The 64,688-nt window shown below is 36.1% G+C and overlaps 6 protein-coding genes across 9 annotated transcripts; 2 read left to right on the plus strand and 4 right to left on the minus strand.

Moving 5' to 3' along the window:
- The first annotated feature begins 3,474 nt into the window (after positions 1-3,474).
- Positions 3,475-20,996, plus strand: LOC141648408 (wax ester synthase/diacylglycerol acyltransferase 2-like). Of its 2 annotated transcripts, none has more exons than XM_074457060.1 (6): positions 3,475-4,311; positions 16,185-16,281; positions 17,281-17,348; positions 17,569-17,781; positions 20,050-20,187; positions 20,535-20,996. In XM_074457060.1, exons 1-6 carry the CDS (start codon positions 3,547-3,549, stop codon positions 20,712-20,714), a joined length of 1,461 nt encoding a protein of 486 aa, XP_074313161.1. In that variant the 5' UTR covers positions 3,475-3,546; the 3' UTR covers positions 20,715-20,996. The 2 variants fall into 2 exon arrangements, with proteins under 2 accessions (XP_074313161.1, XP_074313162.1); XM_074457061.1 differs by having other exon boundaries at positions 3,479-4,311; positions 16,209-16,281.
- A 5,171-nt stretch (positions 20,997-26,167) lies between these two features.
- On the minus strand, positions 26,168-28,981 carry LOC141646448 (aspartic proteinase nepenthesin-2-like). The gene is made up of 2 exons (XM_074454333.1): positions 28,327-28,981; positions 26,168-26,897 (listed from the first exon to the last, which is right to left on the minus strand). The coding sequence occupies exons 1-2, from the start codon at positions 28,901-28,903 to the stop codon at positions 26,182-26,184; spliced, it is 1,293 nt and encodes a 430-aa protein (XP_074310434.1). The 5' UTR covers positions 28,904-28,981; the 3' UTR covers positions 26,168-26,181.
- Positions 28,982-29,730: 749 nt separating this feature from the next.
- On the minus strand, positions 29,731-34,493 carry LOC141648409 (uncharacterized). 2 transcript variants are annotated; one of them, XM_074457063.1, is made up of 5 exons: positions 34,425-34,493; positions 33,842-33,973; positions 33,356-33,491; positions 31,014-32,637; positions 29,731-30,450 (listed from the first exon to the last, which is right to left on the minus strand). In XM_074457063.1, exons 2-5 carry the CDS (start codon positions 33,941-33,943, stop codon positions 30,015-30,017), a joined length of 2,298 nt encoding a protein of 765 aa, XP_074313164.1. In that variant the 5' UTR covers positions 33,944-33,973; positions 34,425-34,493; the 3' UTR covers positions 29,731-30,014. The 2 variants fall into 2 exon arrangements, with proteins under 2 accessions (XP_074313164.1, XP_074313163.1); XM_074457062.1 differs by lacking the exon at positions 34,425-34,493 and having other exon boundaries at positions 33,842-34,365.
- Positions 34,494-35,549: 1,056 nt separating this feature from the next.
- LOC141648411 (polyadenylate-binding protein 2-like) lies at positions 35,550-42,688 on the minus strand. The gene is made up of 9 exons (XM_074457064.1): positions 41,927-42,688; positions 39,730-39,848; positions 38,932-39,588; positions 38,586-38,663; positions 38,406-38,495; positions 38,014-38,151; positions 37,162-37,338; positions 36,440-36,643; positions 35,550-35,906 (listed from the first exon to the last, which is right to left on the minus strand). Exons 1-9 carry the CDS (start codon positions 42,168-42,170, stop codon positions 35,658-35,660), a joined length of 1,956 nt encoding a protein of 651 aa, XP_074313165.1. The 5' UTR covers positions 42,171-42,688; the 3' UTR covers positions 35,550-35,657.
- A 4,238-nt stretch (positions 42,689-46,926) lies between these two features.
- LOC141648413 (phenylalanine--tRNA ligase, chloroplastic/mitochondrial-like) lies at positions 46,927-54,858 on the plus strand. 2 transcript variants are annotated; one of them, XM_074457068.1, is made up of 11 exons: positions 46,927-47,151; positions 48,208-48,398; positions 48,798-49,004; positions 49,094-49,211; positions 49,559-49,635; positions 50,379-50,558; positions 50,668-50,712; positions 50,984-51,088; positions 51,518-51,631; positions 51,785-51,846; positions 54,364-54,858. In XM_074457068.1, the coding sequence occupies exons 1-10, from the start codon at positions 46,968-46,970 to the stop codon at positions 51,833-51,835; spliced, it is 1,272 nt and encodes a 423-aa protein (XP_074313169.1). In that variant the 5' UTR covers positions 46,927-46,967; the 3' UTR covers positions 51,836-51,846; positions 54,364-54,858. The 2 variants fall into 2 exon arrangements, with proteins under 2 accessions (XP_074313169.1, XP_074313168.1); XM_074457067.1 differs by lacking the exon at positions 54,364-54,858 and having other exon boundaries at positions 51,785-51,976.
- LOC141648412 (uncharacterized protein At4g06744-like) lies at positions 52,200-53,881 on the minus strand. Its single transcript, XM_074457065.1, has one exon. The coding sequence runs from the start codon at positions 53,832-53,834 to the stop codon at positions 52,374-52,376; it is 1,461 nt and encodes a 486-aa protein (XP_074313166.1). The 5' UTR covers positions 53,835-53,881; the 3' UTR covers positions 52,200-52,373.
- Positions 54,859-64,688: the final 9,830 nt, after the last annotated feature.

A 64,688-nucleotide genomic window follows, 5' to 3' on the forward strand; every position in this document is an offset into this window, starting at 1 on the left:
CATCTCCCTCCTCTATCACTCCATAGTTTCATACCTTAAAGAAGTTAGCCTAAACCCCTACCATGGGAATGTCGGGATTCGCGGAGCAAGGATGTCGTGGGTGGGGATTGTTTATGTCGTCACCAATGTGCAAGGTTAGGTAAGTTTCTGCCTTGTGCCCTTTTGAATGATTCTTTGAGTATAGTCGTGTAATAGGACATGGTTATCATTGTTAGGGTGCTTATTGGAGTCGTGTCTTATTTCTTTGTAGTTGGAAGTCTTTCATGCTTTGCGATGAGGTAGGGTCTCCCTACTCAGTCTACTGTTAATTGATTTGAGATTATGATTGTATTGTAATTTGTGTCTATCTACTGATCATCGGAGTATGGGTGTTGGGGTGATGATGTCGTTGTGGTGTGACAGTTGTGTCATGTGATTGTGATTGTGGTGGATCCACTTGCGGGAGTGGCTTCACACCCTAGTTCGCCCTCCGTGGAACCCGCCACGGGAGGGGATGTGCACATTAAGGGACAGGGAATGTTAGTCGCTCGATGATGAGCTGGACTAGGTGGGAATGGACTGCGGTCACCCACCGGCGGCGAGGGCTACCTGTTGCGATGGGTAGCCTGGCAGGGCTACACCCTACGTGGTGTAGTCGATTATGATACGATGTGGTAAGGTTGAGATGGTGGATGATCAGCTGTTTACTTTATTGTCTTGTCTTATACTTGATTAGTCAGTACTGACCCCGGGTTGTTTTGTGATATCTGCGGTGATCCATTCGGGGATGGTGAGCAGTTGGTTTAGCAGGTATTGTTGATTACTGCTGCTGGGATTGGAGGGATCGAGTCATCACGCCACTGGTCTAAAGATATAGAATCACAAGTGTTGTAATTGAACTTTATTTTAGGGACCTTGAATAGAATGGTATTGTAATAGATATTCTAATGATACAATATTGTTCTTGTATTGTCTAATTTGATCTACCTCCTCGGGAAACCGAGATGGTGACACCGTCATATACTGGAATGGTCCTTGGTAAGGCGTTCTGGTGTGCGGGGGTGTTACACATACCTCCTTTGTCCAGCAAATTGTTACAACTACATATACTGATATACATGAAAAACTGTAAAACGATAAATAAAATAAAATTTTAATCTTTTCTAAAACGACAAATAAAATGAAATGTCAGAAGTATATATCTAAGTTGAAACGATAATAATATATTCATACCTGGGATGTATTCTTCTATTGATATCAATATATTCTTACCTTTCACCAAAAAAAGTTAAAACGATAATAATAAGGAAGAATGTTTTATGAAAAAAAAAGGCGTGTCAATTATAAAGGGATTTAATACTTTCTCAAGTGTATAATGATGATATATAATTTGTTTGTAAATTATAATCATATTGCAGGTTGCAGGCTTATTTTATTATAATCTTTTTTGTAATACAAGCTTTTTAATATCAAATATTGCCGGTCCATCCAAGTTAATTTTGATTGGTGGCAACCCGGTAACTTCGATTAGAGTTACATCTTCCAGCCAACCTCATGTAAGTCTTCATTTTCTTCGACTAATTTGACGTTGATTCATTCAAGGCAGGTCAATTTTACCAGGTCTAATCGCGAGCTTATACAAGTATGTGATTTGTATGGTATAGGCATTAACAATGCACATGGTTGGATATCAAGGATGGGGAAATAATTTGCAAATTCAAGTAGCCAAAGTTGTGATTCATGACCCAAATATGTTGACCAAATGCTTTGAAAATGCTTTGCTAAAGGAAGCTGCACAACATTATTGTGACCATGTCACTACTAGGCCTAAACCAAATTAGTTTCAACCATAAAAAATGGTCTAAGTAATAAATATTAAAATTAAAATATATATGGACTATAATCATCTACGTTGAATAAATGATTTGTTAATTAACTTATTTAGCGAAGTTGGTAAAGAATGTAATAAATCGAAGATCAATAAAAGGGTAAAATATACCCACTAACATGATTACATGAATTATTCAACGTTAAGACTTCCAAAAAAAAAAAAAAAAAAACTAATTAAACTATTACTCCCTTTGTCCCGGTCATTTATTGTCCTTTTCCATATTGGGGTGTCTCAGTCAATTGTTGTTCTTTCTATTTTAAGAATGAACTTGATGAGTAATTTGATCATTTACACTCAATTTGTCTCACTTGTCATTTAGTAATTGGCCTCTTTCTCTTTCCTTGATTTTTGTGCCAAAACCAAAGGACAGCAAATGACCGGGACGGAGTGAGTACTTACTTAGGCGAGAATAATGTCCTATTTCAATACTAATATTCTTTCTTAAGGTGTAATCGTAAGACGTACTCGTATATTCTTGTTAAGGGTTAACTGATTTTACATTAGAAGCATACTAGTGGGCGAACCGTCACTAGCACGATACCCTAACTATAAGACTTAAGAAATTAACAAAAAAAAAACCTAACTAAACAACTACTTACTTAGGCGAGGTTAATTTCTTATTTCAATACTGAATATATTATTTCTTAAGATATAAGATAATGTATATTCTTTCCAAGGTTTTTAACTGATTCTGCATTAGAATTTAGAAGCGTATTAGTGGTCGATCCCTTCTCATGCACTACCACGATACCCTTGGTAATTTAGTGTGAAATTCTTATCATTTCAAATTGTTGAGGCCGACCTGTCTATTTTCACTTGTCATTTTTCTATGAATTATCAATTTATTATTCTGCCATCCTTTTGGATGGGAGTTGTGATTCAAGTATCTCATTAATATAAGAAAGTAAATGAGGAGGTAATTTAGGTAAAATAGTGGAAATAAAGAACAAGTCCTAGTATTGATGGGATATTAAGAAAGGAAACCATAATTTACACAAATATTTATATTTGTTTTACAAATTAAATTGGTTAGTAGGTTACACATGGTTATTATCCAATATCCACCCTTTATTTGGTTATAAGTTGACATTCACTACCTTATTAAACTTGTATTGTATCTCCATCCGAATTTTATTGTCCTTAGTTTTAGTCAAACGGATCGATTTATCCCACATTAGAAAAATCGAATTTTATTAATATCAAGTTGGTTAAGCATAGTCTTCCTCATTGAAGGCAGCATTAATACAACAACATTTGAGAGCCTAATTAATAGATAAATAGGATTATTACCTCCAGTGTACCATAAATATTGTACAATCAAGGTATAAGAATCCGAGTTTATATGTATTTTTTTTGAGCTAATTCAAAGTTCATGTTTTTAATGTGTAAATGGATGAATTCAGTACTTTCTAATAAAGCTTATATTATTTAACATAAAACTCGGATACTTTATCACAAAGCTCAAATTTTACACCGTACAACATATACAACTGGTTGTATAATCCATAAATTGTAATTAATATTATAACTCGTAGGGCCGCCAAGACTTCACAACCGTAAGAGTACGTGCGTACGTAACCATGCATGTCACATTATATTTAACTTAAGAATTTAAAGAGCTTTATCATATTAACTGCATTATTCACACACAAAAATTAGAGATACTATACACAATTATGGAGGAAGAAGAACCAGTTACACCTATGGGTCGTCTATCCTATCAACCGGGATATAATAACAACGTAATTCTTTGTGCCATAGGGTTTAAGAACCCTATTGACATAGATGCCTTAAAGCTTGAAATCTCAAATTCCATTATGATCAAAATTCCCCGGTTTTCAAGCATACTGAGTGTGGATCCACGTGACGGTTCAAGGCACTGGAAGAAAGTCCAAGTTAACCTGGACGATCACATCATTAATTATAGAGACAGATCAAATTCAGATTCAGATTCCGATACGTCTCTGCAGAGCAATGATAATGACAATCATCATCCTATGTCGGATGATGATGTCATCAACACGTATTTGGCTGACATGGCCGTCTCATCACCCATGAGGATGGACAAACCATTGTGGGAACTACACATCATGCATGCACAAAAGTGCATCATCATGAAAGTTCACCATGCTATAGGTGATGGCATCTCATTAATGTCATTGCTTTGGACCATGGGTAGATCACCAAGAGATGTGAATAATAATGAGCATAATCGTGTATACCAGGTTAACCACCCTTTTAAAGGAGTGTGGAAAAGCTTAGTGTGTATTTGGTATACATTGGTGTTTGGTTTATTGTTTATTGTAAGGTCTTTGTGGGTTAAAGATAAATGCAAGGTGATTAGTGGGTGTAAAGGGGTGGAGCTTTGGCCTAGGAAGGTAGTTACCGCAAAGTTTAAGATTAGTGACATGAAGTTTATAAGAAAGGCCATCCCAAATGCGGTACGAATACTATACTTCCTCTTGTAAGTTTTATAGTCTAAAATTAACATGTTCTAGTCTCATAATGAACATGTATAAACTGAATGCGGAAGCGATAAAAGAGATCGATTACTTACCTCCAGCCATTGTTTGAAATAATTGATCCATCTTAAAGAATAACCCAAATTATAAATCCCCAGATCTGACTTGATTTCCAAACCCTCAGCCTCACAATTTAGATGGTGTATTTTCTTAATGAGGTAGGATTGGTGAACCTTAATCAGAATAAATATGTTCCCCTTATATAGACTCTTGCCATCAAAGAGTCAACTGAACAGTTTCCTAAATTGTGAGTGGTAACTTATGGGAGATAATAGCGGAAACAGAATCCTAGGTAAATTCCACCATATAATGGACCAACTTAATTTCCATAAAGTAACTTAATTAAATATTAATATAATACTTATTTGATTTATGAAAATATCTTACATTCTCCCACTTGGTCCATTTAACAAGAGACACAACATATGGATCATGGCGACGAATTCTCTTAGAGCAAGAATTAATCTTCCATGTATCACAATATATCAAGTCACTCACACCACACACATTTAACTTAATGAGTAAACCCCACGTTTACTCGAGATTCAAACAAAATGATATTTCTCAACATTACTTTATAAATATGCGCATATAAATCCAAAAGAGAAAATATCCAACTTAATAAAAGTTTCTTACAAAAACTTAATGAATGTACTACATAATGGAACGAAGTCCCATTCTCACTATATAATCCTTGAAAGTCTTAATTGGCATGCCTTTAGTCAAGGGATCTGCAATCATCAACTCTGTGCTAATGTGTTCAATGATCACTTTCTTTTCCTGAACACGCTCTTTTATGGCTAGATACTTTATGTCGATGTGTTTACTTCGACTTCCACTTTTATTATTCTTAGCCATAAACACAGCAGCTGAATTATCACAATACATTCTTAGCGGCCTACAAGTAGAGTCAATAACTCTAAGCCCGGATATGAAACTTTTCAACCAAACACCATGTGAGGTAGCCTCAAAACAAGATACGAACTCAGCCTCCATAGTAGAAGTAGCCGTCAAGGTTTGCTTCACACTCCTCCATGACACAGCTCCATCAGCTAGCATAAACACATATCCTGATGTGGATTTATGTGAGTCTATGCAACCAGCGTAGTCGGAGTCGGAATAACCTACTACTTCAAGATTATCAGTCCGTCTAAACATAAGCATGTAATCCTTAGTACCTTGAAGGTATCTCAACACTTTCTTTGCAGCCTTCCAGTGATCAAGTCCTGGGTTACTCTGATATCTTCCTAACACTCCAACCGCATATGCAATGTCGGGTCTAGTACAGACCTGAGCATACATAATGCTCCCAACAGCTGAAGCATATGGAATATTCTTCATTTGTTCTTTTTCAATGTCATTCCTAGGGCACTGGTCTAAGCAGAACCGGTCACCTTTCACAATTGGTACTACACTCGGTGAACAATATTTCATTCTGAATCTTTCAAGTACTTTATTGATATCGGCCTTTTGAGACAACCCCAAAATGCCTCGAGATCTATCTCTATGGATCTTAATGCCAATGACATAAGATGCCTCACTCATATCCTTCATATCAAAATTACTTGAAAAGAATTGTTTCACCTCATGTAGCAACCCTTTATCATTGGTTGCAAGCAAAATATCATCCACATACAACACTAGAAACAAACTTTACTCCCACTGACCTTAAGATATATACATTCATCCATTATATTTTCTTCGAAACCGAATGAAGAAATAACTTCATGCAATTTCTTATACCATTGGCGGAAAGCTTGTTTTAAACCGTATATGGATTTATTTAGCTTACAAACCAAATGCTCATCATCTTTAGAGAAGAATCCTTCAGGTTGTTTCATATAAACCTCTTCCTCTAAATCACCATTAAGAAATGCTGTTTTCACATCCATTTGATGTAACTCGTAATCAAAATGAGCTACTAACGCCATGATAATTCGAAAAGAATCTTTCTTTGATACAGGAGAAAAAGTCTATGTGTAGTCAATTCCTTCCCTTTGAGTGAATCCTTTAGCAACGAGTCTTGCCTTATGTCTCTCGATGTTGCCAAGTGAATCTCTTTTAGTCTTATAGACTCACTTGCACTCAATGGGTTTTAAACCATCAGGCAATACAACGAGATCCCAAACTCCATTAGATGCCATATAATTCATCTCGTCATTCATAGCATTCATTCATAAGTTTGAATCTGTAGCACTTTTTTTTTTTTTTTTTTGGGAAAGGTAAGTATATATATTAAGATCTCCAACCTTACAAATTTGAGCTAGCTATAAAACACTAGCTACTGACATCTCAATCCAAGCCTATTTAACCACTCTTCAGTACTCCTATGACAGACAACAATGTTACTAACTCTCATTCTCATGATCAATGTCTCCTTCACCTGTTTTATAAGGCCAACAGGGAGAGGGATTACAGACTTCAACCTACAACAGTTTCTAGCTTGCCAGATCAGGTACATCAACTGGGCCAAAGCAGCAGCCACGATTTGCTTCTTTAGAAGAGACCTATATCTCGATAGCTATCCACCGATCAATGACATTGTGATAGGGAATGCATACTGCAGCCAATCTTCAAAGCAATCTAAGACGATTAATCGCTAAAAGGACATCGAAAAATAGGTGATTAAGATCCTCCTCAAAGCATCCTCGCATAAAAAACATCTATTGCCTTTGAATAATGCTCATTCTCACCAGCCTATCCCGAGTCGCAGACGATTCTCGAGCGCCAACCAGATATAAAAATCGATGTTTAGGCAAAGCATTACCCTGTTATTGACCCAGGGAAACCATGCTACCTCACCTTTGCCTCTGCAGCCACCAACTATAGCCCAACTTTGCGAGTAATCGGCCCCACTGTTTCTCCAAGACTCATCAAAAATCCAAGACTCGCAATTGATTCTTTACCCGACAAATGCGTCTCCAAGCCCAACTAGTGTTGACAGTAGGAACATAATCACGCCACGAGCAGTTTTTATGTGAACAGTGTGAACCCACTTCACCCAGAGATGGTCAGTCTTCAATTCAACCCACCAGACATATTTTCCCAGTACTGCTACATTCCACAAATGCAAATTCTTCAATCCCAAGCCCCCTTTCCTCTTAGGTTGACAAATAGTCTTCCAAGATACTAAAGCAGGAGACTCCTTGGCATTCTGGCCATGCCATAGAAAGGATCTACATATTGCCTCAATATTTGATATCACCATCTTTGGCAAAATAAAAATCCTAGCCCAATACATATGAAGAGTACTCAACACTGATTTGATTAGGATGAGTCTTCCAGAGTAAGAGAGTTGCTTAGCCCCTAGTCCGGTTATCCTCTCGGTGACCCTATCCACCAAACACCGACAATCAAGTATCCCCAATCGTTTTGGAACAATTTTAACTCCAAGATATTTAAAAGGAAGCCCCCCTTTTCTCATGCCAGAAGCCTCCACAATGCCTTGGACAATTGCCTCACTCACCCCATTCTTTGTAAAAACTTGACTTGCCATTATTCATCTTTAAACCAGAGGAAGAAGAGAAAATCTCAAAAGCCCTGAGCAAAAGCTTGACAGACTGCAAATCTCCTCTACTAAACATTAGCAAATCATCAGCAAAACACAAGTGATTGAGCTTCATTTTTGCACATAATGGATGATATTTAAAGCTCTTACACTTGTCCAGCATTCCCAATAGTCTACTAAGATATTCAAGACAAATGGTAAAAAGTAAGGGGGAGAGAGGATCCCCCTGCCTTAACCCTCTTTGACCTTGGAAATAACCAAACACCTCCCCATTCAGTGCCAAGGAATAGGAAGGAGAAGAAACACACTCCATTATGAGAGCAATACTACAAGAAGGAAAGTTTAAAGCACTTAACATTTCCTGCAAAAAACTCCACTCAATGGAATCGTAGGCTTTTTGCAAATCAATCTTCATCATAATTCTGGGAGAGCATACTTTCCTCTTGTACAACTTAATAAGATCTTGACAAATAAGAATATTACCAACTATGTCTCTATTCTTAACAAAAGCTCCCTGGGAAGGGTGAATTATCTCAGGCAAAATTGGGCTCAATCTGTTGCAAATGATTTTAGTCAAACATTTATACAATGTATTGCAACAGGCAATGGGCCTGAATTGCAGAACACTATCAGGCAGCTCAGTTTTAGGTATAAGAGTGAGGATGGTGTTATTAACTTCTTTCAAGACCTTCCCAGTCTGGAAAGCACTCCTAATAGCAGCACAAACATCCTTCCCCACAATATGCCAAGCATCCTTGAAGAACTGGCTACTAAACCCATCAGGTCCAGGGGCTTTATCTCCAGGAATGGAAAACATTGCAGTCTTAATTTCCTCATCTAAGAGAGGTCTAGTGAGGCTCTCTCTGTGAGCATCAGTCAAAAGCTTACCATTCTGCACTACCTTCTTATGAATGGGTTTCACAGGCAGGGAAGTACCTAAGAGATGCTTATAATACTTCTCAAATGCAGCCTGTATATCCTCAGGATTAGTACACAACTGGCCCTCCATATCCTGGACCTGGTAAACCCTATTCCTCATTCTTCTTTTCTTGATACTAGAATGGAAAAAAGAAGTATTCTCATCCCCATCCTTGATCCAACTTTCCTTAGCTTTCTGAACTAAGTAACTAGTTCTAGCTTTGAGAAGTGTCCTCAGATCAGAAGCACATTCTTTCTCAGCTCTACACAGGTTATCATTCAGAGGGTCTTGAGAGAGCTGCTGCTGGAAATGCTGAAGAGCAAGTTCAGTGACATGAGTGAGGTTCTCAATGTCATTGAACTGTCCTCTATTCAAACTCTTGAAAGCAGCCTTCATTCTCCTTAACTTCCTCACAACTCTAAACATAGGAGTTCCCCACACCTCCTCATTCCAACTAGAACTTACAAGATCGCCAAAATCCTCAGATAAAGCCCACATATTAAAATATTTAAAGTTACTCCTCCTCTTAACAGGTTCCTCAACAAATTTGATAAGACAAGGGCAATGGTCATAAAGACCTTCAGGGAGAAAAGTAGCCACAGCTTCAGGAAATTGCTGAAACCATTTGTCATTGATCAAAACCCTATCAATACGACTATACACCTTGGTCCTATCCTCATGTTTATTATTCCAGGTGTAGTACGACCCAGAACTTTTCAAATCCCTGCGGTGACGGTCATCTAGCATTTTTCTCATAGGGGCCATCTCACCCAAGACACCTCTCGAGCCACCAATTCTGTCATTAGTTTGAGTGATGCTATTGAAATCACCACAAACCAACCAAGACCCATCAAGTAAACCAGCATAGCTTCTCAAAACATTCCAGAGAGACTCACGTTCCTGAAGTTTGTTAAGGCCATAGACCATGGTTAGCCAAAACTGGACTTTCCTAACTTTATCATGAACCTTGGAATGAATACACTTTGGCGATTATATCCGAATATCCACCGAAAGATTTTAGGATCCCACAATAACCATACTCTTCCCCCTTTGTGATAACTATTATTGGTGCAAATAGACCAATCTTCACACATATTATTCCTAGCACTCAGCCAACTACTACTTTTTATTTTGGTTTCTAATAATCCAAATAGCCTAATATTATTCTGGTGAAGGAACCACCTTATTTCTTTCTGTTTATTATAGCTATTCAGACCCCGTACATTCCAAAACCCCACCTTATCCATAGTCGTATGAAGGTCGGGAGTTAACAATTTCCTACTCTCATTTCTAGCTTTCTCAGAGGGGGTAAGTGCATCCATAAAGCTCGGTCCCCTAGGAGTGAAAACCCTAGGTTCCCCATTATCATGCCTAAGCATCTTGTCGATGAATCTTCTTGGGAAGGAAGGACCCCCTCACCGCATTCACTTCAGTGCCAGTAACGTCCCACACCCACAAAGCGGGGGTAATTCACGGAGTTTCGGGAGTAACCACCGAATCGGCTGGGATAGGAACAACTACCGGAGTAGCAGGTTTAGGGACGATCTTTGGTTTAGGAGCAACCACTTTAGGTGGACCTTGATGTTTCTTAGGTTTCCAAGCCTTTTTTGGTGCCCCTTCACTCTTCCTACAATGCTCAGCAAGGTGTCCCATTCCCTTACAATTATCACAGACAACGGTAGAATCATAGGCAACAGTCACCCTCTCGAATTTTACCCAATTCATCCATAAACTCAAGTTCAAGAGAGGGAACTGCTTTGTCCTATTTGGACCTCTATCATTATCCCTGGCATACCCCAAGAACATACGGTCTTTGAGTAGCATCATCACAACGTATCATCTTGCCAACTAATCCACTTATCTTCCTGAGACTCGTATTTCCCGCAATTTAATATCAAGCCCATGAAGTTTCATCCGGATAGGAATTGATTTCACATTATGCTTAATCAATTCAGCATCAGGACTCCACTCCTTCACAATGACAGGCTTGTTATCAAAAATCAGGTGACCATTGTTTACAACCTCCATCTGTTTGTCTTTAGATTTGAAGCGAACTAAGAAGATACCATTAGGTAAGAACGAAATTCGATCAACACCATAAGATTGCCACACACGCTTAATAAAACCCGAAATAACACTGCTAGGAGGATTCGCACCTAGAATATAACAAAATACAGCCGAAGACCAGTAGTTGATCTCACCTTCCACATCTTCAGTCGTTAACCTTAGACGCGGAGCCGTCGCACGATGTCGGATTCATGAATCTCCTCCTCCTCCTCGCTCATCTTTGTCCTCCAAAATCACATCCAATTCGAGTCAATCTGGAATGATTTTAAGATTGATTTTACGAGCAGGATACGATACCTTCGCTTTCCCTTTGCTTGTACTAGCAACAGATGTATCAACAGAACCATTTTTTTGTGATTTTGATTTACTATGTGACGTATTATTATTAGATGATGAACTATTACTATTATTAATGTTATTTGATTTAGGACTATTATACTTAGGGTTCTTTAATTTTGCCATTGCATTAATTAAAATCCCTAATTAGATTTTAGAGGTTTTCATCTCTCTAAAATCTCTCTCATCCCTGAATCTGTAGCACTTACGGCTTGTGAAAACGACATAGGATCATTATCAGCTTCAACATTATAATCCAATTCTTGTAGATATACTTCATAATCATCAGGAATAGACGATCTCCTTTCACGAATAGATCTTCTTAATGGAACTTGTTCATCCTCATGGTGAACCTCTTCCTCATTATGATCTACCATATTTTGATCGACATTTTGTGGAATTTCTATCACTGGCTGTGTAACACTCGATTGAACTTGAGGAGTGTGAATGACAACCAATCTGTCACTTGAATCAGAGGGTGGAACTTCATGATGATCCCTCTCCAGGACAATGTCCTGAATTAGGTCACTCCCACTGATCAAGTCATTCTCAAGAAATTTAGCATTTCGTGATTCCACAATCCTTGTACTATGAGATGGACAATAAAACCTATAACCCTTAGACTTTTCGGCATATCCAATGAAATACCCACTAATAGTCCTTGGATCAAGTTTCTTTTCTTGTGGATTATACACTCTCACTTCCGACGGGCATCCCCAAATGCGTATATGTCTCAAACTCGGTTTCCATCCCTTAAATAATTCAAAAGGTGTCTTAGACACAACCTTGGAAGGGACCCGATTTAATATATACGCTGCCGTCTTAAGAGCATCAACCCACAAAAATGAAGGAAGTTTAACATTACTTCTCATACAACGCACCATCTCAATTAATGTCCTATTTCTTCTTTCTGCTACACCATTCTGATCTGGAGAACCAGACATAGTGTATTGTGCAACAATCCCATGCTCTTGAAGAAATTTAGCAAATGGACCAGGTGCTTGTCCGTTCTCAGTGTATCTACCATAGTATTCACCACCTCTATCAGATCTCACAATCTTAATGCGCTTACCGCATAGGTTCTCTACTTCAGCCTTAAACAATTTAAAGGCATCAAAAGCTTCATTCTTAGAACGAAGTAAGTAAAGATACATATAATGTGAGTAATCATCAATAAAGGTGATAAAATATTTTGGATCATTAGCGTTCATGTCCGGACAACAAATATCCGTATGTATGATTTCTAATAGGCTAGAACTTCTATTTGCACCTTTCTTAGACATGTTAGTTTGCTTACCCTTAATGCAACTAACACAAGTATCAAAATTAGTAAAGTCTAAAGTATCAAGTACTCCATCTTTTACTAATCTTTTTACCCTCTCAATGGAGATATGTCCCAATCTCCGGTGCCACAAAATAGAGGAATTCGCATTCATAATACAACGTTTTAAACCATCATTGACATGCATAGAATTATGAGTAATATTATTTTGCAGTTTAAGATGATAAAAATTATCAGACAAAATACCATAACCAATAATTTTAATTTCGAGAATACCTTTGAATCCAGTCTGAAAAATTAAAGGTAAAACCCAAAGGTACAAGTCTTGATACTGAAATCAAATTTCTAGAGAAATTCGGAACATAAAATGCCTTTTCCAAATGCAAAATAAAACCACTACTTAATATTAAACTGCATGTCCCAATAGCCTCCACATGTGAACTAATCTGGTTTCCTGAATAGATTGAAAGTTCACTGCCCACTGGTTTCCATAGGTTTGTCATACCCTGCAAGGTATTCGAAACATGGTTTGTAGTTCCAGAATCAATCCACCATGTATTATGATTAACATTAACCATATTAGATTCATAACAAACAAACGCATGAAAATTACCCCTTTTTTTAGCCAAGCCTTAAACTTAATGCAGTCTATCTTCATGTGTCCCTTCTTTTTACAGAAGAAACACGTAGACTCCTTCTTAATGGCTGGCTCAGCTAAAATCTTTCACTTTCCCTTATCTTTAGTGTGACCCTTTTGCTGCTTTGAAGAACAAGCAACAGTAAGGTTCACCTTTTCACCTTCCTCCATTAACAATCTGCCATCCTCTTGAGCACACATGGCCATAAGTTCATTAATTGATCATTTATCCTTATATGTGTTGTAAGAGATCTTAAAAGGAGCATATTTTGGAGGAAGAGTGCATAAAATGAAGTGCACAAGGAAAGTGTTAGACATGGTAACTTCCAAAGTCTTAAGTTGGGCTGCAATATCCCTCATGCGCATGATATAATCACGCACACCTTTAGTCTCGGTGAGCCTCAAAGATGAAAACTTCATTATTAAGGTACTAGCAAGAGCTTTATCAGAAGTCGCAAACTGCTCATCGATGGCCTTAATTAGATCTTTAACTTTAGTATGCTGATCGACAGAACCATGAATGCTAGCACACATTCTGGTCTTTATGAACATAATGGAGAGACGATTAGATTTCTCCCACTTTTCATAAAGATCAATTGCTTCTTTAGTGCTTTATTTAGTTACTTTAGGTGGTTCGTCTTTCCGAATAGCATAATCAATATCTAACCATCCCAACTGCAGTAGCATTCTCTCTTTCCAGACCTTATAGTTATCACCATTCAATTCAGGAATGTCAAATTTGACATCAGTAGAACTCCCAGGTAAAATTGCTGCAAATATAATAAATAACATGCTTATTACCAAAATTGAGACTTTAAACTTAATCGTGCTTTACCAATGTAAATCATGCTCAAATATGTATCTAGAGACATAAAACTTGCATGTGGGCTAAAGTTCTACTCAATTAGATACATAAAAAATTGAACTTCATGACAATACTATCAAACCATATACATCTCTTAACTCCTGTGGGTAGATTAAGAAACAAGATTCAATATATCATCCTAATTAGTCATACAAATACATACAACAAGATTCCTGTGGGTAAGTCTCATTATATTACATACAACGAATCACAAATAATGTCTAGTTTCCACACGTGATTTCAAAATAAAATTTTAATTAATTAGAGATGCTGTGGCTATTCTCTAACTAATAAAATTTTGAATCACTTGACATTAAAAAAATATTTTAATCTATATACTCAACTCTATGTATATAGAAAAACAAAAAATATGACCAGCATAAAACTTAATTGGTCTAATTCAAGTGAAAACGAATCCCAACTGATATAATTATGCTCATAATCAAAAACTATCAAAAACTGAAAAGTAACCTTAAAGTTACGAAAGTAGTCGCTCATTCGGGCATACAATAAGATAGTTTATTTGTTCGTTAAGTGCATACTACTACGAGAGATACATAAACTAAAAAACAAATTTACCCACTAAAAGTAGATAACCAAAGTAGCAGGTGATAGTATCAATAATAATTGATGCACCTTAGTTATGCATGACAAGATATACGAATTGAAGCCAGGAGGGATAGGTGAACAAAGGAGCAGCAATATAAATTGTCAATTGTAAGGCAAAATTTATCTCCTCAAATCAAGATAATAGAAGCCAAAACCGGCCCATAGATGTGAAATTAGAACACAAATTTTCCAAAAATCATGCATATGACGAACGATATAAGCATAAAATTCAAATTCATAGGATATGATCGAAGACGGTCGCAAAATTAATTTCAAGCAAGACAGAGGCGATTACTCGCTTTGATACCAACTGTAAGTTTTATAGTCTAAAATTAACATGTTCTAGTCTCATAATGAACATGTATAAACTGAATGCAGAAGCGATAAAAGAGATCGATTACTTACCTCCAGCCATTGCTTGAAATAATTGATCCGTCTTAAAGAATAACCCAAATTATAAATCCCCAGATCTGACTTGATTTCCAAACCCTCAGCCTCACAATTTAGATGGTGTATTTTCTTAATGAGGTAGGATTAGTGAACCTTAATCAGAATAAATATGTTCCCCTTATATAGACTCTTGCCATCAAAGAGTCAACTGAACAGTTTCCTAAATTGTGAGTGGTAACTTATGGGATATAATAGCGGAAACAGAATCCTAGGTAAATTCCACCATATAATGGACCAACTTAATTTCCATAAAATAACTTAATTAAATATTAATATAATACTTATTTGATTTATGGAAATATCTTACATCTCTACCTCTCTTGTACCTACGCCTAATTATATGGTAAGATGCAAATCACGTATTTCAGGTTAACCACTCTTTTAAGGTAGTGACAAGGGTTGAATTTGAAATTTTGTTGCTTGCTTCGTTTTATTAATTTATAATCTTTTACCGGAATTTTCCTTCACAAAAATATTGGATCTAAATTATTACTGTTTTCTCTAGACTAATATATATAATACTAATATATAGGAAAATGGGATAGCAGCACCCGTTGATACCGAGTTTATTACCACCATGTGACCATACTCAATTGGATTCGTTTATTAATATATAATTATATTATTAAAAATATATTAAAGTGTTTTAATTTGTAATGAAACACCCCATGTTAATTGAAGAGGTCCAGTGATAGGCTTAAATGACTAGTGTTTAAAAGGATTAGAAGTACTACTCATATCAATAAAGTGCACTTTCTTTTCTGGTTATCCATGCAAATATAAAATAACTCCAAAGTTAAGCGTGCTTGGCTGGGAGTAGTATTAGGATGGGTGACCTCCTGGGAAGGTTCCCGGGATGCGCATAAGTGAGGACAAAATGCGCTAGAAAGAACCTGTGTTGATCTGTGGGCTATGTACAGAGCCTGACGAGCTATCATCAGTAACCGCTCCCGACCCGGTATGGACCGGGGTATTACATGTAACATACATGATTATTATCTATTTGAATAGTGTAGATAATTTTTATTATAAGGTTGCAGTAAATAGTTCATTTCTTACAAAAATAAAATTTTCAATTAATGAAAAAGAATTGAACGTGAGTACATGACATTAATATAGGTGATAACTCTTGTTGGAATGCAGACGGTGAATGATGTTCTATGTGGAATAGTATGGTTGGGATTGACAAGATACCTCCACATTCATTATCCTAAAGGTAATCCATCTCAAAATATTTGTCTACTAGAATATGTGGCCTAAGGTTTGTACTAACCTTATTTAAGAATATACTCTCTTAATTTGAGTGTTCTATAATTACCTTTTTAATAACATACTCCTCACAAATATTACATAAAATGAAAGAACACTTAAACTAGGAGAAAATATACGTTTGTGTGTTATCAACTCGAAGTTAATATCACAAAGTCAAATATTCTCGATCAAGATTTAAATTCGGGCTACATTGTAGACGGGTTATTCAATGAACATGAGTTACTAATGCCATGCAAATATGCAATATGTCATTTGGAAATAAACCTAAGATAAGCTATTTTTTTCATTTTCTAAATCTTCAGTCATTTTTTGTTTACATTCTTTTTTTTTTCTATATACGTACGTAACTTGTCAGCCGACCTCAAATCATTTTGGGATTAAGGCTCTGATGTTGTTGTTGTTGTTGTTGTTGTTGTTGTTGTTGTTGTTGTTGTTGTATACGTACGTAACTTAATCATCTCTACTTGTATTTTGGTCTACTTATCAAATACTCTTAATAATAATTGATACGAAATTTGCAATTGGTCTGTTTGTCTTTGCTTAGCTTTGTTTTTCTTTTTGGTTTAAAGGCATCCACAAAACTAGTTTTGATGCTGACCGGGTTTAAACCCAGCTCACAAGTGTAATTTCTCGTGACATTATCAACTGGCAACTAATATAAGTTAATTGACATTTACATACTCTTTACTTAGGTATGTGCTTAAAAAATTTACCACGACAGCATGACATGTTCTTTATTCAAGTGATGAATGGCGTCCTCACTATTAACAAACAACTATAACAGATGTCAACTAACCAATTAACAAAATTCTAAAAGATGGATGTTCATGACTTGGTTTCTAATCCCATCAGAATCAAAGTTGTATTTGTGATTCCGATCCCTTTATACCAAAAAGAAAAATTAACAAATAACTATGTCGTATATTTCCGTACTACTTTCTAGATTTACAAGATGGAGTTCAAGTTACAGGCTTGTGCCCTTATAATTTAAGACAACAACCAGGAATCCAGGTTTTTCCCTATTTTACCCTTTCTTTTTTTGCATTAAAATACAAGCGATCACCCAATTTTCTCTCTATTCCTTTTTTTGTTTTTTAATTTCTAATCAAATACTCTGTAACTTATATACTCCATTACTCCGTCTCTTATATACCTAGTATAACACGCATTTTCAATTTGTACCATTTTATCTATCCATTGTAACGATACGATTGCTCGTTTTGATAATTAGGACGTGGCTTCCATGTTAACAAAGGATACAAGGGCAGCATGGGGAAATAAATACTCGATGATTCTCCTTCCATTTATTTACATGAAAAAGAGTTTAGAACCACTTGATTATGTTACACTTGCTAAAGAGATGATGAATCGAAAAAAGCAGTCCTTGGAAGCTCGTTTGTCTTACAATTTAGGTCTCCTAATGTATGCTTTGATAGGACCCAAGGTAATTCCTAAATTATGTAAAATAAAATAAGACAATCGTCTTATAGTGTGAAACGATTTTTATATTGATTTAAACATTTATTTACCACCATCAATTAATGAAAACCGTAAAAAACAATCTTATATACAATAAATATAAGAGTTAATTATTAACAATTACTCCCATCTACATATCAGTTTTCTAAAATGGAAAATGATAAATACAACCCATTGAGCTGTATTTAAGAAACTAAAAGAGGAAATAAATTCTTAATATATGCATTAATTATATTGGTTAACTAGTTTTAATCTCGTGCAAATTGCACGGGATTGCAGATTCAAGTGTTATTATTTATTAATAATTTTTAAAATATGATCAGCCATATTTAAAATTTTCGATTTGTATTATAATTTCATATGCAATCACTGAATATGTATATGAGTATATGACCGACGTACTAAAAATATTGTAATATTAACAACACGGTTTATATTCAAAGCATATCAAAACACAATGAACCTATATAAATTTGAAATATCATAACGTTATTACAATATACAATCATAAGTAAATGGTACTACAAAAATCTCAAAATTTTCTTCATTATATATGCATTTTTCATTGTCACAACTCACTCATAAATTAGAGTTGTCAACCTATTGTTAAACATGTGTAAATACCAATCTTAGAAAATAGCAACCTTATCATCATATACACCCAAATAATTGTTTTATTAGGCAAGATTATACATTTTAAGGTGAGTTTTGTAATTTTAATTATTATAGTCATTGCTTCAGACCCAAACTCCATCATGACTATCCCTAAAGCCGTCATTACTCGTATTTTTGTGAATGTTAAGTAATCTATTTGGTATTTTTCTTTTGCAATTTCAATACCCCATTTTTTAATCGTGTCATTATTATTTGAAACTTTTTCAAATAATATTTATGTGAAGCTTTACTCATAAACTCTTGAATAGTTACTTTTTTACAGTAATTAAAATTTTCATCCATCATATTTTATGCTGGAATTTTGTTGTATTTTTTTTCGTATTTTTGTCATTTTTCGTATTTTTGTTGCTTTAAATCAATTTTTTAGATTAGTTCTTATTTTTAATATTTTTGGTATGCTGATATTGATATGATTATCGTTAAAAAATATTTATGGTAAGTGTATGTTGATGTTATTTATATACAAAATAAAAAATGGATATAACTTTATTTGATTTACTTGATATAGTTTAACTAACATTTTTTGTCATATTGTTCCAAAAATTCTTTAAAGTAACTAATTTTAGAATGTCATTTATCTGATTTACTTAATTTGTTAAAATTGAAAATGAAAATAATACTAAGAAACGTACAAAATATTTACTAAGTTGCAAACACTAATGTAAAAGTCAACCAAAAAAAATTAATTCTCATGTAATCTCAGCATGGCCCACCATTATTGATTTTTTGGGGAAATGGAAAAAAAACTGCATATGATGTGGGTTAATAAGGATGCTCTAAATGTTCTTATATTAATAAAGACAAGATGTGTAATTTCGATCTTAATTCATAAATTAATACCCAAATTATAAGATATTTAATGCTTAAATACAACCCAATGGGATGTATTTAGCATTATCCAGTAACTCCCTTTTATAATCATTTTTTTTTAATTACTCCCTTAAGATGCACTTTTATCAAAAATTGTTTCAAAACTTCAAATTAATTAGATGACTTATTCTGTTTGTTTTTGAACTTATTATCCATTGTTACACATTTCAAAGTATAAATTGTCTAAGCCAAAAACGTAATAAGTTCATAAACAGATGGAATAAGTGATTAAGTTGGAGTTTGAAATAATTTTTGACAAAAATACATCTTAAGGGAGTAATTTAAAAAAAAAATTATAAAAGGAATTTACTTTATAGAACTGGTATGTAAAAGGAAGTAATATATAATTTACTCTAAATATAATATTAATTTATATATAAATTAAAATACAAGGATCTCGGTTTTTTTAACGGGTGCCCTAAAAGCTCATATTAATAATCTAAATATGAAAAGATTCACAATATATTTTCATGAGAGACTAAGTATAACTGTACAAACTCATTTTTACCATAATTTATGAGATATTTCTTGTTAATCTTACAACTTTTAAGTTATTAACGTGTGTCCCAAGGCTATGGGCACACATTACAAAAACCGAAGATTGTTTAATCGAAAGAGTAATTATAGGAATGAATTGTTGTCAAGAAAAAAACCTATAGAGATGATGTTTTTTTGCTAAAAATTGCAGGTTGGAAACTTAGTTTTTGATAATCTTTATTGTAATACAAGCTTTGTATTATCGAATATTCCCGGTCCACCGGAGTTGATTACGATTGGTGGCAACCCGGTATCTTCAATTCGAGTTACACCTTCCAGTTTACCTCAGGTAAGTCTTTATTTTCTACGTCGATGACAAAATAAGCTTGTGAGACGCAAAAACTATTGAAAACATTGATTTGATTGAATATATATAACCGTTTCACATAATAATCACTGTATTTTTATGATCGAGTGATTTGAGCTGAATTCATATGATATATAACAAGTCAAGCAACCTTCATTGTTGATTTCTTATAACATGTACTGATGTACACCTCTTTTTGTTGATGACACAAAGTTAAGTTTCATGCATACGACTACTCTAAGGCACTGAAATAATCTTGTTATTGTTGTATTAAATGATTATTTAGTTGGTCAGACGATTTTATACACGAATTTGTATGGTACATGCAGCCATTGACAATGAACATGGTGGGCTATCATGAATGGGCAAATATGCAAATCCAAGTAGCCAAAGATGTGTTTCCGAATCCAAATATGTTAGCCAAGTTCTTCGAAGACGCATTGGCGGACATGAAGGAAGCCGCAGAAAAAACTTCTAGAAATGACGCTTCACGGCCCAAAACAATTTAATTACTCCCTCTGATTCTTAAGAATTGCCCTATTTGATTAAAGCGTGCAGTCCTCATACAATCTTATAATGTAGGTGCAATTCTAGAGAATCGGAGATAGTAATTAATCCCCCAAGTTTCGAATGTATTACAGAGGTGATTATCAACAAATTATCGAATTTTTGAAAATAAACTATTTTGTTACTTATCTTACTATATAAATACTATTAGAAAACGTACAATGCTACTGTATATAAGAATTGTATCTTGTTGATGATAGTGTTTACAAAGCAAGCTATTTATACATATGAGAGAATAAGATTATTTACGGGAAGAATAAAGCTAACAGCTATATTTACGATATTTACGGAAATTGTGATTATTTCCTTGTGGAAATAATAATCCTTTCCTTGTGTGTGAGATAGCGTAGGACTAGCAGCATTTTGGAGCCTAACGGCTCTATTATCCCCCCTCAAGTTGGTGCGTGGAGGTTCGAAACGCCCAACTTGGATAAAAGTTCATAAAATTGAGGACGTCCGAGGGCTTTCGTGAAAATGTATGCAAGTTGATTCTTGGTAGATATATAGCTGGTTGTAAGAGTACCCTTTAGAATCTCGTCGCGTATAAAGTGACAATCAATCTCGATATGTTTGGTCCGTTCGTGATGAACCGGATTCCGGGCAATTTGAAGAGCGGATTGATTGTCGCATAAGAGTTTGATAGGATGTTTGTGTGGTAGGCCGAGAAAGTTGAGGAGGCCTTTTAGCCATTTGAGTTCACATATAGTATATGCCATAGCTCGATACTCTGACTCAGCTGATGATCGAGACACCGTATTTTGTTTTTTCGTCTTCCAAGATATGGGTGATGACCCGAGTAAAATGAGATAGGCAGAGAGTGAACGTCGGGTCGCTGGGCAGGTGACGTAATTGGCATCACAGTATGCCGTGAGAGATAGAGTACTTTCGGCTTTGAGAATAATGCCTTGGCCTGGGGCGTTTTTAATGTATCGAACCACTTGTAGCGCGGCGTCCCAATGTTCAGTTGTAGGAGTTTGCATAAATTGTGCTAAAGTATGAACCGAATATATGAGCTCGGGGCGAGTAATAGTGAGATAAACGAGGCGGCCCACGAGGCGGCGGTATAATTGAGGATCCTTTAATGGCGGTGCAGTGGAAGAAGCTAACTTGTGGTTGGGCTCCATCGGAATGGGCTTTGGTTTTGAGCCGAGAAGACCGGTTTCCTTGAGGATGTCAAGAGCATATTTTTGTTGGGAGACGAATATGCCAGTTTTGCTGCGAGATATTTCGAGCCCAAGAAAGTACTTTAGGGCACCCAGATCCTTCATGTGAAAACATTTGCATAAGTAGTTCTTGAATGTTTGTATCATGGTTGAATCGTTACCACATATGACGAGATCGTCGACGTATATTAGCACATGAACCTCCCTATTAGGCGTGGAAATAGAGAAAAGGGAATGATCATAAGGACAAGATTTAAAACCAAACTTAGTAAGTGCGGAGGCGAGTTTAGCATACCAACAGCGGGGGGCTTGTTTAAGACCGTATAAAGATTTTCGTAGCCGGCATACTGGTCCGTCTGCGTTCGAAAGGAACCCGTGTGGAGGTTTCATGTATACTTCTTCATGGAGGTCGCCATGTAAAAAGGCATTGTGAACATCCATTTGATGGAGTTCCCAATGTTTGGCCGCAGCAATAGCAAGGAGGGTGCGGACCGTGACAAGTTTTACTGTAGGTGCAAATGTTGCCGTGTAGTCGATACCTTTAATTTGCCGATTTCCCATGACGACAAGGCGAGCCTTGTAGCGCTCGATAGTTCCATCGGCATTGTATTTAATTTTGTAAACCCATTTCGAGCCAATGGCCTTTTTGTTTGGAGGAAGAGCTTCGAGTGTCCATGTTTTATTGGACTCGAGGGCAGCCACTTCTTGTGCCATAGCTGCTTTCCATTTCGGGTCCTGCATAGCTTCATAAAAGGTACTTGGCTCGTGATTTTTAGTCACGGCCGTCAAGAAGATTTGGTGGTTAGGAGAAAACACTTTGCTACTAACGTAATTTTGAATGGGAAATCGAGTACCTGAAGATGATGACGAGGCGTGGAGAGCAGCAGGCGAGGGACGAATGGTGGTGACCACAAAGTCTTTTGAGGTTCGAATTAGGTTTCTTGAGACGATGTCCGTGACCAAGAGAATTGTCATCGGTTATGGTTGAAGAGTGTGGAGGGTCGCTGTTAGTGGTGGTGGTATCGGTGGTGGTGGTGGATGTCGTGGTGGTAGGCGTGGTGGTCGATGGGGGTTGTTGTGTTGTGGAGGAAGGTGGGTCATGGATAAGAAAGACTTGATCGATAGGTGTAAGATCAGGAGGGTGTGTCGGAGTATCATTGTCATTTTCGTGTATGTGAAGGGATTGGTAAGGAAAAGTTTATTCCATAAAGACTACGTCTCGGGATTCAAAATAAGAGCCTGTATCAAGGTCGTAAAGGCGCCAACCTTTCTTACCATATGGGTATTCAATAAAGACACATTTTCGACTTTTTGAGTCAAATTTGTCATGGGATCGATTAAGACTTTTGGCATAGGCAAGACAACCGAAAATGCGCATATGATCTAGTGGGGGTGGTTTATTAAAGAGAAGCTCGTAAGGTGTTTTACCTTGTAAAAGTTTTGATGGGGTGCGATTTATAAGATAGACGGCCGTTAAGACACACTCCCCCCAAAACATTATAGGAAGAAAAGCTTGGAATAAAAGGGCGCGGGCGACGTTTAAAATATGACGATGTTTTCTCTCGACCCGCCCATTTTGTTGAGAAGTGTCAACATAAGAGGTTTGAAAAATGACCCCTTGTTCATCAAAAAAATTTTGAAGACATGTAAACTCAGTGCCGTTGTCGCTTCGCAAACATTTAATTTTCTTATTAAATTGTCGTTCAACCATCGCGAAGAAGTTTAATAATTTCTTTGGTGCGTCACTTTTGTGACGTAAGAGATAGACCCATGTAGATCGTGAAAAATCGTCAACAATTGTTAAAAAATAGCGTGACCCACAAGACGCGTTTTCAGAATAACGACCCCAAAGATCACAGTGAATTAAATCAAAAATTGACGTAGCGTTATTAGGACTAGAATAAAAAGGAGTACGTGTTTGTTTGGCCCTGAGACAAATGTCACAAGACTTGCTATGAAAAGAAGAAATAGTTCGGGTTTTATTAGAAAAAACAGGAAGTAAACCGATAATGTCCGTGGAAGGATGCCCCAGCCGTCTATGCCATAGCTCAGTTGTATCCACCGATCCTACCATGAATACTCGAGGCTCGAAATGGCGGGCATCTTTCAAGAAATACAGTCCCTCACGCTGCTCACCCGCTCCAATCACCGTCTTCGAGGAACGGTCCTGTATTAAACATAAATTACGAGTAAATTGAATGGTTAAAGAGTCGTCTAATAGAAGACTAGAGACAGAAATAAGGTGACATTATAGACTAGCAGCATAAAGGACATCTTTTAAAATAAGTCGAGATGATAAAATGATGTCGCCACATTTGGTAGCGATAGTTCGATTCCCATTGGACAGACCGACAGATAGAGGTGCAATAGTACGGAGATTAGAGAAATGCGTTAAACTTCCCGACATGTGATGGGAGGCACCGGTGTCTATAATCCAAAAAGAAATAGGGACAGAGGCATTACCATTCAATTGTCCTTCGGCAGAGGACTTTTGTGACTGCCACCACTTCACGATTTCGGCGAGCTCGGTAGGATTGACATTGCTTAGGTTCGGGTTATCAGTAGCACCCGAATTCGAAGAGGATGAAGCACCTGTGTGGTTAACGTGACTCATATGGGCACGGGCAGGTCCTTGCGAGGCCAATCGTTTGCGGCCGCGTTCATCAGGTATAAAAATTGCCTGACTCATATCAGTGGCGTCGGGTGGGAGTATGATCCTATCCCGAGGTCTATCCCCCCACCAATCCGGGAAGTTGCCCGTGACCCGGAAACACGATTTGAAGTGGTGCCCAGGTCGTTTGCAAGCGAGACAGGTGGTTCGCGGTTTGGGTGTCGGGTTCGGTGGTGTGGGAGCAGAGTCACGGGTTATTGCATTCTGTCGTGTGTCTTGCATCCCACCCCCATAATTAGTTCCGGGCTGAACACGGGTAGCAAAGATCATCGGGCCAGACCGTGGTTCGGGTGGTGTGGAATCGAGTGTGGTCCTCATGCCCTCTTCTTGAAGGAGACGGCTGTAAATTTGATTTAAATTGGGTAGGGGTTCGGTCGCAAGGATGTGAGAGCGGAGAGTTGCATAACGGGAATCAAGACCCATAAGAAAGGAACGTACCCGTTTATTCTCACGATAACGGCCAAGAAGCGTAAGGAGATTTCACTTACAAGGATTGCAAGAGCAGGTCGGGAACGCATCATTGGTGAGCAGGTCGTCCCACAGTTTCTTCATGCGACCATAATATGTCATGACGGATTCGGTTGGGCCCTGTTTACAAGCATTAATATCGGATTCTAATTTAAAGATATAAGTAGCGTTTACCACAGTGAATCGTTGCTTGATGTCGGTCCACAATTGGGTGGCGTTGTCTTGCAAGGTGATCGATGTACGAAGGTCCGGATCAATGGAGTTGAAGATCCAGGCAGAGACTAGGGCATTGGCGGATCGCCAAGTTTTGAAATCGGGATCGGTCTCGGGAGGTTGTGAGATAGTGTCGTCAATATAATCCAACTTCCCCTTTGCGAGGAGAGCCAGACGGAGACACCGAGCCCAATCATCGTAATTCTTCCCTGTGAAGACAACGGTGGTGATGTTCGCACCCGGATTTTCGACAGGAACAATAGAGTATGAGGCAGACGATTTTTGTTCGGGGATTGGTTGTTCGGAATTTGTCATGATTTCGAAGAAAGGAGAACGATTTCGTATGAGTCGATTTTATCGTGATTGTAAATCCTGGAAAACTGATACCATATTAGAAAACGTACAATGCTATTGTATATAAGAATTGTATCTTGTTGATGATAGTGTTTACAAAGCAAGCTATTTATACATATGAGAGAATAAGATTATTTACGGGAAGAATAAAGCTAACAGCTATATTTACGATATTTACGGAAATTGTGATTATTTCCTTGTGGAAATAATAATCCTTTCCTTGTGTGTGAGATAGCAAAGGACTAGCAGCATCTTGGAGCCTAACGGCTCTATTAAATACGAGAACATTTCAAGCATCCTTATGCATCCACGTCATCATATTCCGGTTTTTTATCTAATAGTAAAGGTGGGACCCGCATCAAATAATCTGGAATTGATTTCGCGAAAACCGCAATATTTTGTATGTAAATATTAATGAATAAGGAATAGTGAATAATTTAAATAAAAAAAATTAATTCCGTCCAAATTTTTACTTCAATAATAAATTGCTTTTATTTTTAGAAGTAATCATGCGCAGATTGCGCGGGGTTAAAACTAATTTCAATTATCAGAGAAACAATTAGCCGAAGCAAAGTGCAACTCAGAATTTACAGTATCATATACGATACGATGATTCACTTGTTGGTAAGCTCCTAAGATCGTAAACTTATCAGACGGACGTATCATCAAACAATTAACTCGAGAATTCTCCTTCATATAATCGGCCATATATAATTCCGGCTCTACTACAAAATCAGCATTATTCGCAAAATGAAATGTCACCTTAGGGAATTTAACCTTCACATCCGATTCCTTGTAACATAACATCGGGGAACGAGAATCAATCCTTATTCTCGGATTCTGAGCTACAATGTTTCGCGTTAATACTTTTTCAAACTCGATATAAGCAGTTGTAATAAGGAGACTAGCTCCGGAACCAGAGTCTATAATGCACCCGCCTGAACCATCTTGCCTTAGTTGAAATACGGAACTTTTGATATTCAACTTTTCCGACCCCACGGTAATTGATTGAAGGTCTAAGTAATAGAACGGATTGCGTCCTCGTATAAAAGGTGTCTGATGTCGATGTCTTGAGCTTAAGGGTGGTATATCGTCACCAAATCGTAGGAACATAGGTGGTAATTGACGTTGGTGGTGAATCGGAGCCAAGCAGTATGAAAATCGACCTCCGAAATGTGAACCTACTTGGCCCATAAAGCTAGACGGATGAGGGCTCATGCCAAATATTCCGCTTACAATATTGTTTTTATCCATACCTGTTGTCATCAACGGAGCCAATTTAATAACCGAAGATGTCTTAATCTAGTGGTTTAGTTTAATTTTAATTTCGAGGCTTTGCCCCCCTATAGCGTACCCAAAAAAAAAAACATTATGTACCTTAACAACAAAAAGAAGGGTAATGATAAATTGATAAGTGATAAATATAGTTCTTAAGAGTTATATGTAAGGATCAAAAAGGTTTCCTAAAATGATACTCCGTTCATTTCCTTTTTTAAGTCGTTTAGATTATTGCACAAGAATTAATAAAATATTGGAAAATGTTGCATTATTAGTTAGGTGTTTTGTATCGAAAAATTTTAGTTAGCTGTTCTCTTTGAAAATAGAAAAACAAACTTTGGTGTTCTTTTTTTAAGTCGTTTTAGATTATTGCAAAAGAACTAATAAAATATTGAAAAATATTGTACTCCGTATTATTACTTTGGTGTTCTTATAGTGAAAATATTAGTTAGGTGTTCTAAACCCTTTTTGAAAAGGCAAATTTAACATAAATAACCCAACGTTTATAAAGTCTTCCAAAAATAACCCGACCTTTTAACTTTAACAAAAATAACCCAACTTTTATGCATGTGTTACAAAAACGTCCCAAACTATTCCATATGTAGAACTTTTACCTAATTTAAGATTTTAACAATTAAAATGATATATTGTATATAATTTAAGTAAAAAAATGTAAAACTTTTCAATATGTATTAAGAATCTGGAAATGCAAAAAAAAAAAAAAAAAAAAATGAAACATTTTATACTTTAAACACCGAACTTTTGCTTTCTCCTCTGAAATCTAATTGCCAAACAATGAAAATACATGGCATGAACACTCCTTAACATTACTTTTTGATTGTAACGTACAACATGATAAGTTGAAGAGGAAAAGATAATGGAAATAGAATTATAGTGTTTTAAAGTTTTAAATGTTACATTTATGAATTTTATGGTGTTTTTCAGATTTTTTAATGCATTAATTTTTACAATTTCTTTTTACCTAAATTATATATACAATATCACTTTAAATTGTTAAAAACTTAAATTAGGTAAAAACTTCTACATATGGAATAGTTTGGGACATTTTTGTAACACAAACATAAAGGTTGGGTTATTTTTGTGTAGGTTAAAAGGTTGGGTTATTTTTGAAAGGCTTTATAAACGTTGGGTTATTTATGTGAAATTTGCCTTTTGAAAATAGAAACACATACTTTTCCACCAATATAATGATTTAATTACCTCTTTTCCTAATTATTAGTGGTTAAGAAAATGAAAAGAACGTGTAATACATGGAAAAATGTAACATGACATATAAAAAAAATAATTTTTTATAAAATGACTTATATAATATAAAACGAAGAGAGTATTAAATTAAAAATGTATGATAAATTTATACTTATATCCAAAGTTGAAAATGGAACTTACCGGGAATGAAGTTTTGAGTGTGGGTTGCACATCCATAGCCCAGACTCCAAATTGGTATAGGTGAACCACCATTCCTCGGCCGAAATGTGAAAGTCTCGGTGGCCGCAATACCGTGTACATATGTACCATCTCCATATGTAAGGTCGAATGCACAATGATTGTATTCACAAGTCGTTCCAGGAGGGCAATAGTCGCATGTAAATTCATGATAACTATTTGATTGCATTTTAGGAAATACTGGATCTCTTTGATGAAAACACGGATTACAACCTTCACATTGTGTCCATATCGGACCACCTGCTGTGTCCAACACTAGGTAATATGTCTTATACGACGGAGAATGGGCAAATGTGCCAATTCCCACTTGTATAAGAAAAAGATTATGGTTATATTGATGATGAAGAGATGGCTCGATATCCTGATTATTAATTACTCGAGATATGGATGAATTGTTGTGTAAAATGAGTTTAAGTGACTCAACACGAGCCTCCGATAAGTAAATTAGTCTCTCTAATTTTTGTTTAAGAGTACGATTAGCTTGATACATAGGCGAATCTAGAGAGTCACTAAGAATCATCCTAAAACTCAAACCTTTGGAATAAGTTGTTTGAGATAGGTTGATGAATAGGAGGAAAGCCAAAGACAACCATGCTATGTTAGCCATTTTATAGATTGGAAATGACACAAAGTTGGTGATGTACAATGAGGAGTATTTCGTCGAGGGATTTATAAGTTTCATAAGGCAACCAAGAACATGGTCTGCCCTAACCTTTGACTGGATAAGACCTACCCTTTAACCTAAACTTTTTTACATAAAAAAAAAGCAACCAAGAAACAAAAATTGTATTCATTTTGTGTTTATATCCAATCAGATATGGCTAATCATCCCAATAAAGATATTCTCTTTTCATTTATGGTTTACGGATATTAAAAACTAATTTGGGTTGTCGATTGTCAAACTTTAAATTATCGGGTGAGAATAGGGGTGAACAAGAGTAGGTTCGAACCGTAAAAATGGACTGGATCATGCCATTTGGTCCATTAGAGGCCTATTTTGGAAAAACATCATATAAGATTGAAATAACCCGTTTGTCAGGTTTACTCAGTGGAAACAATTATGTTCCGCTTCGAATGCATAAGCCTGTATATAGAAAATGACTACTCCGGACAGGAAAACTCTTGGATAGATTCATACAGCCACATGAGTGGCGGAGCCAGGATTTGAATTTAGGGGACGAAAAGTTTTAGGGGGGGGGGGTGTCGATGAGTAATAATATAAGGTACACCTGAAAAAAAAAAAAACGAAAAATTTACTAAAAACGTCGAAAATATCAACCGTCGAGCGGGCGAGGCCCTCTGCTAGCCCCAGCTCCACCACCACCACCACCACAACAACAACGATTCTGAAAGATATAATGTACATAATGACCAAAAACTTAAAAAGGTATATATATGAGCATGTTCTTTCATCTGTTGAAAATTGACACGGCTCGACCCATAGACCAATCGATATACCCTAAAACCCCAAATTGACACGATTCAGACCGAGTTTGATCACTACGTATACAAAAGGAACCCGAAACAGCATGACTCAACCCAGTTCGAAAATAAGCATACCCAAACAATCTGGTAGAACTACCCCTCTACCAGTACCCGTCCGAGTAACCTGTTTGCCAGATCTACCTATATTACGCAACCAGTAAAACATCCCTTTGTTTCATCAAGGCGGTACTTGTGTTCCGCTGCAATGCTATGGCCTTCATTTTAGTGGACCCTTTCTTCCTTCTTAAGAACAACTTTCTAATAAAACCAAACCCTCCACTACTCGGCTTACTCGACACAACAGCTAATGTCCCCGCGTGTTCAGGAGATGATGCTTTCGGCTTAGGAGCAGGGAGGGGTGTAGCACCAGTATAAGCAACAATGCTCTTTTCTTCTGTGTTTTTATCAGCATCTTTTTCATCAAATTCCTCCTCCATCATTCGATCACGAAGGGAGTAGCCCTGTAGTTTCAGGCTCTTTTTGTCCTCGACTACAAGAGCGGTCACAGGACAACGAGCTTGTTCAAATAGTTGCTTCGCCACTGCGTCCATGAAAGTATTCGGGGACTCCTTCCTTGACACGCTGCAAATACACATCCTGGAGTCAGTATTTTGGGTCATAGACCTGACAAAACAGGTCGGCTTCGGGTCGGGTCAGTTCGGGTCTGTCATTGATTTCGGGTTAATTCGGGCCTGGACGGGCCATTTTGGGTTTTGGGTCTGTTTAGGGTTCGTTGGTCGGGTCTGTTTCGGGTCAAGCGGGTCAGGTTGTTTCGGATCGGTTCATTTTCTGGTTAATGAATAATAGAGAAATAGCCATTTCAAGTCTTTTCGGTTCAATTAGAGTTATATTTTGTTGGGTCATTTTCAGGTTTGGTGGTTTCGGATTGGGTCAGTTACGGGTCAAGAAAGCTTGGGTCATGTTCGGGTCAGGTCAGGTCAATTCAGGTTTCCGGGTCACATTCGTGTGATGTAGCTCTGCTGAGGTCACTTCGGGCCAGTCTTTTCGGATCGGGGGCAATCGGGTCGGGTTGCTTTTGCCGGGTCTATCAGTAAGTCTCGTATAAGACGGTCTTATATACGAAAACTTGCATTCTAGACTAAGTTCCAGAAACAAAAACAGAATACAAATGTCACTGAACTTACGTTTCGAGCTGAAGCTGAAGTTCAAGGCAAGTAGATTCCAGTTCATCACAGCAGTTATTCCGATGATCCAATTCAACTTCTAAAGACGATAACTTGTGAAGATTTTCATTTAGTTTTGCTTTCGTAACTGTCAACTGTGTGTTCAGATCTTCATTGATTAACCTCTGATTTTCAACTTGATCCTCCATCAACCCTTTTGAGTCCTTAAATGATTCCATCTCTTTCTGTAAGCTTTCGACTTTATTCTTTAATTCTTGAACCTCGGTTCTGAGAACGACTTTCTCTTCAGCCACCCTTCTCAGCTTTTCTTTCATTCGCCTGTTTTCATCCTGTAAAGTGGACTGAATCACGATCATCTGCGCAAGTGTATTGTGACGGTCTGAAGAATCAATCTGCAACCCGATATCACTCTTTGATCTTTCAAAACCAAAATGCTTCCTTATCTTCTCTTTAGCAAATGACAAATCTTTTACTTCGAGAACTCTTTTCTCGTCCACTGAACTACGCTTACTTGGCATACCTTGCAGACTTTCAGAACCTTCCCAAGTGAGCAATCCACATATTTCCGAACAACTTTCTTCTTTAGGCTCTGAAATGTAATTCCCATTATGCCCTAAGGCAATTTTGATATCTTTCAAAAGATCTCCAAGATTTCGATTTGAAACTCGATGTTCATCCAAGATCACTTTCAAGATTTCATCCAACCAAGAAGTATGCTGTCGAAAATTTACTGTATTTTCTTCAGGAACGGGAAAAAGCTCATTACTGACTGATATATCTTTGTATTCCGCTAACAAGGCACTTGCCCATGTTTCGGAATCACCACCGAGTTCCAAACCAGATATAGCTAATTGCATCGAGTTTTCACCTGCAGAAAGTTCTTGAATTTGCGCTTCTAGTTCCGCTAATCTAGAACCCATTTGGCCATACTTAATTCTCCATGACTGCAATTCACTGTCACTTACAGCAAGAATCTCTCTCAACGCAGCGTTCTCTTCTTCCAACGAGTAAACTCTCTCAATCAAATAACTCGTACCATTTGCAGATTTATCAGAAACCATTGGATTCAGCTTTTTTCTAACTAAATGGCGTAACTGCTGGCATTCGGCTTCTAACTGATTAATCTGTCTCGCGTGTTCTACTGAAAATCTACGGCCAGATTTCCTCTCCTCATTCCATACCTCAAGTTCCTTCTCCATTGCTCGAAACTCATACTTCAAAAAAACATTCTCTTTTTCAACTGACTCGAGCCTACCAGTCACGATACCAAGTTCAGATTCAAGTTCATCTTTTCCCGTATCCAAATCACGAAGAAGTCGTTCTTTGCATATCAGAGCCTTCATCAAATTAGCATTCTCTGCAGCTAAATTTGAAATTCTTTTGTTGGCTTCAGTTAACTTAGCCTCTAATCTTTTCATCTCGGTATCACAATCCAACTTTGCGTTTGAGATGGCGGTTTGTACCCTTTCTTCATGTTGCTCCCTAATGGACTCGATTTCCTTTGAACATTCCTTCAGTGCGGCATTCAGATGAGCCAGTTTTTTCTCTGCTATTTCTTCCTGTTGTAGTGCCTTGTTTAACTCTTCCTTCAAGTATGCAGCTTCTGCTCTTTCCATTTCCTGACCTGTTCCGATTCATTATCATCAGAAACTCGTTATTCTTTCGCTTTGGAATCTGACTGAATAAACCAAAATAACTCGCTAAACTATCAGCAATGCTTATATTCTTTTGGGATATTCTCTCGTGTACCCCTGAACTTTTTCGTTTTCTAAGGTGTACTTCCCGGTTTTCACAAAAAAACTTTGACCGACAATAATTCTCTGTTACGAGTTCAGAAAACGGTAATTTTTTTTTTCAAACCAATTATCTCGTCAAAGCCTTGAATTTGAAAAAAAAAATTCACCGCTTTTGAACTCGTAGCCGGTAGTTATGGTTGGTCAAAGCTTTTTTCACGAATAAACTTTGACTGACCATAATTCCCGACTACGAGTTGAGACGTTGGTGAATTCTTTTTCAAACTGAAGACCTCTTAAAGACGGACAATTTGAAAAAAAAAAAAAAAAAAAAAAAAAAAAAAGTTTTATCGTATTCTGAATTTGTAGCCAAGAGTTATCGACGACGGTCAAAGTTTTTTTTGCAAGAAAAGAAGGGTAAATCTTAGAAAATGATAAAGGGTACACGAGAGAATATCCCTATTCTTTTGATCCGGAAAAAACTCTCTTTGTGTTTTTGTAAGACTGTCTACCTCTGATCCTCTTACACTGCGATAGGCGAGAGTGTTTGAGTCACTGGTAGTTTTATCGCTGTTGTACAGAAAGCGGAAATATCTGGACTATATATACCTGCTAGAGCTTGTTCTGCAATTCTTCTGTGCTTTCTGATTAACTCTTCTTTAATACTGCAATCACAGATAACTGAGGGTAATCTGTCACTAAGGTTACTTGGACATTTCAGTGATTCAGCATCGCTATCTCGATCCTGCAGTCGATTAATTACATAAAATCAGATACTCTAGTAATTACCTTCTATTACTCAAGCATTGAAAGATCATCCACAAGATTAGCAGCATTCACTGGTAGATTTTGCGCATTTTAACTACCGACATTCATATAATGTCAACTTTGACGATTAATTTATCCAAAACGTATGCAGGGATAAAATGTACAGAGTAAAATTTATCCTGCCTATTTTATTATACAGAATACTAATTTTTAGAAAGTTGTGAGCATTGAACTCGGGTAGAAAATGTCGGTTAAGGACGACATTGTTCGATCATTAAAGTCAAATGCGGTCAATAAAAATGGGAAAGAGTAAGACTGAAAATTTACCTCAACAAAGATCCTTTCTAAAGAAAGGCTAGTTCTTGTTGCATTAGCATCTATTGTCTTCTCAGTCGATTTTCGCCGCCAACGCCAAGGCTTATGATCCATAGTTTAAACTTTAAACCCTTGTTCTACTCACTAATCACAGACAGTATAATACAGGAAATGATGATAAATTAATGTGGCTAAACCCTTAAGATCAAAGTTGATCATTTTACATAATAAATAAATTTGAGTGTAAACAATATGACAAGAAATGATGATAAATTAATGCACAAGAAACAATTAAATAACTTCACTTTTCATGCTCCATGGTTTAATAAAGCCTAGTACTTGAGATTTTTTTGATCATGGCATAAAACAAAATCATGCTCCATAATAATTAATAAATATTATATTCATGCAGATGTCGGTTAGCTTAGTTGTTAGCACTAAAGATCGATAATGTCTGTGACTCCATTTACACCGAAAAAAAGCTTAAAACGAGATAATTAAAATGCGAGCGAGTGATAAAAGATGAAAGTGATCAATTTGTCCTAGACTTTAATTTGTTTAGTTATTTGTAGAATAATGAAAAAGAGAGAAGTACGTGAGATGGACCATGTTATGGAAATGTGACCGACAAGCAATAGAAGGAAGGAGAGTAATAATTGTAAAGCGGACAATGAATTGATAGCAATGGAGAAAATAACAAAGCACAGAAAATGGGGTCCGTTAAAAGTAGATAAAGAGAAAGAGCCGTTGATTAAGGAAAGCAAGAAAGAAACAAAGAAATAAGCAGGACTGATAAGGTGAATTGTGTGCCCTTTTTAGACCAAAAGTGACATAGGGTACTACATGTTCTGTGAATGATAAAAAAATTTCGGTATATGTCATTCGGTTTAGTCGGATTCGAGTTGGGTAGAACTAGAGCTTGCAAGTTTGACCCGAGTGACTCGACCCGAACCCGAGCAAACCCGGCCTAACAGAACCTGAAAATATTGTGACCCGCAACCTGACAGATAATCAGTGATCCGAAACCAATCTAGACCCGATCTAATGACAACCTGACCCGGTATTGCCCCGATTTAATTGATGACCCGATAATTAGTAAGCTTAACATTGATTAAATTGGAAGCAAATTAGTCTTTAGTTTAATGGCTAAAAGAAGTAATTCGATAAAATCGTGAGACCCGATAATGACCCGACCCGACCCGACATGAGACATCATTTGACCCGAAATTACCCGACTCGATGACGAGCCGAACCGAACTCGACTCGACCCGAAAGGGCAGGCTAACCCGATATGACCCCAACCTAATATAACCCGACCCAACTTGACCTGATTGCCACCTCTAGGTAGAACCACGAGCAGTAGAGCGATAAAGTTCCTCCTTATGAGTTTTAACACTACTGCATTCGTAAAGCTCTACTACATTCCTTGTGATAATCCTGTGTCAAATTTATCTGCATGCTTTTAACATTAACTTCCTAATTTTGGAAGATACAGTTCGTTGGAGCAAAGTGCAATTGAGAATGCACGGTATCAGATACGAAACGGCGATGCATTTGAAGGCTTGATCCTAAGAAAGTGTAGCCACTTGATGGTTGTATCAATAAGCAGTACGTACGCTCAATGATCCGGGTGCAAACATGTATGCTTCAGGTTCAACCGCCAACGTTGCATCGTTAGCAAAATGAAAAGAAGTATTATGCAATCAAAAACCAGAACAAATGAAAGTCTCAAACCGAACTCCATGAAAACCTTCAAAGGTACCACGAATCAAGAGTTAACACAAACCATAAAACGAGTTTAATGTTCCGTCAGAAGGTGTTAAGACATTCAAGAAAGGTTGTCAGTAAGTGACAAGCCAGCAAGTTGATCAGCAGTGTTGTTGCTAGGAGTCGACTGCTGGTGAGCCACATTCCGCAAGACATCCATAGCCTCGGCAACCTTGGACTTCAATGCATCGGGAGATTCCAGTAAATGCAGTACCTCGGGTTGGTCCATCTCTAGCAGCATTCCCGTCACCTTTGCTGCCATTTCTGGCTCCAGTTGCTCCACCTGTGGATACAGGTTCTCTCCCAATAGCTGAACATTTGCCAACATTAGAGAAAGGTTAGTTGACCTGGCAAAACTAATATGACCTGTACCCAAATAGCTTAACTCAAAACCCGATCAGAACCCAAATAGACTAAGCCTGGCGAGACTCGAAGCCTCCCAAAACGAATTGGGCCAAAATGAAACAGTCAGATATGACACTACACAGATACATCGCGCAACCATTGACCTAAAAATGACTACTCAAACTGACGTGTACACGACAGTAGCACAGCTCAAGAGGGTCTGTGTCAACATGAAATGACGCGACCCAACTCAAAGTGCATAATAATCTCCATGAAATCATCAACCAAAACTGACCAAATGACCCGATCTAAACTTACCCGAAAGACCTTTTCAAGTCCATATGAGACCACCCCAGTTTATGATAGGCCGTAAAGTTCATGTAATCAGTTTTTCATAAAATAAAGTGGAAAGTTCAGAATTTCCAAGAGAAAATAATTTGTAAAACTCACATGACAACCTCGAAAAATTAAGAGTTAATGCACAGAAAAAATACTAACCACTCGCTGTTGATCAGGAGTGGCATTAGCCAGCATGGTGGCCAAAGTGCCAACAGGAACAGCGGGAGATAATGCAGCATCACGCATTGGCAGGCCACCAATATCATACTGAGCATTGGGGAGCACACCTCCTGCGACACCTGAGATGGGAGCATCTGGTAGACCACGTGCTGGAGGGTAGCGATAACGTCCCCTTGGTAGTATCTAAACATTCAAAAGACATGAGTGTAACTCAGACCAAGTCTCTATATTATAATAAAACTCATTGAATGGGTGAACTCGTCAAAATTTTAAAGACATTTACTCTCCTACAAGACAGTCCTACATCAAGAGACCAGACAAATCTAACAACCTGTTATATTAAAATGATGCTACCTAGTCAATAGGTAACTGAATGAAAAACAAAAGAATGTCTAGGACATTTGGTTAATCGCAATTGTCCATTTCAGACGGGCCTTTTCCGTATGAAATTAAGACAGAAAAATGTGATCATTTAACGATAAAATGTAAATACTTCCAGATAAAATGTTACCATCAGTTTTTTGTTAAAAAGTGACAATTTTAGTTATAACATTTTATCATTAGATGGTCACTTTTTATTAAAAAATGTTACACATTTTGTCGTCTTAAGTTAAGACCGTATTGAGGGAGACTTACTGGTTGTTAATAGGGCCTTACTAATGAGATCACCCTATACAACTAAATGTGTTTTAAAGAACTACCTGTTGCTGCATAATAGGCATGGGCTGCTGGTTTTGTTGCCCGGGAGCACCACCGGTACGTCTGCCACCAGGACGTTGCCCTTGCTGCCCCTGCTGAACCATTGGCATGAAGAAATTTGGAACAGGAGCGCCACCCCTTATGCCAGGGATCAGTTGATGCTGATATCCAAATCCAGGCTGACCATAACCATAAATTTTATTAAAAACAAGCAGCTGATGTTAAAATGCCAGGTCTTAAAAAAGATATACACACTTCTCACTCTCGCCTTCAAAAACCAACGAACTGACTCCGCCCTAAAATTGTCTGTCCTAACTCCTAATCGTGCTACCATTTTACACCAAACGAGGAAATAATAAGGATTGACCTAAGGAGATAACATTAGAGTTCGCTTGAACTTGCCTAATAGTTAACCGGAGAGCTATCTAATTGGGGGTCAAACATAACAGAGAACTAGAAATTACATGAATACACTAATTTCACCGTAAGCGAAATACTAGGAACAAAAATGATAGTCCCCCCATCCTGTTTATATTGTCCACATTTACTAGAGGTCATATTTAAGATCTATATTACCCCAGAGGCCAGTGATTTTGACATGAAGTACATTACAAAAAAAATATAGGAATAGAACAAAACGAAGTGACATGTTAGTCACTAACAAAGTCCAAAAGAAAAGCAATAGTGGCCACTACATATGCCACTATTAACAAAATAGACAACACCGTAATCACTGACACGTGACTACATGAGACAGCTCCAAATGAAAATCGCACCATGAGGCAACAATTTAGGTCATCTTCCAAGATTCAACAAATCAGTTGACAAAAAAAAAACGGAAAAAAAGGAGCTACCTGGTGTTGCATCATAGCAGGTGGACCTTGGCCATAATATATCTGCTGTCCAAGCCCTGCAGCACCAGGAGGATAGATTGGCATTCTAGGACCAACCGATGGTGGGATTGCAACAGGGCGCATTTGAGAGAACTGGGCCTGCGTATAAAGCAACATAGCTCGCCACTTGTAAAAAAGAGCGACACAATGTCCGATTTTTGAGTATGAATTTCAAGCATTCTAACAGATCCACCAATTTTTCATCTATGGAGCCAAATATTACGTAATATATAAAACCATTCCATATGCCCCAACAGACTTATCCATAATACGACTCTGGTCTTGATGCTTATTGTCATTTGTCAATTTGTCATCACAAAATTGTTTCACATTCACAAAAAAAAAGTAAATACCTGTAACCTAGCCCTCCGATCTTCCTTACGTTGTGCAAGTGCAACATAAAGAGGTTTGCTAACAATCATCTTGCCATTCATCTCCATTAGCTACACAAAATACAACACATGATGAGGAAGCTAACATACATCACAACTGTTCACAACTGTTCCCATAAGACAGGGTATATATCGACTTACAGCTCGAGATGCCTCTTCAGGAGTCGAAAAAGCAACAAAGCCTGATCCTTTGCTTACACCAGTAGGGTCACGCATAACCTGCAAAAAATTAAAAGACCATCAAAATAATTACAGAACTACAAAAACCAGCAACACAACCTGCAACTGAAATTGCGACGGAAGAAAACATTCACCAAAAACACAGGTCTCCGCACAGTCGTGCCTAGTACTCAAACATTTGCGACTGGGAAAAGAAGTTCACAACCTGTGGGCTATACATATACCTTTTTATGCATACGGTTCAAAAAGATTTGGAAAAAATCAATGTGTAGATTCGATATGTTTTTTGAGGATGCAAATGACCTACCTTGCAAGAACTGATCGTGCCATATTGAGAAAATAACTCTTTGAGCTTCTCATCATTAATGCTATCATCCAAATTTTTAATATAAAGATTAGTGCCTTGATATTTGTCCACTGCCTCTTTCAGACTCTGCTCAAATCGTTGCTTCAACTCAGCTTCCCTTTCAGACTTCTTCTGAGCCCTGCCAACATACCACTCCTTATCATCGAACTTCTGGCCATTCAGATCATCAACAGCCTTAGCAGCATCATCTGAATTTTCATAGTTCACAAATCCAAAGCACTTTGATTTCCCATCTATGTCACGCATAACAACAGCACTAGTGATTTTCCCAAATTGACCAAAAGTTTTTGCCAACTCTTCATCGGTCGCTGTTTCAGCAAGATTCTTAACAAACACATTGGTAAACTTAGTTTTATCAACTGTGCTTTCTCTTTCTTGCCTGCGCACAAAAGGGCCCACATACACTTGTTTGTCATTCAACAGCATTCCATTCAACTTCTCTATTGCCTTTTGGGCAGACTCCTCACCCTCATACTGCACAAAGCCATATCCTTTCGACTGCCCAGAAAAATCAGTAGCAACCTTACATGAAAGGATGGTCCCAAACGAAGCAAATGTATCATACAATCCTTTGTTGTCAATAGCCTTATCCAAGTTCTGCATTGAGTAAATATGTAAACAGAGATAAATAATAAAATAAAGTGTATAAAAAAAAGAGAGAGAGAAGGCCGAGTCAAAAATGCAAACAATCAAGAAAACGACACACATGAAATGCTGTGAAAAAAGGAGAATCAATACCTTGATAAAGATGTTTCCAGTACCGCTTTTACGAGAACTAGGATCACGATGAGAGTACATAATCCTGATAGGCTTGCTGTTGAGAGGAGTAAAATTCAGCAGCTCTATGGCTCTTGCAGCTGCAAAGAAGTAATCGAAATTAGACAACACCCCGACATAACATCATCTAGAAATGCATGGTATTCAACGAGTATGGACAATGGACAAGAAGGCTAGTCAGTCAGAAACTTTAATAAAAGCACCATAGTCCATGAAGTTAGAATAAATGTCTACTACTGGTGCTTCTCAGTCGACAAACTCTACTCCCTGCCTTTTAAATTTTAATGCTTTTCAAGCCTACCTCTCAAACCTTGAGTCTAAGTACTCGTACATATTTTAGAAAACAAATTTGTTGGATGAGGTAATGCAAAGAAATTCATTTTGGTCGTCCGCACAAATCATCATTGCTTTGCAGCTAACGTTTTTAAAATTCAAAGCCAAAATTGTTCCTCTGACTACAGCCTAACAAAATTTGCATATGTATTTACAGGTGGCAGGGCATTCTACTCACGCACAACTGATGAACGACTACATGCCCTAGCATCACACCTTTTTTCTTTCCATTCAGTTAGCCCTCCTAAAAGACTCATGCATTCTACTCAAGATCACTGCTAATAATGCAATGCAGAAACTTGCCATCAAAAGTCATAACTCCCTTACGAAGTAAACTACAGTACAAAAGCAAACACCTTTGAAAATGAACCCTCTAATCATCAGTCACACAAGAAACATAAACTCGTGAATTTCAGACAATGCCAATTACCAACCATGAAATTCACTAACAATTAAAAACCAAGCAAACAGAATAACAATGCAAAACAAACATCAAGTTGTATCATTCATAAGACATGTGCACACAAGAAATTCCGGAAATATTGTGGTGCTACCTGTCCTCAATAACCGAGAAAGATACGACTTCAATTTTCTATTTTCTTAATTTGCAACCCCGCGTTCCTTTTCTCCACATTAGACTATCATAAATATCTCATACGTAGGAAATCCTAGTGAAAAATGTCCAACAGAAGTAACCACTAACAGCATTGTAGTCTAAAGCAAACACAGTTACACTAAATTTCACAAATGAAAAAGAAAAGGAAAATGATCCAAAATAACAATTGTACAAACATAAATTCATACATCAACAGATCAAAGAAATTCTCAAAGAATTAGAGAAGGAAAAGCCACCAACTTTAAACGCCGAAATTATAATTCTAACAAAAGTAACAGTCACAAACACAAATGACGAAAATTCACTAAATTTACTGAAACACTAATCCATGTGATCAAACCGACAATCCTACATTGGATAAGAAAACGATCCAACCCAACCATGGTATTAAATCAAGGCTACGACACTCAAATATGACCGTCTTGTAAGGGTTTTATACATCAATGCAACTGCATTTGACAACACTCTAACTGTGATATATAGATAGCGGTCAGGAATCTCAGGATTATTATCAAATATAAGTAAAAAGGAAAACATAACCGACCAAATGATAACACTAAATCACACACCACAATGAAAAAACATAACCAAAAAACATAACCATCTTGAGGAATCGCAAAATTGACATAACCAACTAAATGATCACGCGAAATCACACACCACACTAAAACAAATTACAATCGCAAAATTGACATAACCAACCCAATGATCACACACACCACACAGAAAAACATAACCATCTTGAGGAATCGAAAAAATTGACATAACCAACTAAATGATTACACGAAATCACGCACCACACTAAAACACATTACAATCGCAAAATTGACCCAACCAACCAAATGATCACACCCACCACACCGGAAAACATGACCATCTTGAGGAATCGAAAAATTGACATAACCAACTCAATGATCACACAAAATCAGACACCACACTAAAACACATTATAATCGCAAAATTGACATAACCAAACCAATGATCACACAAAATAACACACCACACTAAAACATGAGAATTCGCAAAATTGACATAACCAAACCAATGATCACACAAAATCACACACCACACTAAAGATGAGAATTCGCAAAATTGACATAACCAAACCAATGATCACACAAAATCACACACCACACTAAACATGAGAATTCGCAAAATTGACATAACCAACCAAACGATCACACACCACAGTAAAAAAAGACACATTACCATCTTGAGGATTGGCAAAATTGACATAACCATAACCAAGCGAACGCCGCGTAGTCAAATCCCTACAAACCCTAACAGAAACCACCTGACCCAATTGACTAAACAGATCATATATCTGTGAATCAGTCACATTAAACTCCAAATCTCCGACATACAACGACGTCGTAACCAACGCCGCCACTCCAGCGCCACTTCCACCTACCGCCACCGCACCGTTCGCCGGAATTTGTTGAATTTGCGCCATTTTCACTCAAACCCTAACAAAAACCTTGACTTTTTTTCCAAAAAAAAAGTAAAAGGTTTTATTTTTTTTATAAATTTTTTTTTTGAGTAATTAATTACTGTAAAAACTTAAACTTCCCTCTCCTCTGATTATTCGGGAGTAATAGTAAAAACAGTTACGCAAAATTATAGGAATTTTATTGTTTATTAATAGAAAACGTTGATTGTAATTTTTCAGGATTTTCGATTTTTTATTTTTTATGTTTTAAGGTTTTATAAGGGAGGAGAGGGAAGGGTAAAATGGGAATAACGGATAAAGTCGCCGGAGTTTCGCCGGGGACGGCGGCAACAACGGCGGAGAGAGAAAAATTATGAAAGAGAACAGAGGAGTTTCTAGAGAGAGAACGGAAGAAACGAGAAATTAGGAAGTTGGTTTTTTTGGGATATATATAAAAAAAAAAAAAAAAAAAAAAAAAAAAAAAAAAAGTCTCACTTGACACTTGATAGTATAACCGTCTCAAGATTAAAACGGATAAATATGAATATAAATATTCTCTCTGTCTCCCACTTGTATATACTCCGTGTATAAGGCAAATCATTTATCGATTTTTCTTTTTTTTTTTGGGAAGGAAGTGTATCGGTTTTTTTTTTCTAGTCATTTTGTTGTCTCAATTATGAATATCGTCGTCTAAAACAAGAACTTCTAAGAGTTCGTCTTACATTAAAAACCGATGTTTTCTTTAAACCAAAAAAAATCGGCATTATGTGATGTGAAAGGCTCTAACTATATTAATTCGAATATGAAGCGGTTTTATGTCAATTTTAGTGCAAATTCTAATATTAGGAGACCGTATTTTTAATATTTTATCTTTTACTTTTTTCTATATATTATTTCGCATTATCTTAATGTCGAATGATTTAACAAAAGACTTTCACTCAAACTATAAGATTATTGTAATAGAAGATATACTAGGTGACTCAAACTCGAGATTTCTAATTAATTTAACGATTTTTTATTAGTTGATCTGAGTGCTTACAGTTCTATAAAAAAAGGAGTAATTGATTGGCTATTAAAAAAACGGCGGTTTAAATGTGTAGGACGATATGGACCGTTGGATTGAGGTGGGGTCATGTGAAGGGGAATTCTGAGACGTTGATTTGTGGGGACAGTGGGTCCCAAAAGTGCATGACAAGATCTGACATGTAACCTGGGGTGAACATCACAAATTCACAACTGTATGTCTGTATACTCCGTATGTTTGACGTTTGACTTTTGTATTTTTATAGTAATTTTTTCTTTATTGTTATTTTTGGGATTATATTCTACTCCTATGACACTGGAAATTGCTGGTGACAGCTTACACGAGGCATGCATTTTGGATATTTGAAGATTTCATTAGATCTTATAAGTATTTTATTTGTAACCATTTATGTCAAATATACTTTTATTTTGATTATTTGCCTATTTAGTTACGGGCTAGTCTAGATCCTAAATAATATATAGTATATATTGAGTTTTATTTTTTACTGTATTAAATATATGATGTTTGAGATATGTGGTATGATATTTGAGAATTGAGACTGATTTTACCATTGGCTTTGGTCGGTGTGTCTTTCTTACGGGTATAGTCAGTTTAATTAGGGTGCACATATTAACACGGGAAGAATAGACTAATACACTGGAAATAAGGATAATATACCAAGAATACCCTTTTAGGTGTACCCCAAAGTTCTTTGACTGGGCCCCACAAAACAAGTAAGGGTATATGTTTAAAACCTCCGTGTCCTAATACATTTCTTCCGCGAATTTATGAGAGGCCTTTAATTAGTATGGTATGCTATTTTTACATACTTGTTAGTCTAGATTACTTTACCTTTGGTTGATGTTGTGTGGTTTGTGTGTCTATAGATCATTTTTAAATTGTATTGGCCTATGATGATTCATATGATACTCCCTCCGTCTCGATCATTTGTTATCTATTGTATTTAGCACAAACATCAAGTAAATGCAAGTGGGTGTCTAACAAAGTAATATAATATTATTATTTCATCCAATTGCATACTACCTTTTACATATAAAATTTACCAAAAATAGAAATAGATAACAATTCACTGATACACCAAAAATAAAAATAGATAACAAATGATCGGGACAGAGGGAGTATATATTTACCAATCATATTTGGGTCGAATTACTTAAGTTGTACTCTGTTCGTCACGAACATTTGTTGTCAATTTATTTTGGCACAAAACCAAGGAAATGAGAAAAATATTGAAAAAGTAATGAGTTCTCTCACTAGTCCATTTGCCCATATTACAAGTCCGCCTGTCCACTTGCCAAACCTCACAAAAAATAGAAACAAATAACAATTGAGTGATACACCTTAAAACGAAAATAGATAACAATTGATCGGAATAGAGGGAGTAATTGGTTTGGTTAATACTTGATAAAATGATGTTGATTGTTCAATTTGATACTGCTACCACGATTCGTCGTGATAGTAACACACTTTATTTATCTGAGATGGTCTAGTTAAGTCTCTTAGATAAATGGGGATGTTATAGTCTTACAGGTTCGTGGGTGGTGGTGTGACTAACCCTTGTGAAATAGTGAGAGAGGACAAGATGGTGTGAATGGGTAAAACTAGAAATTATGCTCATAGTCAAATGAAAAACGTATATGAAAAGCAACTCTTCTTTACATCTATGTGAATAGTTAACGATTTTGGGTCAATACCTTAAGTTTATGATGAATACATATTAGATGAATACATATTAATTTCTCCATAATTTTAACCTTATTCTCGTACCATCAAATCTCAAAAGTTTATATACCGAATATGTCTTAATCTAGTGGTTAAGACGGAGGTATTGTGGACAATAGGTCCTAGGTTCGAATTCCCCTCCCCTTTATTGTAATGCGACTATGTGCGCGCTTCGTGAGACCAAAAAAAAAAGAAAAAACAAAAAACAAATCTCAAAAGTTTATATAAACTAAAAATGTTGCTCCTTATCATTTATTTATTTCAATCCTATTTTTCGTTCGTGGAACGAAAACTCAATTAAGATATGCTCATCTTTTGTTATACGGAGTACGTATTTTTTTATGATAAGAATCACAATTATATTGCATAATGTAGTGATCTGTGGTATGAGCCAGATAATAACTAAGACACGATATTTTATGAGTTTCACCAAAATGGATACATTCTCACTATAGTTGCAGTAGGAATTTTATTAATCACTTACCCGGTAGGAATTTTATTAATCATTCACCCGGATTATACAATGAGATTAAGGGTGTGAGGACAACTACGTTGTTTTTCATCTACATTAATTTCATGTGATTAATGAAAAATAAGTTTCTTTAAGTTGAAAGTTAATTCTCCAATGCTTCTCATGAAATATGTTACTTCATAACAAAGGGATTAACTTCTACCACACCGCATAATGGTCTTATAAAAGATCGATGAAAGATCTTCTGCCTAAGGCTCGTAGTGTTAATACATAATAGTAATCCAAGTCACAAACATTGAAGATGTATATCTATAGATGACCACACACTCGCGTTCATTAAACCCACCCCGTATATAACCTAAAAACAATCACAAATTCTCATTATAGACGGACACTATCCGTCTATACGTATAGACGGATATCATTTTACCTCACAAGATACTCATTTGCCATAAAATGGGAAGCACATGGGGGGTGTCCCACCTTGTCCCCCCTACCCATTTTATTAGAGGTCTTTACCCGTCTGTTCGCTCCACCCATCTATATCAAGACCTATTAAAAAACAATATACTTCATACAAAATAACTACGTTACGAAATGTAACAAAACTTTACATAGGTCTAATAGATTATAACCAAACCCTCATTCTCCACGAGTCCATCCATTTTCCATTAGTCCGGATACTTCTTAATTGTTTCTCACGGTTAACTTGACAATTTAGACTCGTGTACTTAAAGTCACCCATTTTAAATTCATTTCAAATCCTATAAGTTCATTTCAGATCCTATAAATTTAGTTTAGAAAAATTCATAAACTTTAAGTTAACTTATAAATTGTTAACTTGTTTATGTTAAATTGTTAACAAGTTGTTAATTAAAATTTATACAATTTATAAAATAAAACAATATTACATCCTGAAACGGCCTACTTTTATATATGAAATAAAATATTAATTTAGTGCTAATAAATAAGTTATCTTTTTATATAATGAGATTGTCTCAAATTGTGAGACCTACATTTTTTTTATTGTTATTGTTACATTAATTAGTTACGTATCATATATAATTAAGTTCATTTCAAATCCTATAAGTTCAGAAATGTTCAGGTCCTATAAATCCAGTTTAAAAATGTTAAGATCTATAAATTAAGTTTAGAAAAATTTAGCAAAATTAAGTCTAAAAGAAAAGGGTTTGGATTTTGAATCTAGAAATTATGTTCACAAATCACAATACCTCTGTCAAACCACGGTTGGGATTCACGATCTAAATGATATAGACTTTTAATTTGACTTGACAAAATTGACTCGACCCCGACCCAACCTGACTCGAGTCACTTGACACCCGAACTCAAGATTTGAACTTGACCCAAAACTGAATGTTATTGTTACAAATTGATTATTATCCATAAGTAACTTGATAATAGTTGATCCGAAAATAACCCAACCGCACCAGACTCAAATTCTTACAGACTCTAATAACCCGAACGCGAATTGACCCGACACAAACCCGTACCGATCGGCCCATTTACACGATCTCCTAACAAAACTGTGTTCTGGTGACTGTTGGCAACAAGCATAACAACAATGGCAGCAAAAACCATTACTCACTCCACTCTCATCTCCAAAACTCGCTTTTTCAATTTATATCGCGCTTTCTCCACTTCTTCTGTCACTACTCTTCCCTCTAACAATGTCCCCTCTAAAAAATGGACCCGAAATGCTGTTGATTCTGTGATTGAACTTGATGGGATCAAAATTGCTAAAGAAGGTTTGTTACCCACTTCCCAAAATTGCATCTTTCATTCAATTTTGATTACTTTATGTTAATTTTGTTGGTTTTTTTTAATTGGGCGCTGTTATAATGCAATATGTTGGCGACGGGGTTCGAACCCAGGTCATGAGTATCACCGCTCGTGACTTTACAAGACATCTGCATCTTTATTGTTCAAGCGTTTGATTTCATGTGATTTGAGCTGTATTATGTATTGGGTTGTTGCTATAATTTGTCAATTAGTTCGATTTAGAGTTCAATTGGTCGTTTTAATGTATTAGGTTTTAGGTATCGTATAAGGTATGAGACAATTATTTGTTTGTGATTCGGAAACAGACTTTTTGTGTTGGGTAACACAAGGTAAGACTGCGTACATTCGACCGCCCCCTATCCCGAAGTTTGCAGGACCCTTTGAGGCTCTAGGGGTAATGTTGTTGTTGAATTTCACAACATGGGTACAAATTCCATGGTTATAAGGAATCAATGTTACTTATTTGGACTTTGGAGGTATTTTGCACTCTGTACTAGGCAGTTGAAGTACTATGATTTAATGGCGGTTCCAGGAATTGGACGCCAGGGGTGCTGAAATTGGTGCTGTATTATGACCTTACAGTATGATTTTCTATGGTTAAATGACATGAGTTTCAGAAACTGATTCTATAGATGCGCTAAGGCCTAAGTTGAGCTTAATTGGATGCATGACTTGTTGCTGTATTATGAACTCACAGTCACCGTGATTCTCTACCACTATCGATCGTATGTGAGGCTCATAATTTGTGGCTCTCAGTGTAATAAGATAGCGGGGTTCTTCCTCCGAGTCATTTCCTCTAAAGCATCAGCTATGGAATATGAGCTAGACTGGACGTTTCTGTAAATTTGATTTTCGAACAAATTTTAGTTGACTAATTGAAGCTTATGTGGTTACAATTGAATGCCAATAGAAGTTCATCAATTACGGAGTAACTCCTTTCATATGATTTCGCTTGGAAATGTTACATAACCTACATATTAAAATGCAAAATTTTTACTTGCCTTATGTATGAAAATGTTCAGATGTGGTGCGAAATGATCCAACAAATAATATCCCGTATTCAATTTTCTCGAAGCTTGGAGTGCAACTACACAAGCGAGACCAGCACCCACTTGGCATTATAAAGAATGCGATCCATGATTATTTTGATAAGAATTATTCCAAGAAATTTGAGAAGTTTGACGATCTCTGCCCAATTGTTTCTGTGAAAGATGTATGTTCTTATCTTTGATATCAAAGTTATGTTCCTTTCAAGTGTACTTCAAACTTCTGTAAATATCTGTGACAACTCTTTCTTCAACCCTCCCGAGTTGGTCTACTAGTTTGTTTTGTGGCTTATTTATTAATGTTCTAGAGGCTGATGCTATTTTTTATGAGTTGAATCTAGAACCAGAAGAACTGCAGTACTGGAACAGTTGTACATACTTGTTAAAAATTAACGAAACGGCAACATACAAGATGAAGATTAGTAGATTTATAGAACCATAGCTTATTATAGTTATACGACTTATATCACTTTTGTCTGGTTTGTTCGCTACTTCACTCATCTCACTCTGCTTGGATGTCTGTTTTGTCTTTCTTTTTGACTATCAAGTATCAACAATCTTTGCAGAACTTTGATGATGTCTTGGTTCCTGCTGATCATGTAAGCAGGAGCTATAATGATACATACTATGTTGACTCACAAACTGTATTGAGGTGCCATACAAGTGCTCATCAAGCTGAGCTGTTGAGGCATGGACACACTAATTTTCTCGTAACTGGAGATGTATATCGAAGAGATTCTGTTGACTCAACCCACTATCCCGTGTTTCACCAGGTTCTCATCCTACCTTGATAATTGTAGTTACATGACTTACATCTTTCATTGTGGGGCGTTGCATATTTTAATTTTGTTTTGCTGTGTAGATGGAAGGAGTTTGTGTTTTTTCCCCGGGAGATTGGGAGACATCTGGCAGCGATGCTACAAGTTATACGGCTAAGGATTTGAAGAAATGTCTTGAGGGTTTAGCATGTCACCTATTTGGTAAATAAACCAAAAAATTGTTCTGGTTGTGATTTGTGAATGTTATATAAGAGTAACAGAAACATGTATGTTTATGAAAATACTGCGTAGTTTAGTGTGAAGGAGAAAGATTTTGACGAGGTGTACTCACGAATGCGACTGGGCTCTTCAGTATCTGAAAATTATACTACAGTTTATCTTGTTTACTTTGACGTGAATTGGAATCTGATCATATCTTTTTAATGAAAACATAAAGGCTTTGATACATAGTGTTCCGTAATTGGTTGTCTTTTAGAACACATGATGTTCTGCGTATTTTGTTGGATTGTTGTTTATAGTGTAACTGTAGTCCTGTATGCCCCTTACAGGTACCGTAGAGATGCGTTGGGTTGACACTTACTTTCCATTCACCAGCCCGTCATTTGAACTAGAAATATACTTTCAGGTATAAGTTTGATCTTTATTGTGTATCATTGAATTGAACTAATTACTTTGTCAGTATCTACGTTCAATTTAGCTCTTGAAAGTTGAAACACTTCAAAATTTTCTCGATCTTATGTTAAGTTCATAGCTATGCTATGGATCAAAGTGTTAACCAAATGCACGAGGTTATTCAAAGGAATTCCTACAGTTGGAATGTATTATATTCGGTGCGAGCTTCTTCAATGCAGGGATAGCTTGATAACTATTTTATCTTCATATGCATATAATTTTCCTGACCGATTTTCTCAGTTATAATTAGATTCATTCTCCTGTTCTTATTACTTCTAATCAGCTGGATTTTGGATAAATTAATTTTAAAATATCTGTTTTCTGTTGATTGCTGAAGTCATTAAGTGGTGATACGCGGTTTGAAACCTATCAGCTCAAACTTCCCTTTACACAAAAAGCGTATTGGTTTTAGTCTGTCTGACTTTACTTTCTTTACTGACGTTATCTAATAAGAAGTTTTTTCGTTGTACTTTGATAAAAAGTAATCATGGTTTCTTGTTTATAAAAATCGACTGTCTATCATACCTTCTGAATATATAATTTTAGACTTCTGGAATTTTTATGCTTTAAAACATTTTCATATACTGTGGATGACATTTCTTTGCAAACATTCTCCTGCATGCTTCCTGTTTTCTGAATGGCCTAGTTTTCATATTTTTTGTCAAATAGTCCTCATGAAATTAATACTTTTGGCAGGAGAAATGGTTGGAAGTGTTGGGATGCGGGGTGATGGAGCGAGAAATATTAAAGAGAAGTGGTAAACCTGAAAATTATGCTTGGGCTTTCGGTCTGGGATTGGAGAGGCTAGCAATGGTTTTATTTGACATTCCTGATATCCGACTTTTCTGGTCAACCGATGAGCGATTTATTTCTCAGGTCATATTCACCCAAATCGTATTTTATCTAATGACTTTGTCTTCTCTGCCAATTATTTTTGATTTACCAAAAAATACGGTTCAATTTCCGTTTGGTTCCCATGTTGCAGTTCTCTAAAGGCCAGCTTGGCGTTAAGTTTAAGCCCTTCTCAAAGGTAAGCAGGTTTTGAAATTTATTAAACGGGATCATTTTTTTTTTCAATGGAGCTGAAAACTCGTCATTCTTTGCCGTTTTAATATGATGGAATACCACACTTCTTATATTGTAAAGTAGCACTAGCAGTCGATCAATAAAACTCAAATTTCCCTTCAGACCATTTCGCAGCAGTCAATCAGTGAAACTAGTTAGTGTGTAGTCTCTCCGTGTAAGTACTGTTTAATATTTATGTTTTTGAAAGGTACTATTGACTCTTGATATATTTACAGTTTCCTCCTTGCTATAAGGATATGACCTTCTGGCTTAATGATTCATTTACCGAGAACAACTTATGCGAAGTGGTTCGTGGTATTGGAGGAGATCTTGTGGAGGAGGTATTCTTCCACCTTTGTTTCCCTAATGCCCTTTTCTCATTCTTTTATCAGTAAGACCATATTATCGCTACTATATTCACCAAGATCAATAATTGTTACTTAAATTGTTCTCCATGGATCCTTTATCTCCACATTGTTGGAAGTTGTTCCATTATCGAGCCATCGATTCACTATCATTTGGCTCTTAGAGTCTTACTCCTACGGATTACATAATAAAGCAAATTGGTCACCAAATTATTTGTGTTTCTTAAATGGTAGAATTAGAGTCGGTTGAATCAATTTTCGTTACAGGTTATGTGGAAAATCCGAGTTTTTAACATAAGATAAAGGTTGCATTTATCCGACCCCATTACTCTTCCAATGAAGGGAGCATTGTCCATAGAAACAGCACTGGATGTCATACATAATGTAAAACGTTTGCCTTTTCAGGTTCGATTAATCGACAATTTTACAAATAAGAAAGGGATGACCAGTCATTGCTATCGCATCGTGTATCGGTCCATGGAGCGTAATCTCACGGACGAGGAGATAAATGAGTTACAGGTATATATTCTCCCTTCTATACATTTCCACTCTCTCTATGATATACGGAGTGCTGTCTTGTTTTTTTGATGTTGGGTACCGACAGTTTGCTTTAGTGCTTCAATAATTGTATTGATATACTTATCTACTCGTATCCTTTGTTGGTTTGTGCAGTCCAAAGTGATAGAAGAGGTGAAGCATAAGTTAAATGTCGTCTTAAGATGAAGACTTTCGAGGTCGGTTTCTTCACTCATTTTTAGCATCTATACGATAATATGAATAATACTCAAGAGAATACCATTTTTGTTTGCTCAAGAGAATACCTCAATGCCATTTCTATTTGCTTGAGACTTTTGATTGTTAAAATTTTACTCGTCTTTTACGGTAGAAGGAGCTACAATGACAATTTTGATATTGACGGAGTTCGAACTAAAACGAGATTACACGACAGCTCTTTCTTGGCAGACCTCTATCATTTTAGAACTAGATTACCATAAAATTTGGTTTTAAGGGATCGAGCCTAGTGGAGGGGGAAAAATTTCGTGATGCCGACTTCTAATGCTTACATAAATAATTTGCCACCTTCTGATAAAATGTCGAAAATCTCTTAATAAATATGAATATACAAGATAAACAAGCTTATACCTTGAAAACGAAAAATACCATATATAGGAAGAGAGAAACCGTTACATAAAACATATACGGACTTACGGAGTACTTAGCTATAACATTAGTTGACAATAACCATTAAGCCATAATTTCATCAATTAGGCTTGGGACTTAGGGCAGGATAATTAACTGGTGACTGGAACCGAGGGACGGACTCCAACACCGCATTGGACTCCAGGTAAGCAGCTTTACCTTTGCAAGGAATGAAGTTCATGTTGGAATCAGGACATGTCCTTGGTTGGTTAAAAAACCTAGCACACTCTTCCGGAGACCTTTGATTGGGAAGACCCAATATGCAATTATTGCTCACATCCAATACTTTCGAACGGACCAACTTCATACATTCCGGACCGACTTGAGTGAAGTAGTTGTTACACAAGGTCAATTTCATTAACAAGGGTAGCTTACACACCAGCTCCGGTACTGTCCCGTAAAACTGGTTATAGGACAAAACCAAATACTTCATTCCGGCCAAGCAAGCAAATGATTGCGGTATTGGCCCTGTTAGGTAGTTTCGACTCACGTCGAAGACCCTGGTGTGTTTTAGTAACCCAATCTCATAGGGTAGACAGCCTGATAGAGTGTTGTTCAAGAAAAGTACCTCGAGAAGTGTGTTGGAAGTGTTCCCAATGGACTTGGGTATTGGGCCAGTGAACCTGTTTCCGTCAAGGGTTAGAAAGGCCGCTGGTGTTGAACCCAAAGCGTCTGGAAGTTTTTGCTCGAAATTGTTATCGTTTACAAATAGGACTAGTAGATTCATAATGAAGATCTCAGGTGGTACGTAACCCGATAATTGGTTGTACCTGATATCTAAGTAGATTAGGTTGGTAGCACTAAAGATACTTTTAGGAAATTCTCCGGTGTATTTGTTGTTACTAAGGTCGATCTCATATAAACGAGTCTGATGACTTAAATCATTAATAGTTCCTTTAAATTTATTGGAATTTGCATGAATTAGCGACACATCTTCGAGCTTATCTAAAAAATTGTCCACACCTAGGTTCGGGCCGTCGAATTGATAGCCATTAAATAGGACTGCATAAACCCCGCCTTGTTGAAACTCATGAAGAAATACACACTTAAAACCTGTATAATCGCACACGTTACGCCCCGGCTGCCATGTCTGTATAATGTTCATTGGGTCATATTTGATTCTTTTCTTAAATTCAAGGATCACTTCTCTTGCTCTCTCAAGTCTAGTTTGCGTTGGTGGTCGTGGTGATGGGGGTTGCATTGGTGCAGGGGGCGGTAACGAGGGGCGTAGCATTGGTGCAGGGGGTGGTGGCGAGGGGCGTAGCATTGGTGCAGGGGGTGGTGGCGAGGGGCGTAACATTGGTGCGGGGGGCGGAGGGCAAGGTGGAGGCGGTGGTGGAGGGCAATTTTGCGAGGTATCGGGAGACGGGGCGTCGTCATCACCACCACCGCCGCCACCGATAATGATTTCTAAGGCTTCTCTTGTAGAATGATGGGTGGATAGTACAATTTGGTAGGTTGAGCATTGTAGTAATAATAGTAATATTAGAGATATGAAGGATTTGGTGCTCATGTCTCTCATTTTTTTGGGATAGTCCTAAATATTTAAGTGAGGTACTTAAAAGTGTAATGTTTTATTGCACTATATATTACACATTATCTTCACTATCTTACAATATAGTCCAGCTCTTCAATTCCAAAAGGACACAAGTGGGTTGAAAGGTCACTTCTCAGTTCTCACTTATAGAGGAGACTTGAGACAAAGTCGTCGCTTACTCGCACCTCGTTAGCATTTTGGTAATCTAAGTTACTGATCGTTTGGTTGATCAAGGAACTCAAACTTCGTGGAAAATTTAACTTCATAGTATAGGAATCATGTGTTTGTGTGTAATTGGGGAATATGTAAGTCAGTTCCTTCATTATGTCGGCATTGGAAGTTTCTAGGAAGTCGATATTCCTACATTTCCGTAAAAATCACCGGAACCAAAACAACTTTTTTTTTTTTTTTTTGGGAAATTCACCAGGAGATTTTTCTATTCTAATGTTGGCTAATGAAGGACTACTAGTTTGGTGATTAAATGACACCTCTATTTTAATCCTGTGTTTTACAGCTGCCAAAAAAAATTAATCATGTGAGAGCCGTCTTAAGTTAAGACGGTCTTAAACAAGAATTGATGTCAAGATGAGGGGTGAAATTATGTCAGGCAATATCGGTTTCTGAATTTGCTGGGTCTTACGTTCGAATTACATCCTCTTAATATTTTAGCCTCTGCACCACATCATGGTAAATGATCCTTAACGAGTTGCTCATGGCTTACCTTGTTTCAGCATGTCTTACTTGTGACGGTCATAAGCTTGTTTATAAACAAAGGTAAACAAATGATTGAGACGAAGGGGGTAAATATAATGCTACAGGGTCCATAATGAGGGATTCAAGCCTGTTATTATAATGGCGTGCATGTAATTTCTAATCCGTAACCATCATCTTCGCATCTTCGGTGTACATTGAGTAAAACCTTGTACTATATAATCTGCTTTAGATCATGCAATGCGTTAATCAAGCGATTTTGTACGATTTGGGCTATATCAATTTATAAGTTTCGTAACCATCGTCTTTGGTATACGTCAAGCAAACCTTGTAATATACGGAGTTTAATCTGGTTCAGACCACGCAATCCGTTAATCATGCTGAAATTGGTGATATAGAATCCGACTCAAACATAACACAATTACAAGTTCAAGTTCTCCCGCTAGCCTTATAAACGATCAAATGTATATATTTGGGGGACGATTAGTAGACGAACAATATTGATAGGACATTAACAACTGATATTGAACTTCTGTATCACCTTCGCACATAAATAGTGTAAGCCCTATACAACGGAAGAGAATTGTATAAGACCTGTTATGTGTAATTGGGCATGTGAGAGGGTGGTATCGAAACTATGTATATCCCGATACACAAAATCTCATTGAATACGGCGATATCCGTCACAAGCTTGTGACGGATACCATTTCCTCTCACAAAATACTCATAAGAGGTGAGTGGGAAATCGCGTGTAAAAAGGCCCACTGTCTGTCTCTCTCCTTTTTGTGAGATGTCTTCACCAGAAGCGGAATTAGGCTCGTCGCAAAGAAGACGATTTGCGATCGATAAGCTCTCATTATCGACAAACTGGTTTAGTAGGCATAGAAAAGTCAAGAGTCACGAGAATGAGCATATAATATAATTAGGTTGTCCTACTGTAATCTCTATCAGATGGCTACATATTTATCTGTTAGTAGTTTGATTTGCTCATGATTCCTTTTCTCCTACTTAATTAATCCCAAAATGCACATGGCTATTTTTTTTTTTTTTTTTTTTTGACAATCGGGTTAACGAGTTCTACAGTTTAATAAAGACGCTACAAATTGCTGAAATGCGCTTTATTACAAATTCTAGGTACATAAGCAAAAGAAACGCAGTGAAAGTTTGCTGCAACTTCAGTGATATCTTCAACCGTATTCCTAATCCAATGTTTGAACCTGTAAACAATCAGAGAAAATGCACATGGCTATAATATTGCAAAAATTAAGTGATTGAACCAAAGAGGTGAATTGACATAGAACATGCAAACGGGTCTGATCACACCTTAACGGAGGAGAGACGAACCACTCAACAACATAAGTGAGGTTTCATCCTAAAACCAGTTGATAATAGGAGGAGGATCCCCTCAGTTATAAAGTGATACAATCTCTCTTACTTCAATAATGTGTGACTCACATGTGGAATTATATTCCAACAGGCGTTGAGAAAAAAGATCTCTTAATGCAACATATAAGAAGGCATTTGAAAAAAAAAGGTTTAGTCCTTTTTTAGAGTTATTGCTACAAAAAATGAAGTTTCGATAATTTTTAAACGAGTAGTACATTAGATGGTAATCAGAAGGGTTACTTGGGTCTCGAGCATGCATGGAGATGAAATGTATCTTTGGACGAGGAACATGGACATTAAGAGGTTATTTAGAAGTCTCTTTCTGGGTTGAACTGAACTGAAATGAGCTGAAATTAAGTCCAAATGAAGATTACCTAATTGTCGGAACTAATTTAAGTACATGATAGGTATCATACTATGAAGGAAAAATTGACGGGAATAATCCCACCTTTGAGTCGTCTTCCAAAAACAATCCTACCTTTCAATAATTCCAGGACAATCCCACCTTTTCACACCATCTTTTTTAAATGCACCCAAAAAATGGTTACCTATTGAACAGGTTACTAAAGCCACTTTTCCTTTACTATGGAGTAAGTAAATTAAATTCTCCCACAATCAGTCATCATCATTACCTCCGATAAAAATACCACTACTTCGAACCTCGACAACTCTCTCACCTGACTCCACAAGGATGCATACCGTGTTGTCGGCGTTGTCATCGTGGTTGTTTACATTCAGCGCCACCTATTTCGCTGACGTAAACCCGTTATTTGATGAGATAAGCTGCTCATCTCACGAATTGATGAACAAGTTCATGCTCCCCACGATCAAGTGGATGACGATGTTGGTAAAATGTGAATTGATTTTTGCCGTGAAAGCTTAAAAACAAAGCAAAAGATTGAATTTAAACATCAAAAATCTGTTTTAAGGAGTGTTAAGACTAAGGTTGTCAGGATAGAAGATCAAGTCGGGCTTAATTGTGGAGATATGAATCTAATTTTGTGTTAGATTTGATGGTGTTACTCATTTATTTGGTGGAGTGGTAATGATTAACTGAAACGCAATCAAAGATGACACTTTTTTTTGATGGAAAATGATGACTGGCATATTCATGAAAATTGTAAGATCTTTAAAATACAATTACGTGGTTTAGAATGCCCAAAGAAATATAGATTAAAGTGTGTTATATGTCTTGGTTGAATACGAGTTGCTTGATTGGTGATTATGCCAGAGTCAGGGGTGGTGACATTCAGGAGCACGATGGAAGTGTTTTTGGGTTGCGAACTTCGACGATAATTAGGTGAAAACCATGGAGTTTGAAAGATAATTATGGGGATTATATAAAGAAGATTTAAAGGAGGGAGAAAATGGTAGGTAATGAAGTAAAACCTAAAAAGAATTAAAAGAAAATTGATTTTGCTAGTTATTTTACCTACACATACCTACTTTCATAAGTTAGTTTTATTTGGGGATTATTAAATGAAGATTAGATGAAAAGGTGGGACTGTTTTGGAATTATTAAAAAGTGGAATTGTTTATGGAAGACGACTCAAAGGTGGGATTATTCCCGTCAATTTTTCCTACAATGAATTGTTCATCAACTTTTTTTTTTTTTCCAGAATGAAAGAGATCGCCAACATTATACTACAACTTTTGCTATAGTATGAGCAATTGTTCATCAACTTAAGATAAGGTAATAGATAAGTAACAAGAGGTGGTTATATGGTGAGGAAGAGGCAACAATGCATGGACATTTTGTTTCAACACAAAATTCACATTAGCACAACTTGTACAATTGTAGTACATATCATTGAATAGTATGCAAATGAGGTTCCTAGCTCAATGCCAAAAAAACTTCACCCTACTTTAAAGTATGTTGTCCTACGACAAGAAAAATCACATCACTTAATTAGTGCACTACATGTACTTTTTTTTTTTTTTTTGGCAACCGTAAAGAAAGATATATCTAACTACGCATAGCCTCACAAGCGAGGCCATGAACAACAGTATTATAGGCCCTAGGATTATAACTAAAAGCTAAGCAATGGAAAAACAAGAAAAATTCCTAAATATCCTCAACAACGTCAGCAACTTGATGCACTACATGTACTTAATTGAGACATATATACATTACCTGCAAAATACTTCCTCCATTCAACTCCACTCTACCACTTTGCTTTTTCACGTTCGCCAACGCGTGTTTTATGCGGTAAATATCGTTAGCTACGTATTTGCAAAAATTGTAAAAGTTAAGATATTTTTAATGTACTCGTAAAGACGAATCAAACAAGATCCCGCATGAATATATTATCACTTATGTATTGAGAGAAAATCGAGATTAAATGTGCATTTGTGAATAGTGTAAAAAATAAAAATAGGTAGAGTGGAGTTGAATGGAGGAAGTAATGCACTTACATAGTTACATATACCCCATTCTGCTAAACTAAGGACAATTTCGAAGCTGGCAAGGGATTTTTTTCATCTAGGATATATGATAGGATAAATTCATCGATTTTTAGTTTCTTACACTACTGTAATATGTTATGTGTCCGATGCTCCAACTTTCCAACACGACAAGACAAAAGCACGTGACAGTTTTATTTTTTAAAAAAATGGACATTTTTTTTTTATAAAATAGTGGTGTTTGACATCTGATATTGTGTCTCGACTCTCGGCTAACACTTACCATAGAGTTAGGGTGACATAATTTTAGACATCAAGTTTTGAACTCTTAACCACACTAGGGAAAGGTCAACAAGACACACCAATTAATTGGAACCTTGTTCTAACTTCTAATTACATTCCTGTAAAACATGACCTTGATGATACACCATTACTAGCTATTCCCTCCGTCTCAATTATCTTTTTACCTTTTACACTTTGTGAAAGGTATTTTAATAAAAAAAATAAACAATTGATTGGATTGGAGAGAGTACTGATTAATGAGGAAACTCAACTTAAACTTACATTGAGGCGCGATCAAGGAGTTATAACCTCAAATAATCCTAAATTTTGAAAGTTGATGATTAAACCTGAATCAACAGTTTTATTTTGAACGGAATATGTCATAAGTCATAACAGAAACTGATAGACTATTAAAAATAATCAAAAAGGTATAATCAAACTTCATTTATTCTTTTCCTCAATATATTTCATGTGGAGTCAATCAATAATTTAATATCTTGACGCATATAAATTTGTACGACTTTAAAGTATAATCCATGTTAGTATGGTTTTTCTTAAAGGATAGTAATAGGGTATCACCGAATGATACTGACAAGCCAAAGTATATCCACTTCTCACCGCTTGCTAATGAGAGTGTTCGATAGTATTCTTTTGGATTTAATTTCAGGTCATTTTAGTTCAGTTTAGCTCTATTCAGTTCGGTTCAATTCAGCTCCATTTAGTTTAATTCAGTTCAGTTCAACTCTTTTCAGTCGAAAAGAACCGGGCTAACCTCTGGATCAGCTGGAAAGTGATATGGACTAGGCCCATATCTTATATGGCTACTTGTCTACAAGAGCATAATAGAGTAGACAATTTGGGCTATCTTTAAACTAGATTTCTTTTTTGGGCCCAAATTACAATGTTTTGAAACGAAGAGCTTTCTGAACTCAAAACTTCCCTTAAAAATAAGAAAATGTGTAAATTGTAGTATCAACATTGGGTGGTGTGTAAAAAAAAAAAAAAAAAAAAAAAAAAAAAAAAAAAAAAAAAAACGGGTTGTGTATTGTGGTTTTTGATCAGTCCGTGCTCCGTGGGTATGATGATAATGAAACTCGTAAAGTAACTAAGAATTGAACATTCAGTTTAATTTTTTTGAGTAATTTTTCCCACTACTAGTCTACGTATTCAATTTAAAACAATGGTCGAGTGAGACAGACTAGCAAGGACGCTCTCCTTCACAAAAGATGGAAAACTTTGAAGTACATAAATGGATGTATAAATTATGACTCCATCATTGATTTGAATATTACAAGTAAAATTGTCAACCCTAATATCATAACTATAATGATTGTGTTCATGATTATGATTAATTCTTTGATAGTTCAACATTACCAAACTTTATAAAAAAAGTATATTTTTATGAAAAATAAAAGGAATAGAGTATTGAAGTTGCATTATTATCAATTGATCCTCATTTATTATCTTATTTTGGTAAATGTTTGCTAACAAGTAGCACAATGCACATGGATATTAACTTTGGGAAATCATTTTCTTTTAAATTACGTTCCAGATTCAATCAAGATTCTACTATGGAGTATAAGACAACGTGCGAAGCATCATGGCCTCGTGGTTTTTGATACAATGATTGACCTTACTCTATAGTACATAATAACTAAATAAAAATCTTATCTTATAAGTTATAATCGCAAATAAAAAAAATTCAAATTATCGGATTATTAAAGAAGTAACAAGAATAATATTTATAATTTATCGTTGGTTTTACTATGTCTTAACACTCTTAGGTCCTGTTATTTCTGATTTAATTTCAACTCATTTCAGTTCAGCTCGGCTCTATTAGGTCAGTTCAGTTCAGTCCAGCTTCATTCAGTTCAATTCAGCTCATTTCATTCATCTCTTCACGAATTAACCCCTTATTTCAGCTCCATTCAGTTCAAATCAATTTATTCAATTTAGTTCAGTTCAGCTTCTTTCAGTAAAAAAAAAAAACCAGGATTTTAGACTAATTCTTAAGGAGGTACTGTGGACATCCTGGTCAATAAATCTCAAGTTCAAATTCACCCACCCCGCTCATTTGACAGTTAAAAAAATTGTTGGTTTTTTTCCGTTTCAAATTATTAGGTAGCTTTCGAAGTCTACTACTATAAATAGCTTGAAATATAAGAAACGATGACTTCTATAGGTGACGTGACGTTATAAGGAACTGTTCTAAATCACTAAGGTCAATTATATATCATATTAGTATTTAGTACTACCGGCTTAATTATATAATTGATTAATAAAGACCCATACTTATGGAGATGCTAATTGCTTAATTAACCAACAATAATACGACTGACCAAATTTTAAATACTTTAGAAGGTACACGTCATTAAATATGTTATTAAAAATTATTCGTTATTGTTATAACAGAAGCAAGAAAGAACAAATAAAGAACAATAAAAGACAAACGCACAGATTTACGTGGTTCACTAACGGTGTGTTAGCTACGTCCACAGGGCAGAAGGGAGATAGTTTTATTGATATGTGAGGAGTTTTGATTCTGATTCGAGGAGGTATGATAAGATAAGCTGCTAGGTAGAGGATTAGAAAGTTTATATAATACTCTCTCTAAACCTGTCTGAGAATGACCTAATAAAAGCCAAAGGACCTAGCCCGATAACGAATAACGGATACGTTTAAGTTTCGAGGGCGTTGCCCCGAACCCCCATCGGGGACCACGTTGCGTCCCCGAACCCCTAAACCAGGGCGCTTCGCCCCTGGACCCAGACTCGCTGACCGGGACCCCCGCATAGTTATTCGAAGCGGCGGTTAACGGAATCAAGGCACAAACCCAACAGTTATGGTTGATAATTAGAATCTTAGACTTATGGAATAATAAATTACTTTGTAACTATACTCAAATGACATTGTATGATATATAAAGGATAAAGGATCATATAATAATAAATTACTTCGTAACACTATTAATGGTGGACTTAGGGAGGTTAGGATAGTCGCTCACTCCACTAAACAATTTTCGGTTTTTAGCTCAGATTTTCGATTTTTTTTTTCTAGCGTACATTATTCAACCAGTAATAGTTCTCCAACCCTGGAAATTTTCGTCACCCCTTGCGAAAAATCAAAGCTCTTCCTTTGTTAACGATGGTTATAATCTTCCTTTGTAAAATTTATTCCTTATGTATGATAATAGATTCACGGACCTATGATATATATGTTCAAGAATTGTGTTTGATTGTACGATAACTAAAAGAAGGTGTTTTTAAAATTATTGCTTAAATCGTGCCTCGTAATTTTACTAGCTAAATTAGCTACGATTTGTAAAACTACGCCATACTTGATTACCCCATCAACCCGTTGATTTTTGTAAGGTGACGACAATTCAAATGAAAAATGCTAGTGAACAACTTCAAAATAGTCATCAAATTAATTAAGTTTTGAGTAAGAAGAAAATTGTGCCCACCTAGATGAGGAATCATGCTTGAAAGTGACTTACTCTAAAATCCAAATTATGGTTTGATTTCAGAGAAATTCAGCAACTCTTTAATTAAAAACGTTTTCGTAGAGAAGCTAACAGTCCACCAGCAAGATTCTTTTCTTGTTTTGAAGGTTATCCATAACCTGGCCAGAACCGCAATGGATTTTTTTTTTTATATAACTTTACAGCTGCCAAAAAAAAAAAAAAAAAAAAAAAAAAAAAAAAAAACCTTATAGTTCGGGCAATTGGCAAATAAGTGAATGACAAAAGTCATTTTATATTTCATGACATATGCTACTCCCTCCGTTATTTGTGTAAAAAGGTAAATAAAAAATTGAAATAACCGTAAATGCAATAAGTAAATTAATGATCGGGACACAAGGAGTATTTGTACATAGATGATTACTCTGATTGTGTACAATTTGATATCGTATTGGTGGTGTATGGAGCTTTTCCATTTCTTTTAGCTAATACTCCCTCCTATTCACTATGATGTTCCATAATACTTTTTGAGTAGTTTTTAAGAGGAATAAGATATGTGGTGGAAAATGGACGATAAAGAAAGTAAGAGAGAAAATGTGGGGTCACGAGTCTTAAGAACCACAAATTATAGACTAATAAGGAAAGTGGAAGATGTTAGTTAATTTGTTACTCCCTCCATACCCAAAAAGGCTACACATACACGAGGTGTATGGAAAAAGCCATACACGACCAATGACATCGTGACACATGGTAAATTAGAGTTAACATCAATTAGTTAGTGTAGGGTTAAGTTAGTAATTTTAGATGTGTGGTTTAGTTGTTAAATTACTCTAATTAACTATATAGATAAAAAATGTTATTGGTAAGGCTCGAACCCATGACCTCTTGAGATATATACACTTGCTATTACCATTGTGACACATTCATCTCTTTGCTAAATATGTATCTCTTTTGTTATTTGTATGTTAAAAGCCGAGTTAAAATAATATTTATTTATAATAATTATTAAATATATACTTCTACCTTATATTTAATATAATGTATTTACTGAGTTAAGTATACTAGAAAAAAATTGAACAAAATATTTTATTTACTTATGATAATTATCATCTGTACTGTTAGTTTACATTTAACTAAGTTTTGTGTCGGCCCCACCGGGCTACCTATATTTATCATTTAAATTTTATTTTTTTTATAAAATATAATTGCGTTCGTATTTTTTAACACAAACATTTACGATTTATAATATATTATTCTATGATATATCTTGAAATTATGAGGAAATTAAATTTATCAACAAATTATATAAAACACGATCATTTATTCTCCCGCCGTTGATATTATTACGTCCACGACATACCCCTGTTAATACTATTACGTTCACTACTCCTTTGATTACTATTGTTTCTTTGACTATTCCCGCTATTTTTATAGTTAAATTCACTATTCCCGTTAATTTTATCGAACTTATATAATTAAATAAATAAAATATTTTTCTTAAACTGAATTGTTAGCTAACTTTCTTCGTTGTTCATATTGTTACTTTTATAATATTTGTTGTCACTACTGTTATTTTCATTATTCCCTCTATATTTATTTATTTATTTTCACTACTCTCGCATTTAATACTGTTAATTTCACTATTATCATTCTTGCTACTATGACTTTCGCTACTCTGTCAGTTATTATTGTTACTTTTACCACTCAAATTGGTGAATACTATCATATTTATTACATCAAATGTTGCTACAATTATTTTAATTATTAATAGAGTCACTTTTGCTACTTACACAAATTTATCAGACTTATATATTTAAATTAAAAGTAGTCAAATGCGGACTCAGGTCGGACGTGAGCTGGGCTAGCATGATTTTTTGGCCCACAGGCATGTTAACGGGTTTTGAGCGGGTTCGTGGTCCGGTTATTTGGAAAATATGTTGTCCAAACCCTCTTTGTTAGCGGGTCGGACGGACGGGTCTGTCCCGTCCATGAACAGCTCTAATTTCAATAAATATATCAAATATTTGTTAAATCTTTCCCTTACTTAATTTTATCAAATCAACTTTTATATTAGTTTATTATATATATTTATTAGAGTTATATATTTAAATAAATATGAAATATTATACTAATATATTATTTAAGAGCGATCATTATTATTCACTAACTAAAGTACAAATATAATGTATTGTGAAATATTGTATCTGTCGGGAATTTTTATTTATTTATCTCTTTATAGTTTTCATAAACCATTTCATTATCATTAATTTAGTTCATTCAAGTATAATATTGGATGTAATTAAACTTAATTTATTTATTATATTAAAAATATATATACTTAGTGTTCAAAAATACAATGACACACTAAAACAGGTTGTAGATGCATGAAAACGAGTACTAGGTTCATGAAAAGTATTACATACATGAAAATATTTATTAGATGCATGAAAATTAGTCAAATGTATTTCGCCTCAATTTTTGTCTAACTTATAATTTTTTACCAAAAAATATATTATCTAGACATTAAATTGTACGTCGAATCCAAATATGTCGTTATTTTAAAGATAAAGTTTCCTCTCAATTATTGGCTTTTGGCC

The sequence above is a fragment of the Silene latifolia genome, chromosome 3 (genome assembly GCF_048544455.1).
Source record: "Silene latifolia isolate original U9 population chromosome 3, ASM4854445v1, whole genome shotgun sequence".
Taxonomy (NCBI): domain Eukaryota; kingdom Viridiplantae; phylum Streptophyta; class Magnoliopsida; order Caryophyllales; family Caryophyllaceae; genus Silene; species Silene latifolia.

Excerpts from the sequence above, each read along its gene's own strand:
- LOC141646448 (XM_074454333.1), bottom strand. The coding sequence starts at position 28,903 with ATGATTCTTAGTGACTCTCTAGATTCGCCTATGTATCAAGCTAATCGT. Across the intron at positions 26,898-28,326 it reads CACTCAAAACTTCATTCCCG|GTATGGATAAAAACAATATT; the intron begins GTAAGTTCCATT and ends TGATGACAACAG.
- LOC141648408 (XM_074457060.1), top strand. The coding sequence starts at position 3,547 with ATGGAGGAAGAAGAACCAGTTACACCTATGGGTCGTCTATCCTATCAA. Across the intron at positions 4,312-16,184 it reads GAAAGGCCATCCCAAATGCG|GTGATAACTCTTGTTGGAAT; the intron begins GTACGAATACTA and ends ACATTAATATAG. Across the intron at positions 17,782-20,049 it reads ATGCTTTGATAGGACCCAAG|GTTGGAAACTTAGTTTTTGA; the intron begins GTAATTCCTAAA and ends TAAAAATTGCAG.
- LOC141648411 (XM_074457064.1), bottom strand. The coding sequence starts at position 42,170 with ATGGCGCAAATTCAACAAATTCCGGCGAACGGTGCGGTGGCGGTAGGT. Across the intron at positions 39,589-39,729 it reads CTGGAAACATCTTTATCAAG|AACTTGGATAAGGCTATTGA; the intron begins GTATTGATTCTC and ends TACTCAATGCAG. Across the intron at positions 36,644-37,161 it reads TGCCTATTATGCAGCAACAG|ATACTACCAAGGGGACGTTA; the intron begins GTAGTTCTTTAA and ends TTGAATGTTTAG.
- LOC141648409 (XM_074457063.1), bottom strand. The coding sequence starts at position 33,943 with ATGGATCATAAGCCTTGGCGTTGGCGGCGAAAATCGACTGAGAAGACA. Across the intron at positions 33,492-33,841 it reads TAGAAAGGATCTTTGTTGAG|GATCGAGATAGCGATGCTGA; the intron begins GTAAATTTTCAG and ends AATCGACTGCAG. Across the intron at positions 32,638-33,355 it reads TGCAGAACAAGCTCTAGCAG|GTCAGGAAATGGAAAGAGCA; the intron begins GTATATATAGTC and ends GAATCGGAACAG.
- LOC141648413 (XM_074457068.1), top strand. The coding sequence starts at position 46,968 with ATGGCAGCAAAAACCATTACTCACTCCACTCTCATCTCCAAAACTCGC. Across the intron at positions 49,005-49,093 it reads ACTATCCCGTGTTTCACCAG|ATGGAAGGAGTTTGTGTTTT; the intron begins GTTCTCATCCTA and ends TTTGCTGTGTAG. Across the intron at positions 51,632-51,784 it reads AGGAGATAAATGAGTTACAG|TCCAAAGTGATAGAAGAGGT; the intron begins GTATATATTCTC and ends TGGTTTGTGCAG.
- LOC141648412 (XM_074457065.1), bottom strand. The coding sequence starts at position 53,834 with ATGAGAGACATGAGCACCAAATCCTTCATATCTCTAATATTACTATTA.